The sequence below is a fragment of the Nyctereutes procyonoides genome, unplaced genomic scaffold, assembly GCF_905146905.1.
Source record: "Nyctereutes procyonoides isolate TBG_1078 unplaced genomic scaffold, NYPRO_anot_genome, whole genome shotgun sequence".
Taxonomy (NCBI): Eukaryota; Metazoa; Chordata; class Mammalia; order Carnivora; family Canidae; genus Nyctereutes; species Nyctereutes procyonoides.
In genome coordinates, this window is record NW_026575024.1 from 4,416,263 (window position 1) to 4,486,199 (window position 69,937).

The window sequence follows — 69,937 nt, forward strand, 5'->3', positions numbered from 1 at the left end:
GCCCCCCACGGTGCCTCCCCTCGGCTCACAGAGCCCGCTGCCCACCTACCACCTTGTGACTGCTATTATTGTCACTTAGCGTGTCGGGCCACGGTTTTCCCAGACAGGGCCGGGGCCTCGGAGCTGCTCCTTGCCTTTTCCGGGCCCAGCCAGCACCGCGCGCGGCAGGCAGCTAATAAATATTTGTGTGGGATCGAGCCCACAAAGTCACCTTGATTGCCAGAGCTGGGGAAGGGACTTGGGAGTCTGGGGGCCCCTGAGCAAGGGGGAGGCGGTCAGTGGGCCAGGGCACAGCTGGGTATCCGCGTCCCGCAGCCGTGGTCTCCACCTCCCTCCCAGCGGAGGCGGTGCCCGATCCCCCACACCTTCCTCTCCGTCCAGGCAGCCCACCGGGATGGAACAGCGCAGGGCCCTGCTTGCTCTCTCGCCCCAACAGGGGGAAGCCGGCTCCCAGGTGCCCTGGGGCCTGCCTCACATGCCACAGGCACCCAGGAGGGGAGTCTCCGGAATCCGTGTCCTTCAGCACTGAGGCTGCGCCAGGGGGCCTCGACACGCCTGACTCCATACAACACCGGCCCCCTGATGAGCTCAGGGGGGAGCACACCACAGGGGTGCAGGAGAGCCCCCCCCAGACAGCCCCGGGGGCCTCCAGGGGGAGTCTGCTCCATGAAACCTCAAAAACCACCACAGCCTGGGCCAGGCAGCCACTGATGGAGACCCCGGCCCGCTCCGGCCCCCTCCCAGGCCCCAGCACTCCCAGGAGCAACAGTGAGGTCACGCAGCCACATCTCAATGCTGGAGGCTGGTTTTCAAGAAGGTGTGAGTATCTGGAGCCTCAGAGCCATGGACAGGCCTCAGGGTGAGAGACAGAGGAGGTGGAGGCAGAGGTGTGATGTGATACAGCTGTGTTTACTTCAACCTCCAGGGAATCCTAAGGGCCCAGAGACTCCCCTTGTGCTGTAAGATTGTGTCCCTGAAACAAGTCACCTCCAGCCTTCCAGGGGGGTGGGCTGCCTGGAGGCAGTGGCAGCCCTGGCTGGAGCACGGGCCTGGGCTCTCTAGAATGTGGGTGCCATGGGCGGGGTCTGGGGCCGAAGACAAAGCCATGGGCACCCACTGTGTGTACTGAGCAGGGGCAGGAGGCCCAAAGGGCCACCCATGCCTCCAGGAGCCTCCGCAGGAGGGAGCAGAGTCTGTAGAGGCTCACGGAGAGGCTGGAAGATCACTGGAACAGCAGCAAGCCATAGTGCTCCCCACCCAGCAAGCCGAAGTGCTCCCCACCCATCCCAGGCCCAGGCCATCCTCCAGACCCTAAGCTCTCTTCTACGACAGAAGGAGCTGTTTCTACCACTGTGACAACTACAAATAAAAACAAACCAAAGCCTATCTTAAGATATAATCTTCCAATTGCTTAAAATTAATCAGTGCAAAGTGAGGTAAAGAGCCTTGTGTCACAGGGGGCCGGGGAGTGCCGGCCTCACACGAGCCTGCGCCTCTTGGAGTCCCTCTCCACGTCCCCCTCCTGGGCATCCACTTCGCAGCCGAGTGGGGACACCAGGTTCAGCAGAGGGTCCTCAGAGGCCCGGCCGAAGAGCGCCAGCAGGAGGGCGACACCGAAGCCCGTGGCGCGCTCACCCTGGGGATGAAGGACAGGCTGGAGACCCTCTGGCAGGCTGCGCCCGGCCTCGTCGGCGAGCCCAGCTCTGCGGGAAGGGGCTCCCGGTCCAGGGTGAGGGCACACACCCCCCACTTACCCTATGGCCTCCCTCCTGCTCTCCTGTCACTCCCAGGACCCAGTGGGGGACAGGGTGGTGGGATGGCTCCGGGCATGCTGGCCCCAAACCCCAGGTCTTCTTGGGTGGGACAGGGTGAGCTGAGGGCCCTGGGCCTCCAGCCGAGGACAGGCTGGCTAGAGAGGGGCCGCCACAGCAGCCACTCTGTTTCCAGGGACGAGGAGACCAAAGGCTGGGGTGCAGCTGGCCGGAGGTCAGGCCACAGGCAGTGCGACCCCAACACAGAACCTTCTGAGAGCCCAGCCTGGAGCCAGAAAGGGGTTCTGAATGCATGTGGGAGTGGGAGCAGCCAGGGCAGCGTGTGGGGTGTGCAGGGGCGTCCCGGCAGGTGGGGGAGGAGGGCACGGGGGAGGGGCCTGGACTCACAGCGTGCACTGGAGCGGCGATGTCCAGGTGGACCCAGACCCCAGGCCAGTCAAAGCCAATGTGTGAGGCGATGAAGAGCCCAGCACAGGAGCTAGGGCTGTTGTCCCGGTCCTGGGGGGACAGAGAACACATCGTGACCTTTCCGTCCCGGGCAGTCGGGACATGGGGCGGGGGGCGCTCTGCCAAAGTGCATCCGGGGCTGCCTCCACTTGGACCCACATGGATGCCCCTGTGCCCTCTCGGCCACCGCCCTCAGCCACGGCCTCCCCCTGGTGGCTGCAAGAAGGGTCCTGGGGGTGGGGGCCCGCTGCCAGGACACTGCAGAGAGGGACCCCAAGGACCTCGCACACGGGTTGAGGGGTCTGCCTTCACCTGGGGGCCACTGGAGCCAGCAGGGCAGCCGACCCAGAGAGGGGGCACCCCTGGCCCCAGTCACCCTGGACGCGCTGGCAGGGAGACCAGCGAGAGACCCGTCCCCACTCCAGGGGCTTCCACCCTGAGCATGGATCTGGGGTGCCCCGCTGTGTCTGGGGTCTCCTGGGCTCCCCCAGGCCGGGGCTCGGCGGGCGCCCTGCGAACCTACCGCCACCGAGTTCTTCATGTCGGCCACGGCCGAGGTGAACTCGCTGAAGTGAAGCTCGGGGCAGTAGACCAAGGGATGCACCAGGTCCCCGCACCTCCGCCCGGCCTTCACGCAGGCCGCCTCCCACTCGGCGCTGTTGGTGAGCACGGCGGCGTGGTACTTGCCGGTGGCGATGCCCTGGCGGAGGGGGGGGTGTGCAGGCAGGAGGCGGGTGAGAAGCAGAGCAAGCAACCAGAGCGTGAGCGGCCCCCTGGGGACGGCGCCCCTCGGCTGCCCAGTGCTGGGACCCAGCCCCCCAGCTCTGCCCCCCAGCGCGCCGGGCACCAGGGACCCGGGGCACCCCTGCCTCCTCGGCCTCATCGGCCAGGCCGCCTGGGTTAGGACAGCTGCAGCTCCGCCCCTGGGGTCCCTGGGGTCCCAGTGGCCCACCTGAGCCCCGGTCAGTGTGGCCATGTCCAGGATGATGTCGGCGCCCAGGTCCTTGCAGGCGTAGGACACACCGTCCGCCAGCACCAGCCTGCCCTCCGCGTCGGTGTTGTTGATTTCCACGGTCCTGCGCGCAGCAGAGACCCCGGCTCAGGGACCCTGCTGCCTGGGGCACTGCGGGGGAGGCTCCTGGGAACCGGGGAGCCTCCACTCACCCCTCCCCCACTGTTCTCCCCCAGGAGCCAGGGAAAGCCACCCAGCCCCCGGCGCCTCAGTTTCTTCGTCTGCAGGATGGGAGAGCACGGCTGTGCGGGTGGCATAGACGGCGCTGGGCCAGCCCTTGCCCACAAGGCCAGACACTGAGTAAATGCAAAAGGAGAGGAGAGGCACGTCTCGGGGTCACCCTGGGGACCAGCAACCCTGGATGGGGAGGTGAGTGGACTCTCCTACTGTGAGCCCACGTCACCTGCTCCTGGGCTGCACCCGCGCCCTTCTAGGGGTGTCCTTCGGCAGCCAAGGAGCAGTCCCAGGGCTGACTCACGGGGAAGGGCAGGGAGGGCCCCCAGGAGGGCCTCGGAGAGGGCAGGGCTTCAGACCCACCAAGACCTTAAGGTTGGGAGGGGCTCATCCCACCACGGCAGGGTGGATCCTACGCCAGGCACTGGGAGGGAGCCCCCCACCTCTTCCTGAGAAGCGGCCACTGCCCCTCCCCCCGGGAGCAGGCGGCCTGCTGCCCGGGCGGGGACAGGGCATCCTCCCCACGGGATGTCCCCAGGCTGGAGTGAGCAGGGTGAAACCAGCCCCCCGGCTGGGCAGCCCTGACAGGGAGAGGGCCCCCCTGCGAGCTGTGGCAGGGCCGGTGGCGAGGGGAGCAGCCTTACTTCCCCGAGTACAGCAGGTGGATGTCGTCAGGCCTCGTAGCGTTGGGACCCACAGAGTTCTCCGCCAAGCAGAACACGGCGTGGAGGTTGTCTTTGAAACCCTGGAGGGAACAGGGGCAGAGGGAACAGAGGCTGGCCGCGCATGGGGGAGGGAGGACGGGCCCGAGTTCTCCACGCCCCTGGGCAGACGGAGGCCCGGGGGGCAGAGAGCAGACTCCCCATGGTGGGGGGCCATGCCTCCTCCAGCAGAGCCCCCGCAATGCAGCAATGAGCCAGGGGTGGGGCTGGGCTCCCCACTGCAATCCTGGCTCTACCACCCGGCCGGGCGTGAGCCGGGCTGGAAGCCCAGCCCCTGCGGCCCGTCCACAAAGCGTGGTCAGCGGTCAGTGTCCCCGCGGCACAAACCCCCGAGCTGCACACGGCCGCACCAAAGCAAGCTACACTCAAGCAGAGGCGTGGGGGCTGGGGACAGCTTGCCTCACAGAAATTTAGGCACGAGGTTAGGGGTCTGATGCCAAATACGACGTTTGTACGCTGAGAAGTGTGCAGGAGGCAGGCTGAGGCAGGTTCTGCCGTCCAGGGGTCCTGAGCCCACCCCAGGGGGTCCCACGTGCCATCTCTGCTGGTTCTCTGCTCCCAGACACCAGCACTTAACCGGGACGCGTCTCCTCTGGGCACCAGGCACGCCAGGCCCCCTCTTGCCCCTCCAGCCTTACAGACAGCTCTGCCAGACACGGCGGCATTCCCTGCCGCAGGTACCCCTAACGCCACAGGTGCAGTCCTTCGCCTGCTCCCAGGCACTGCCCCACTCGGGTTCTAGCACGGTGCTCGCTCTCACCCGAGGCAGTAGTCACAGTGCTGCCTGCCCCGCAGCGACCTGCTGCTTCCATCCCTCCTCTGCAGCGGGCAAGGGTAGGGGGCTCTCGAGAAACAGCGCTCCCTCCCCTACTTATTCATTCGATGCTTGGTTCTTACTTAGGGATGTACAGGTTCTTAGTTTAAGTTATAAGCCATCGCCACCATTATTTACTTTGTGGCTCACATCAAGGCCTACAGAATTTGGAGTTAAGAGTGGAGCCTCTAGGCCGTGGCCTTTGGGGGGTAGGGGACCCTCAGCACCCCGCTGCAGCACCCTTGGAGTCCTGAGACCATTCGAGGCCACCAGCTGATGAAGCCGTGCTAACTGCCAAGTGGCTCCCTATGAACAGGGAGTCCGAGCCCTGAGCATTCTACGTGCTGGGGCACTTCCCAGACAGCCCGTCCAGATGCCAGGACAGACCTGGCCACTCAAGAAGAGGTGCTACTTTCAGGAGAGGTGACACCCCCAGGAGAGGTGACACTCAGGTAGTGCAGCCCTGGTGACAGGCAGGCAGCTCTGGGAGCCCTGGGTGCCCAATGTGACAGTGCAGAGGTGGGGGAGAAGCACGGAGCCAGGGGTCGTAGGAGCACCTGGGCAGGGACCTGGGGGAGGAGGGTGGACAGCTCACACCAGGGAGCCCCCCTCCGTGAGGACTGCAGAGGGCGGGGCTGCACTCACCTGCTTGATGGCAGCTCTGAAGGCCCCCAGGACGGCCGCGGCACCCCCGCAGTCCCTCTTCATCCCAGGCATGGTGGTCTGGAAGGGGCACAAAGAGCGTGAGTGGATGTTGACCTGCGGGGCCCGCTGCCAGGTGCCCACAGCACACACAGAACCCAAGAAACTCCCACTGGTCAAGTGGCTGTTGCAATGGGACAGAATGGCCAAAGGCGATGGGCTCTTTTTGCTGGAGCAGAGCTTTGGGGGTTACCTGATGAACCAGAGGTGGGAGGGGATGGGGACCCGGGGCACTGTGGCCTGGCTCCTACGACACTGCCACCCTGGCCCGTCTCTGGGGCTGCCAAGTACCCCTGGGGTCTGTCTGCATCGGCCCTCTCTGCCCCTGTGCCCGGCCTCCCTCCCTGACGCCACCACCGAGGCGGCCGTTCTGTAGGACTCCACCCTGCCCTGGCCACCAGCCGCCCGGGGAGTGGGCCCGCAACCTGCCGCCACCTGGCCTCAGCGACCCCTTCGGCCTCAGCTCTCTCTGCTCCTGACGTCACTGCCTCAGACAACCCGCCGGGGTTCACGTGAATCCTTCCCCAATGTCGCTGTCGCATCCCCATCCCACCCCACCGCCCGCCCTGTCGCTGTCTAATGAGGGCCCTGAGTGGCGCAGGCTCCCTCCCGCCGCAGCGGGAACTGTGATTTTCTACAAACCGGTTGAGAGTGGTTACACATTTTTACATTTTATAGGTTCCCAGCTCTAATTGACAAGTTCATACTTTAAATTAACAACAGGTCATCGGATGCAGGATTTGGGTTTGAAATGTACGGAGTGATTTTTTTTGAACCCTTATCGGATTACACGAGCCTCAAGTTTTAATGGAAAGTATTTTTAGACATAAACCGAGCTGCTTTTACAATTAAGTCGAGTGAAAATGACCCAGCTAGCACTATTGAAAATAAGCTGCCTCTTTGACCTAATCGGCGAGAAAGCACAGAATTGTTTAAATGGAAAAACGGGGCCTCAGATCTGGAATCAAACCACTCGCAAAACGGCCCCTACAGAGTAGCTCGAGGCGGCCACTGAAATTGTGTCCGCCTGTCACCCGGCGGCCTCCCAACCAGACAGAACAAACGCCAAACTGCAAATGTAACTCAATTGACTGTGTGAGCTTTGCAGACCGCCCCCCGCCACCCCCCCCCCCCCAGGTTGCTCCTGTGTTTATGAAAGACACGATTTCCGGAGTCACTCGAAGATGTCACCTCCCGTTTCAGGGGGTTGACACCCGCCCGACGCAGCAGAGCAATGGTGGGGACGGTCCCTGGCCTCGCCTCTGCTCTCGAGGGAAATAAAGCACCGCCGGCCCCACTGGAGTCTCCTGGCTGAAGCAGGAGAATCACCAACCGTTCGAAAGCTCAAGCGCCGGACGAAGGTGTTTTCAATATTGTGTGTGACGGAGGGGAAGGTTCGCACACAGCGTCCCCTGCTGTCCCCGGGCACTGGCCGGTGCGTAGAGCGGAAGCCTCGGACTCCACAGCACCGTCATTACTTCAAACAACAACTGCCACGCGATGGGTTATTGGGACTCGGGTATCTAGCTGATGTTTCCTCAAAGAAGAGCAAAGTGAACCTCTCCCTTCAGGAGAACCGCTGGCTGTAACTGGTGCCAGTGGTAACATTTGAGCTTTCAAGCAAACAAACAAAAAAATCGCAATCTTGAAAAACTTGTATCTGCGTCCGTGACAGCTTCTTAATAGCAATTTTTAAAATGAGGTGGATGGTGGTACCAAGCGTGACTTCCAAGAATTATCCCACGTTGGGCCAAAATGCAGAGGTTCCACAGAACTCCGGGAACCACGTCTTCTGAAGGACCCGTGCGTATTACGAAATCATGTATTCAAAGCTCAACATAGACCCTCGACGCTAGGGTAACCGTACAGATTCACTGTTGGTTTCTGGCCCACACGCCACTCGCCTTTCAGAGCTACGCACTTGTCGAGTTTTGGTGTAATAGCAAAGAAGAATGTCCTTCGTGATCTGTAAAGGGCACGAAAATATTTCTCCCTTTTCCAACTACAAAGTGAGTGAGGCCAGATTTTCTTTTATTTCGACTAAGACAACATATCACAACAGACTAAACTCAGAGGCAGATACACGATCACAGCTCTCTCCTATTAAGGCGGATGTGCGAGAGAGATTGGCAAAATGTAAAACAATGCCACTCTTCTCAAGAACTTCTTTTTGTTTTGGAAAATCTAGTTAATTTTCATGAAATTGTCTTACTGACATTAAAGTGCAATGGCTTTATACGGCTGTTTTGCAATAAATTACTACATATCTTTCCCAGTCTTAATTTCTAATATGGTACATATCAATAGACATCATTCTTATGAAAAAAAAATCTCCTTGGGATCAATGCTTTCTTAAGAGAGGAAGGGGTCCTGAGATTAACACATGTGAGACCTGCATTCACATTGACTCTGGTTTGGCTTTGACATCTTTGGACATGGAGCGGCGGCTCGTCCTCCACAGCTGGATCGGGTGCCCTCCCCCCCACAGCAAAATGAGTAACTCCCAGGAGCCCCCGCTTCTCACACTGGCCCTCCAACAAGCCAGCAGCCCAAACAAGCATCGGATCCTAGGAGGAAGGAGCTTACAATTCTACCCACCAGCACTCAGGTGCCTCCAGGGCAAGAGAGAGAGGGGTGGCCTCGTGGATGAGAGAGGGCTGCCAGGACCAGGTGCAGCTAGAGGGGGCGCACTGTCTGTGGAGGGTCTGAGAACTAAATACAAATACATTTTGTAAAAAAAAAAAAAAAAATCAACTAAAAGTCAGTCGGCCGCTGTCATTGGTGGCAAAATGGTTCTCTTGAAAAATCTGCTGGAGTGAGTTCTAATCAGGTAGGAGGTTCAAACTTGGCTGTTCTAATTACATATCCTTCACCAGGTACCCAGCTGGCCCTGCAGGCACAGGCTCCTCCTGGCAGGGAATGGAATCGGAGCCACGTCCACGGTGCCTGCGATGCCACACTTCTGCCTCTAGCAGTGGACTCCCAGCAAACGCACGGGTGCGGGGAGGCCGGGACTCTCAGCTTCCCCCCGTCTACGGGAGCTACTGGACTCGGGTTTAACACATGGGTACTCCACAGACCTGTGAAGGCCGCTGGACTCAGGCTCAAAGAGCTGAAGACACGGAGGGGATCAGGATCTCTGGCGTTTCTCGGGAAATGCCAGCCTCTGCCAACTGATCCAGATGGGAAAGCCTTCTCCTGGGTGTCTGTGTCCTGACTGCTTCAGGCAATAGAAACTCTGCAAAATTAAAACTGATCGGGTTGTGGGACCAACCACGAGTGCAGACGGACGGACACATCTGGTACCTCTGTCCACGTAGTGAATGTCAAGATGCGGAAAAGATCAGTTTTGATAAAGTCAGTGACAAATCTGCAGAAGCGACAGGGCTGAAAACAGAAACTTGGAACGCTAACATCCGTTTTACCACAATGGACCAGTAGGGAGGCATAAGTTCTTTCCATCCCCAACATCACAGTAACATTATTTAAAAGTGTCCAAAAAAAAAGTGTCCACCCGGTGCTGTTTTATGTGCACTGTAATACTTATATATTCATTTACTTATTTTATTTATTTATTTATTTATTTTTAACTTTTATTTATTTATGATAGTCATACAGAGAGAGAGAGAGAGAGAGGCAGAGACACAGGCAGAAGGAGAAGCAGGCTCCATGCACCAGGAGCCTGATGTGGGATTCGATCCCGGGTCTCCAGGATCGTGCCCTGGGCCAAAGGCAGGTGCCAAACCGCGGCGCCACCCAGGGATCCCCTACTTATTTATTTTAAAGATTTTGCTTTTAAGTCATCTTTCCACCCAACATGAGGCTCAAACTCACGGCCCCAAGATCAAGTCACACACTCCACTGACCGAGCCAGTCAGGAGTCCTTGTGATAGTTATTTTAATTTTTTATTGGCATGATAATATGTATGGAATTCAACAAGGGTGAATTCACTATTGGTGTTTGCTTCTTTACACCTTTATTATCGGATCATTTCCTGATTAGTCCTGAAAAGACTAATTGCTTACGGGGGGGGAGGGACGTTAAACAAAAGAACATCCACTCTAGGCACCAAACACACTCGGCTAATGGTGCAAATGGTCGCACACAATCTCTCCCTCAAATAGCGACTGACACTGCGGTTCAGGTCAGAAAGTGCTAGAACCGCAGCGAGCCAGACCGTGCGGGCTGCGTCCGTGGGGCGGCGCCTCTCAGCTCCCACGGGCTGCCGCCAGATACCCTGAGTTTCCAGAAGGTCAGACAGCCAGTCTTCTGTGAGCATTGTTCCTGTTTTTAAAATATTGGTAAGTAATTCAGATTATAGACCAGCCCTGGGGCCAACAGGACACATCTGTGAGCACGCGGGCTGCCAGCCCTCGATGTGAGCTTGGCTTGTCCTCTCTCTTCTAGAGCTTTCTCTCTGGGAAGGCTGCCCCTCTTCTCCCAGGTCTCCAGGGACATGGATTTCACACGTCTGCTCCTCCTCGGGCCTTCCGGGTCCTGGCACCACAGAGCCCAGGCCGGGCCCGGTGCCCGGCAGTTGCTCAACCCGAGTGTGTGACATGAGCAGATGAAGACGTGTCCCTCCTCCCCTTCCTGGTGCCACCTTGGCTCCCGACGCACAGCAGGCCCGAATGTGCCGGGCATGGAGGCGGGCAGGTGCAGCCGCAGCCAGGGTCCGTGGGGGCCCAGCCTCCCGACACGACTGGACCTAGAGGCTCCATAGGAGAGACCCCTGTGGCCGCGCCTCCTGGGAACACGGGCGGGCGGCTTGCGTGTGGGCCCACGGCCCTCGGCCTTCACGGGGCAGCCTGCTCGCCAGGCTGGCTCGTGCACACCGCGCCAAGCTTTCTGTCCTTGCAAACCCCAACGGTTGTGGGGACAGTGGGCACCACCCGCAGCCTTCTCTTCAGACAGGACCACCGATTCCCTAAACCTTGCCTCGGTAGGCTTGTTTTCCAGTCTTTTAATCCTGACTGTGGCTTTTCTCTGGATCCTGTCCAAACTCTTTGTTCCCAGACCCCTGCGTGGAGTGTGGACACAAAACTGTCTCCCCGTGGGAAGCGGGATCAGCCCTGCTGACTCTCCTGAACCTGACTGCCCGGAGGCACGCCCCAATGCCAAGGTCCCAGAAAATTTGCTCGCTGTCTTCCTCTGGCGCCTCTGAGAGTAACAAGGCCACCCTGAGCCCTCCCTGCCCCTGGACCTGCCCAAGCACTGGGCCCCCAGCACCTCACCTTCCCTTTGATGCTGAGACCCCCGGTGTCATAGACGATCCCTTTGCCCACCCATGCAATGGTCTGGGTGGCTCCTTCTGGGGTGTGGCTGAGGACGGCCAGGGCGGGGGGGTGGAGGGCAGCTTTGCCAACACCATAGATGCCTACAGAAAGCACAGGGGGAGGGTCAGTTGGACTCAGGATGAACTGAGCGGAGAACCCCCAGCAGCCCCCCGGAACCAACAGCTCTCCCCCTACCCCCAAAATATCCACTGGTGTGTGAATATTTCTCCTGGAGAGTGTGCAGCCCAAGCCCGAGCTCCCTGCTCCCTCTCCTGCCCCCTGGCCAGCGTGGGATCGGGGAATGCAAATCAGTTCCAATGCTCTGGGACTGCGAACGAATTCTATGCGAAGTATCGTTAAGCAAGAAAACCCGCTGAGAAAAACAAAACAAAACAAAACTGTATCATTCCCAGAAAGAAATGAACAGGATTGCAGAATGAAATGATTTTTGGATAATGCTTCAAGGCCACTCCAGCCCACGCTCGTTTTCCCCTCCCGGAGCCCTCCATGCACTCAGAGCCGCACCCCCCTTTCCGAGCCCGCTCCCCCACTGCCTTGCCCCACTGCCTTGTTGGGTTCATGGGCCCCATCTTCTCAAGAAAGCCTCTTGTGGGCAGAGACCATGCCTCAAGGTCCCCCAGTAACCGAAATGAAGAATCACGAAAATCAGGATGAGAACCGATAACGGCCGCCCGACAGACTCCCGTACATCCTGCAAGACCCGCTGCCAACGCCATGTCCTCTGTGAAGATTTCCCTGACGCGAGTAGCCTGTCCCTCCACGTGTTCCTTACATGATCCTTGGCACAGGTCCTCTAGGAGAGTCCCCACCGATCCCCGCCTCTGCGTCTTCTGGAACACGTGGATCCCTTCTCCCCAAGTGTGGATGGAACCTTAGGTCTCACTTCCCGACATGTTAGAAGTGCTGAGCTCCTACTTCCAAGATTAGTTTGCAAACAAAGACCTTGCCTCCCTCTTGCTTGCTCACTCTTCCTCTCTTCCTCACCCAGAAACCTTGCTTCGAGCGAAGTGGCGGCTACCTGTGAGCTGCTCACGGAGAGGCCCACATGACAAGGAACGGCCAGCATGGCCCCAAGGCCTGGTGACAACACTGTGAGTGAGACTGGCTGGGACCGTATCACCAGCCCCAGTCGAGCCTTCACATGACAGCTGACCTGATCAACACATCGTTCTCCACCTGGGAGAGAACCCAGGCCCAGGACCCAGCCTGGCCATGCCCGATACCCCTCACACGGGACTGTGTGTTGCCTTCAGTCACTTCCTTCTGGAGTAAGTTCCTCTGGCGCCTCTGAGAGTAACGAGGCCACCCTGAGCCCTCCCCGCCCCTGGACCTGCCCAAGCACTGGGCCCCCAGCACCCATGGGCAGCCATGGATAAGGAATACGGTGACCACCCCAGCAGGACTGAAAGTGCCTTATCCTACTTGTCACCATACCTCCAGTGCCTGGGGGGGGCAGGGAGGATGGGCCTGGTCAACAGGAAAGGCCCTCTGAGGAGGTGGCTTCGACCCGAGACATACAGGATGAGATGGCCCCGCTGTGAAAGTATCTCAGGAAGTGACTCCAGGGAAAGGGAACTGTAATGATGAGGCCCTGATGTGAACGTGGGCTTGTGTAATCAAGGAGCAGAAAGGTCCCGCTGAGTTGGCCCAGCGAGCCAGGACAACAGCCCTTGCGGACAGGGAGTGGGCCGGAGAAGGACTTGGACACGGCAGCTTCCAGAATCTGAATCAGTGCCTCCTTTCTCCCCTAGAGATGGTCTGCTTCCCAAGGTCTGGCCTTGGGGTTGGACACAGGCTGGCTCCTTTCAAGGGAAGCCTGAGGCAACACAGCATGTGACCCACTGCCACCCTGCCACCCCCAGCACCCAGGACCAGCCCCAGGCCACGGCCCACAAGGCCTAGCCCGACCCACCTCCAAATCCTCTGGTTTTCAGCTCCTCGTCCCGGATGATAGTTGGGGTGATCCCCAGATCTTTTCCAACTTTCTTAATCTCCTGGACACATTCATGGAAAAAACAACACAAAAGACACGTGAAGATGGCTTAAATCAAGGCAAGGCTGAGGCTCTGGGCCAGGGATGAGCCGACGCCTGTGTGGCGGAGAGGAGTGGGCTCAGAAGCCAGGGCCTCATGTCTCTCAGCTTTGAGCACGATGAAATCCAGGACAGAAGGTTCACCCTCCAAACTACAATTTCCTGCAGATCATGGCTGCAGGCCTGCAGAGAGGCCTTGGGGAGGAGGCTCTGTCCCCCCTCCACCCTCAGCAGAGGCCGGGGGGCCCCTCGCAGCTGAGTGGACAGCAGGACCCTGCCCGCAGCAGCCCCGGGTGTCCCCGGTGCCCTCTGACTTCCAGGGGCTCTCCCACCGCCTCTCCCACCCTGGTCCCACCCTATGAGTCCCTGGGGCAACGAACCTCGAGGAAGGTGTCTGTGTTCATCTCATTGCAAGGAGTGTCCACGATCCGGGCAGCCAGCCGCACGCCTTCCGTGGCGTTTGTTAAGCACTGGGGGGGAAGAAACCAGAGGCATCACTGGGGACCTAGGACCAAGGAGGAAGAGCTGTCCCTCCCTGTCCATTCCCCCGGGGACCAAAGGCATCGGCAGCACATGCCACTGTGGGGAGGTTTCGGGGCTGCTGATGGGTTATTGAGGGGCAGGTCAGGGGGAAACCAGAGCCACGGTGCCTGTGACCCACCCCGCCATCTACGGAGAGTTCAACACAGCTCCGCACCTCGCCTCCAGGTTACACAAAGATCCTTCGGCCTGGCATCCCCGCCTGCTGTAAGTGGGGCCCCCCTTCCTTTCCAGGGCTCTCCTGCTGCTCACTCTGCTCATCCTGGTGGCAGGTGGTCCTCATACCTGGCCCTGAATGCATGCTGTGCGCTTCCACCTCGGGCTTCCCTTTCTCCCCTAGATGCCACGAACTCTCTCAGGGGAGGTGCTGTCCTTTGCTATGGGCTGAATGCCTGCACCGCCCCCCAACTCATATGTCGGAGCCCTAAACCCCGATGTGATGGAGGGTGGGGCCCATGGTGGGATTAGCATCCTCATAGGAAGAGGGGGGGCACAGCCGGAAGGCCACCCTGCAAACCAGGAAGGGATCCTCATCAGAGCCCACCCTGATCCCAGACGTCCAGCCTCCAGAACTGTGCAAAATAAAAGTTTGTCGGTGAAGCCACCCCATCTGCAGTGTTTTGCTGTGGCCGCCCCAGCTGACCCATGTGCCCTCCCTTCGCCTCTTGTCAAGATCCTAGCCACCCTTGGTGGCTCTTAAAGGCCATGCCTTCTGGAAGCTTCCTCCCAAAGGAGTAAACGTTCTCTTCGTCCTGTGCCCCTGGACCCGCTGGTCCCCCTTGTGGCCCTCTGGCCAGGGGGTAGCATTTTTCTCCTGTGGGAGTGTCACAGACTCTCTGCCCTTGTGCAGCTCGCACGCTGGCCCAGAGCCTGGAAGGGGACAGGGACCCGACCCTGTCCTGCACCCAGCCCTGGAGACGGACATATGTGCTCCAGCATGGGGGCCACACAGGACACCCCCCGCGGCTGTCCTCCCCGGCCCCCCGCCCCCACTTTCTGCAAAGAACCTCCGTCCTGCTTCTGCTTCGGCAAAAGCCGCTCCTGGAGGTTCTTGGCCCTCTCGCTCGTCTCCGCCCAGCTGCTGCCCACGGCGCCCCGTCCGCACCCCGATGCCTGCCCCCACCCCCAGCTTCGGACACGGGGCGCGCCGGCCGCCTCTCCCAGCGCAGGGAAGACGCAGCATCCAGAGGGCAGAGCCACGCAGGTGAGCGGAGGCGCCGACGGCGTGGGCATCGTCGCCTTCCCGGCACCCGGCGCCCTGTCCTCTGCGGCAGCCCGGCCACCTCCCAGGCCCGGCAGGATTGCTCCGAGAGCTTCTGCCCTCCCGAGGTAATTAAACCCCAAAGCCTCAAAGGCAGAGACACAGGACTTGACAGCTCGGATATGAGATGTGACCGTGTGGTCTCCGCCGCCTGCCAGCGGGCTCTCCTCTGGGAGGCCGAGGGTCTCTGTCTGTGGGCGTCGCAGAGACCGTGGCTCATCTGTGACGCAGCCCGTGGCTGTCTGGAAGTGCGTCAGTGCCCTAAGGCTCGTCTCTAAGGAGGCCCTCCGTGGGCTCAGAGCTCCCGAGGCAGCGCGGCCGGGCCAGAGCGTGGCCGGCACCTGCGGGGGAGGCTGGGGGCGGCCAGGGAGGCTCCCGGGGACCCTCTGCCACCGCGCAGCCTCAGGGCCTTGGGGAAGAGCTTGTGCCTCATCATATCCCAGGGTCGATCACTCATTCATTCATTCATTCATTCATTCCGTTCACGTTTTTATGAGCACCTACTGCATGCCAGGCTGCACACGAGACTCGGAGAATTCAAAGATGTCTAAGGTTCTCCAGTCCAGCTGAGAATCACAACACATCAGTCCATCAAACACTCCAGAGCAGGAGGGTATGAGAGACCATAGGGACCCGGGGGGAGGAGGCCCCCAGAATATGGAAAAGGCTACACAGGGTGGCCCATGTTCCGAGACAGACAGGAGAGCAGGCTGGCAGGTGGTGGGCGCCGTTAAGACCTGGCTCGGCCTCTGGCTGGCATGGGCCCGCTCAGTCACCAACACCTCTGTCTGCTGAGCCCTACGATGGGAGGAACAGCAGGTCCCATCTCCGAGGACCAAGCGACCGCCCGCGTGTACGCCAGCGAAGAGCGGCGGTGGGAGGGGAAGTGGAGGGAGGGCACCTGGAGGCAGTGAGACCAGCGGGGCCTGTGGGGGGTGCGGGTGGGGGCTCTCCCAGGCCGTGGCGGCACCCAAGCAGAATGCACTGGCTGTGGGGGACAAGGAGATCCACCGACCCACCGGCCCTCGTCACACGGTGGGCCAACGCTGGGGCCACACACTGGGTCCTTGTCCCCGGAAGCTCCTGTCCCAGTGCAGGCCACAGAAGCTAAGCAAAGATGTGTCACATCAGGTGGGATGGCACCCAGTGGGTAGAGGGCCCAACCCCGAGGGAAGCCGTGTCAGCCCATGGCCAGCTCCCCCTGGAAGGACAGAAGCCGGATGGAGGCCAGGCAGGCCTGGAGCAGGAGGGGCTTGGAGAGGGAAGCTAAGGAGGATGGAGCCTGGAGAGGCCCCGGGCCCCGGGGTCTGCAGGGTCATGGCCCAGAACTCAAAAGGAATTCCCTGCAGCTAGAGGGCAGGGGTGGTCGTCGGCGCCCGTAGTTGGGATGGAGCCCCAAGGCCCTCCAAGAACCCAGAGAAGAGGAAGTGAGCCGGGAATGCCAGACTGCTCGGGAAAGGCGGCAGGCTGGAGGGGGCATGGGAAGGAGGCACGACTCCCAGGGGGCGTGCGGGGGGCAGGCCCTGCAAGGAGGGATGACAAATGTTCACGTCCAGCAGACAGGGCCCTTAAAACAATGTCAGGAAGTGGGGTGGAAACTCGATTTTGGTGGGCTAAGGGGGGAAAGGGGAGGTAAGACAGGCAAAGCAATTAGACCATGTTTTTTCAGAGTTTGGAGATCAGTGGAAGAAAAGAAAAGGAGCTGTTGCAAGAAGGTAGACACGGAAGCGTGTCCTCTCCTGCTAGAGCAAAGAATCCAGGCGGAGGAGGCGGCGGGTGAGGGGTGCCGCGGGACAGCAGCGCGGGGTGGGGTGGGAAGGGCAGCCGGTCGGGCCGGGAGGGTGGGGCCCCGGCCGCGGGGTCTGGGAGAGTCGCCACCAGGAAGGCACCCGATGTTGGGCCCACACCGGGACTTCTAACCCGGAATCCCTCCCCGCCCTGCTGGCCTCAAAAGGAAGATCCAGTGAAGTAACACATGTCAAAGTGCGCCGCAGAGGGAACCGTGGTCCCCGCGCCGGCAGGATGCTCCGATAAGCAGCAGCGTGCTTGGCGCGGGGCAGGTGCTCGGGAGCTCCTTGGTCTAAGGCCCTGCGGTCCTGCCCAGGGCCCGGCCCGGGTCTGGAAAGGCCTCCGGGGCCTCCTCGGGGATGCCACAGCACCGCCAGCCCGTCCTCCCTGGGAGGGCACAGCCCGGGCTCCCCGGCTCCCCTTCCAGCCGCCCCAGCTGGCGCGGGGACGCGGCGTGAGCTTGCAGACACCCACTTGCAGAGTGGACACCTCCACCGGCCCGTTGTCTTGTCCCACCAGGAAAAACTCTACCGTCACCGTCTTCTTCTCCGAGCGGCGCGAAGCCCCGGAGCGGTGGGTGAAGAGCGGGAAGGCCCGGGCCAGGGCGCAGGCGGAGGCGAAGGCGTCCGAGCGCTCACACACCATCTGCGGCACAGAGAGGCGGCCGTGACCGGGGGAGTGGGGAGGCCTGGGGAGCCTGGGAGCCCCCCCCCCGCTGCCGCCCTGCGAAGTGGCCTCAGTGGGGACAGTCCGGGCGGGGCAGGGGCAGCAGAGCCGCTGCGCGGGGCCTTCCCGGGGCCGCCGTCTCCCCGCGGGAGAAGGCAAACGTGGGCCCGGGCCGTGGACTGCCCCCAAGACGGGAAGTACCACGTGGAGGGGCGTGGGCGCGGGAAGTCCGGGTCTGGGTCTCAGGTCTGCCGCCAAAGCTGATCTGGGGTAAATGGCCTGGTGTCTCTGACCTCAGCGTCCCCGTCTGTAAGCAGGGGTGCCGCGTCCTGGGTTGGGGCCGCACGGCCTCCCCGGAGGGCCCGAGAGCCCGGGTGCCCGGCCCCGCGGGGGGCTGAGCTCCGGAGCGGCGGGCTGGGGGGCTCCCCAGCGGCGGCAGGGCGGCCCCGGGCACTCACCAGAATGCACCGATGGGTCCCGGGGGGCAGGCAGGTCCGCACGAGCCGGGTGACGAAGTGGGCAGCCGAGGGGCTGTTGTGCCGGCTGACCCTGGAGGGCAGGGCGGCCACGGTGGCGTAGTTCAGGTAGAGGGGACAGCTGTCCGTGGGGTTGGGGTTGAGCGTGCTTAGGGCGGCCTGCCAGAGCTGCAGGGGGCAGACAAGACACGGGCCCTTCACCGGGCGCATGCGGGGCGCCGGGCCCTGCACGAGGCCGCTCACTGGGCACCTCCCCGCCCGCGTGGGCCGAGGCCCTGGGCATGGGGCGGCCGGGCGGCGGCCTCAAACGCTGCTGCGGTCCCGGCCCGCCGGCCGGCCAGGGGCCAGGTGCCCCGGGGCGGCTTCCGGAGCTCGGCGGCTCCCCGCGGGGCGGCGGGGCCCTCGAGGGCAGGGGGCGGGGGCCTGGGCGCCGCGCGGCCCGCTCACCTCCTCGGTGACCCGGGGCTGCAGCTTCCCGCGGACGTGGCTCCAGGGCACGCGGTGCAGGTGATGCAACTGCCCGAGCAGCAGCAGCGGGCGGCTCTGCGGGTCGGCGTCCCCCGCGCTCGCCTGGAACTGCAGCCCCACGTTCGCCATCTTCGCCGGCCCGCGCCCCCCCCCGCCCGCCCGCCGCCCGCCGCCGCCGCCCCGCTCCGCTCGGGCTCCGCTCCGGCCCGGCCCCGGCGCCGCCCCGGCCCTGCCCGGCCGCCCCGGCCCCGCCTCCCCCGCCGCTCCGGGCCGCTCGCGAGACGTGCAGGGCCCGCCGGGCGCGAGGGGCGCGAGGGGCGCGAGGGGGCGCGAGGGGGCGCGAGGGGGCGCCGGGCCGGCGGGGCGGAGCGGCCGCCCCGACCCCCGGCGCCACCGGACCCGGAGCGCCGGGCGGCCCCGACCGCGGCCCGACCGCGGCCCGGCCCCGCCCGCCACGGCAGGCCCCAGGCGCGCAGGCCCGGCCAGGCCCCGGCTGGCTGCAGGCCCCGGCTGGCTGCAGGCCCCGGCAGGCCGCAGGCCCCGCAGATCCCGGCTGGGTCCCGCCGGCCCCGGGAGCAAACAGAGCTCTCCAGGCCGCCTTTCCGGGAAGCGGCCCGGTGGCCCTGACCTCCGGCAGGTCGTCAGCAGACCCAGGCCCAACCCGAAGTCCGCCCCGGCAGCTCCCGCCGGGCACCCTGCAGGCCCAGCTTCGCCCGGTGGACCTGGGTGGCCCCCTGCGCTGGCAGGGCCGGGCCTTACCACACCGGCACCGCCTCCCGGGTTTGGATCGGCTCCGTGATGCCTTGGACCCGTGCCAGCCCCTGCCTTAGGCCCCTGGGCCTGGCTGGCCCGGCGGTGCGGGCAGGTCCCCTCTCCTCATTTAATGGGCTCCTTGACATTGATCGGCCCCCCACTATTTTGCAGGCACCGTCCTGGACGTGAGTCGGGGGTCAGGAGGTGGGTTTCCACCCAGGTTACTGCTTCTGGGACGGCCGACGAGAAGCTCGGGCATCGGCCCGGCTGGTGGAGGGCCCTGCTCCCGCCCACCCCTCCGCCAAGCTGCCCCCTGGAGCACCCCCCCCCCCCGCCCTGCCTGGGGAGGGAGGAGGAGACAAGAGCCAGAGGAGGGGGCAGCACTGGAGCCACTCTCACCGAGGGAAGGCTCGTCAAGGAGGGTACCCGGAGGGAGGGTGTCGGGGGCGTGTGGTGGGTGGCAGTGGGGCCCTGGGTAAGGGGCGAGGGGGCACCTGCTGGGCGGCGGGTGTGCCGCTGGTGAGGGTCCCGGCTCCCGCTGTAACTCAGATGCATGGTTCAGGGAGTGACGGCCTAGCTGAGGAAGCTCCACCGGGACTGGTTTAAAAATAAAGATCCTGCCCACATCCTGACTGCTCAAGGGCCTGCTGGTACCCCTCTCCGTTATCTCCACGTGCCACTCTTCTCCTTTTGAGTTTCTTTTTCATTATCAACCTTAAAAAAAAAATAGCAAAGCCAACTCCCGAGCATGGCCTCCAAGGCTTTCGGCCCCTACTTCCTGGCACGTCTCCCCCACTCCCTGACTCGCAACCCACCCTTGAGCCACAGAGTCATCTGCCCCGGCAGCTGCCCTGTGTGTCCCCCTCGGTTCTGAGCCAGGGTCCCTGGTGCCCGGTAGATGGTGGAAAACATCCCCGGAGACCGGAGAGCCTCCGCATTCTGAAGGCAGGGCTCGTGTCTCCTTTCTTCTCCAGGGCCTAGCACAGGGCAGGTGCCAAAAACGCAGTTGTTGAATGAGTGAAAGGAATTCCTTCGAAACCCACTGCTTTTCCAACAGGAAAGTCGACGCTAATTGGATCTTATTTTCCTCAAAAGATTTTTACAGCAGCTGAATGTTTTCACACATTTGTAAAGGGTATGAAGAGCATGCACGAAGATCTATCACTCTTTCTTCTGTTTGCAAATACGCTGCAGACAGGCACAGAGCACTGCGGCGGAGGGGCCAGGCCGCGGGGGATCTTCTCGGAGGGTGAGCTCAGCCCCGATGGGTAAACCAGAACCCCCCTCAGACAAACGGGGCGGGGGAAGGCATATGGGGAAGGGGGAAAAGCCTGGAAAGACAGCGGAGACCCACAGTGCCCACGCGGCTCTGAATCCCGTGGGTAGGAATGCGGGGTTAAGCCTAATTTTGGATGCAATACACTGAATGTTTCAAACAGAAAATGGAGTTGCTTTTACTTGCTTTATGAATTTCTGAATGCAAAACAGATTTATTTTTGTTTTGATAGCTCTGGATACCCTGTGCATGGCTTCGGGACACCGGCCCCGCGGTTCTCTTCCCAGAGAACAGAGAAGGAGTGGGCTGTGGTTGCAAACCGGGGATTCACTCCACAGACTCGTGCACGCTAGGGAAGGATCCAAGACGTGTCTTGGCAAGCCAGGTCTGGCAGTGTGGCGTACAGGGAGTTGGAGGGGGAGAGAAACTGTTGGTGGAGAGATCATTCTGGAGATTTTCCTTTTATAATTCTTCCATATGTAAGAATAACCCCAGCGACCCCACGGAAGGATGAACGAGATGACTCAGTTCAACCAGCATTTCTCGAACACTTACGATACACAAAGCAAAGGAAAATGTGAGATGCTTGTTAGAAGCAGATAATCCTGATTTTGGGTCTAAGCACCACCCTCCCTCCCCACCCCCCTGCCGGGTTGAAGAAATCCAAACTAAACAGAAAGCTAGGGAATTATTTCACTTCAAATGCCTGCCAATTTCCTCAAGATGTAGCTTGTGACAGATACAAATATATTCCAGGAAAGCACTTTCCCCTTTGCACTGCAGACTTTCCAGACTTCAACATAAATAAGACAGGCAGCACTTTGTTTAGATAAATTTTTATGAAGGTATTAATCCGCGGCTTGGTATATATTTCACTGTCAATGAAAAATCCACCTCCATTTAATTTTCTTTAAAAAGTGAAAATTCAAAACAACTCACCAGATCTTTAACGCAACCCAAGAAGTAACTCATGTTTTTGATGAGGTGCGACTCGTTCCGAATTCAACCGGGCGTTGAGACTTAGCAGTTGAGGAAACAAGGCTTCAACTGCACGGAATCAGAATGAAGTCCCCAGGACTTATCAGGAAGCTTTTGGTACAGTTCACGTTCTAGAACACATTTCTGAGATCCTATCATGTAAGATGGCCCTGGGTGTACGAAGTGCGCGTTTATGTATTAATTTCGCGCCGGGAGAAAAATCTCCTCTAATGCCTGCTCGGGCTGATTGCCTCGAGATTCTCAGATTCCATTATTCTGATGTGAGAGACACTCATCCCCTTGGAGCACTTGCTGCTGCCTTCTGGTATTTTCACTCATTCCTTTATTCAATATATTTTTGTTGAATATCAGTTCCCAAGGGCTCTAGGCCAGGTCAGGCTGTGGGGATCCACTGGTGCGTGCACAGCCAGGGGAGCAAGTATAGCAGTAAAACCCAGCAGTCCAGTCCCGGGGAGAAGAGTGAGCTTGGATGAGCGATCCAAGGACGAGTCCAGGTGTCCCAGGCAGTCCGATCCCCAACAAGGGAGTTGTCCACGCAAGGGCTCACAATACTAAAGGGCCTGGTCCCCTTGGACCCATCACAAGCTCGTGTGCGCACACGTAAAGTGCTCATGAGAAGTGCGCTGAGCCACGGAGTTTGAATTTGACCTCGTGGGTGACAAAGCCAGGGGAAGTGCCTCCGTCAAGACTAACATGGACTCGGCAGCCCCGGTGGCTCAGCGGTGTAGCGCTGCCTTCAGCCCAGGGCGTGATCCTGGGGTCCTGGGATCGAGTCCCGCATCGGGCTCCCTGCAGGGAGTCCTCTTCTCCCTCTGCCTGTGTCTCTGCCTCTCTCTCTCTCTGTCTGTCTCTCATGAATAAATAAATAAATTCTTTAAAAAAAAAAAAAAAGACTAACATGGACCCCAGGTAAGGTTCATTCCTGGTGGATGGCGAGCCGCTGCTGCACATGCCAGAGGGACCAGAGGCAGGCTCAGCTCCATGACCTCCCTCCTTGGAGCAGCTGGCCTAGGGTTGAGGATGGAACACCTGCACGACTTCCTTCTGGGATGTGGCCTGGGGTGTGGACGTCTGCGCCTTCCCTCACCACCACGCTGCACGTCAGCGAGTGCCTGCCTTGCCTGCCTCAGTTACACTCTGTAAATTGTCAGGTGTGCCACCCAGAAGATTCGTGCTAAACGTTCCCTGAAGGGTTGAAAAGGAACCTAACTGCCGTGAAAATCACATTTCTCTAGAAACTTTTTTCAGCAATGCATTAACTTATGGAAGCGTTGAGGGCGCCTGGGTGGCTCAATGGGTCAAGCGTCTGCCTTTGGCTCAGGTCGTGATCCTGGAGTTCCGGGATGGAATCCCAGATCGGGCTCCCCGCTCAGTGGGGAGTCTGCTTCTTCTTCTAGCCCTCACCCCACTCATGCACACTCTCTCTAATAAATTAAATCTTTTTTAAAAAAGTATGGAAATGTTGAAAAATCACCACAATGAATACTTGTATACCCTTTACCTAGATCAGATGTGTGTGTGTGTGTGTGTGTGTGTGTGTGTACATGTATTATTTTCTGCACTATTTAAAGTTAGTTACCTACACTTAAGCTTAAATACCTCAGTGTGAGACTCTCTTTTAGGAACAAAGACACTAGCCCACATAATCACAATATCCTGATCAGACCCATGGAGAATTAGCATCGAAACAATGCTATTATAGAATACACAGTCCACAGTGAAATTTGTTTAATTGTCCCCAAAACGTCCTTCACTGCCTTTTCAAAATCCAGAACCTAAATCAGGACCAGGCGTTCCGCCTGGTTGTCAATTCTCTCGGTCTCCCTGAATCCAGAACAATCCCTGCCTTTGTCCTTCCTGACATTGACATGTGGTGGAGAAGGTCCCACAGTCTGGATTTGCTGGATCATTTCCTTATGATTCAGTTCGGGTGCAACACCTCGTGGCTGCCCCTGGACCTCGTCGGGAGCCTCACGACCCACGTCTCCCGTCACCCGCCAAGGTGGGCTGTTGGCTCACGGGGGCCGGCCAGATCCCTGCCCGTAAAGGCCCGTTTCCCTCTGCGTTATTCAGAGCATTCAGCTCGGCGTCCTCTTCAAAATGCAAGGAGACTCTGAGGCCGTGCAGAGTGTCGTCTCGTGACCTCTCCCCCAGAAGCTTCCATCTGATCTCTGCCTGTTGATCTCTGCCTGAATCAAGGTCTGGTTGCAACAGGGGGATTTTCTAGCTGGATCCTCCCTTCCGTGCTCCCCACCTGGAAGTCTCGAGTGGAGACCTCCCTCCTTCCCCTCATCCCCAGGCCCAGCTCCCATCATCTGGGGGCCAGTGCAAAAAAAGAAATCGCAGGGCCTCTTTTTCAAGAGAGAAACTTCAAGATGGTGGCAACGGGGGATTAACCCGAAACCGGGCCTGTGTCACGGGGCGGTGGCTGCGGGCTCCGGGGCCGGCCTTGCCCAGGTTCTGTCCCTATGTCTGGATCTTTCACGGTCACTGGCCCATCAGGCCAGCCAGGGCCCCATCAGGCGGGCACTCGCGTCTTTTTTCACTTGTTCCTATCAGTCTCCGAGGACTCCTGTCCTCCTTGGAACAGGAAGATGATCCCAGGCTCACACTGCTCCTTCCTCGCCCCAAATCGAGTCGGCTGGGCCTCCCTGGAGCCCTGTCTCCTGGCGATCGCGGGGGATGGCGGTTTGGATTTCCATCTGGAAATCCAGTTGGGTGTGTGGAGCGTGCTCACTGCTCCTTTGCTTGGCTTCTGATCCTTTTAGGGGAATCTGATTCCTCGGATTTGAAGCCCGGGTTGGTTACAGGCTCTTCCTCCTGTGCCCTCCCCCGCCTCAGTGCTTCCCTCCCCCCAGTGAGAACCGGAGCTCCCAGCACCGTCCACGGACACTCGGGTGGTCTTTCCCACGGCACTCCCCACAACAAACCCACTACCTTGAGGTCGGGGGTGTTCTGGGACTGATCCCACTGGCATAGTCAACATTTACTCGGCTCTTGTGTGGTCTGTCCGTCTGACAGCTATCTAGATTCCTAGGTTTCTGTCTGTACTGAACCGGAGGGTTTGATGTTTTCTTTCTTCTTTCTTTCTTTCTTTCTTTCTTTCTTTCTTTCTTTCTTTCTTCTTTCTTTCTTTCTTTCTTTCTTTCTTTTTTTTTACATTTTCTTTTCTGAATTTGTACGTTTATGTAGCTCAAAAGTGGAAACTGCAGGAAGGGAAAGCTCACAGAAGTCCCCCATCCCTTGCACTCCTTTCCCACTCATCCCCCTAGAGGTAACCATTTTTATCAGGTTTTGGTTTATCTTTCCTGGTTCTTTTTGGAAAGAAAAAAAAACCCGCTTATGCGCATTCACGGATCTATACAAAAGACAGCACGTTGCATGTAATCTTTTGCACTTTGCTTGAAAATCACATTCTGTGATTTCATCTAAAGCGCTTTTTACCTTCTGATATCAGCGCGATGAGAGAATGGTGTTAATAAAAATGTACTGGAGGAACCACTTATTAACAACAAAAAGCGTTCCTTCCCACATCAGTTTTTAGGACTTTACGATAAAATGAGGGGCTGAGCTAGTTGCTCTGGGCAGTCCCCCGCTGTTCCCTCGGTCTAAATTATCCTCCCAGGAAGGCCACCGTGTCGGACAGTAATAACCCTCCTGTCTCGGGGACCAAATTCTTATTTACTTCTGAACAGCAGCAAAATTATTTTTGTAGCTGCAGAAGTTTTCAAGGGCATGTGGGAGACCTGGGGCCTTGGGATGGGGGGGCGGGTGCAGGCAGGGAGAGAGGTCATTAACCCACCAAAGGTGGCTCTGCGTTCCTTGAGGCGACTCAGCATATGGAAATGCAGGTGTGTGGAAAGGCAGCAGGAGGGGGGCAAATGTTTATTTTGATCGAGAGAAGTCTTTTCTTTAGGAAAACCTTCACCTACAGGATCCTTTTAAGCTGTCTGTTTCTCTAGTGCGTCAAAAAAGAAGAGTCAATCTTCAAAAAACCCGAAGCACATTTTTTTTTTTCCTCCAGAAACACCCTCGTGGAAAGCAACCCGTCTGTCTGCATCACGTCAGTGCGGATCTTTTACACAGCAAAAACAAACAAACAAACAAAAAAACAGTCACAAATCTGTTGCCGAGGCTCGGGGCAGCTGAGCAGCATGAGCAAAGGGTGGGGGGCAGAAAAGCTAAGCAGGAATTGTTAGTTTTTCTTAAGGGCCCCAAGAAGGAAATTCAACATATACATATAATATATGTATACATATTTATCTATGTATCTATTTATATTTTTTTTCCTCACTAATTCTAGAAGGTTCCATCTCTCAGGCTGGTTCATAGTTATGGATGGAAAGCACTGGATTGGAGCAACCGTACCTATGCTACAATGCAGGTTAAAATGCTAGATTGGAAATAAGATCTCTTATCCCTGGCTCAGTGATTTACAAAACTGGACTGAACTTATAACCCAAACAGAATAAAAAGCATTCCAACCGGGTTCCTGGTTCTCCTGACATCTTCCTAAATCCAAATACTTAAACGTCACCTATGAGAACCCCAAAAAGACATTTTGAAGTCCTTTTCGGAACACGTGGGGAACACGCGGCCAATACACAGTGTAAAGGACGATTTTTAAAACATGATTTCTTTGCCACCTTATAAACTCACGTGAAACCGAGTGCTTCCACGTGTACCACCCCCCAAGGGTATACACACACGAATAACTCTCTTTTTCCTCTTTAGGTGAGGTTACGTGCCTAGCGGGGACCAGGGCTTCCCAGGGTGGGCTCTGGGAACCGGAGGGGAGGAAGCGCCGGGGCTGGGGGCGGCCTGGGGGCTGCCCGGGCCCGGGGTCACGGTCGGCTGGCGTGCGGGCACCGCGGCTGGGGACTTCAGAGGGGCATTTTTGTGCAACACGCACGACGTCTGCCTCCGCGAGGCACGATGGAAGTGCTCGAGTTCTGTGTAAATTTAATTATTAGCATGAACTGAAGGTACTGTCATTGTTTAACTCAGCCGACCTTTTAAATGGATAACCAACCTTGAGGCTTAATTGGATTTAAAAAAAAATCAATTTCTAGCCATTGCATAGTGTGGAAATGAAGTGCTACATGCTCAGGCAATTGTACAATCAGTTTGCGCTCCAGCCTATTTTTTATTATTTACAACTTTAAAATGACATCCTCTGTCTTGGGAAGCGTTCCGTGTACACATATGCCTTCCGCAAGGGCTCACCCAGATCCATGCACACGCGCCGCGTCATGTCACCCAAGAGTCACAAGAGTTCAGTGGCGGGATTAGTCAGCAGCAATCTCTTCACACCAATTACACGAAAAACTGAACTAAGGATAATGACAACCACTGTTTGCAAATCTCTCCCAGCCTCAGTCTGGTCTCGTCTTTGTAATAAGGAAAAAGATCCTTGAGGAGCCTTTACCACATCCCATCTTGACCACTAAATCTTTCTGGAAGAAGGTCATTTAATTTTATGGAAAGAAATGAACAATTAAAATGGCATAAGCAGCAATAGTGCTGGTCTGGAAATTAGAAAGTTGAAGATTCTGGTTCCTACCCTGAGTTATACGGGTCGTGTGACCTCGGTGGGCCCACGGGAGGGTCTCAGTTTCCCAGCTTGGGGAAGCGGGGGTTGGGGTGGGGGTGGGGGAGCGGGGTTAGATGGTCCCGCTGCCCAAGCAGCAAGGGGAAGGGAGATCGGTCATGGGGTCCTGAGTTGGAACACCAAGTTAAAAAAAACAAACGTGATTCCCTCAGCACTTCCTCCGAGACACCAAATGATGCAAACCAGAGCCCCTTTTGCCTCCATTACATCTATAAAATGAGAGAAATAGTGATTACTAATGGCAGAATTGGGATGATTAACTAAAAGCAATTTCAGAATAAGAGTTGACAAACAGAAAACACTAAACCCAGTGGTCTACTTTCACGAAGTCTAATTTAAATGTACATTGTATTGAATGGAGTCTCATTTAAATGGTCCATTTTAGCCAGATTACGGAGCTGAAGTGGAGGCCCACACAATTATCCTAAGCATTCAGGACAGTCCAGAGAGCTAATTTGGACAATTGGACAAATGATTATTTTCTTTTGCCTCAATTGACCAGATAATTGTGCACAAGTCTCTGCCATTTGACTCCATGGAATGTCCCTTTGTTGGTAAGAAGGCCTGGCCGGAGACCGGTAGAAGGAGGTCGAGGGTGGTGTGCAGCTGGGGACAAGGCTGACGCCCACGGTCTAACTCCGAGTCCCAAGTCTGGAACGCCTTCAGACGAGCTGGAAGTCTCTCGGCACGCCCACCCAGTGTGCACATGGGCTCACCCGAATACCCATTTCCCTCAATTTCAAAACAAAACTAAATGGAAACATCAGGCAACAGGGTCAGAGGTGGCATCTGGATGGTCAAGGGAATCTGGAGAGAGAAAATCAGGGGAAGTTCTGAGAGCTCACACACACCGAGATATTCAGTTCCAAGCCCACGTTTATACGGACACACGCCGCTCCGTTTCAACGGCAGCCAAGAGTTTGCCTACCTGGTGCTGTGCTGTCCTGCCTGCACCTGCCTATCAAACACCTGTCTGTGAAGCCGCTCCCCAGGCCTCTCCACCGGGCCCCCACGGGTTTTCACGGGGATGAGGGAGCCCGAAGAGCAAACTTAAGCAGCGTGTTAGGATAACGCTCTCTGGGATCCCTGGGTGGCGCAGTGGTTTGGCGCCTGCCTTTGGCCCAGGGCGCGATCCTGGAGACCCAGGATCGAATCCCACGTCGGGCTCCCGGTGCATGGAGCCTGCTTCTCCCTCTGCCTGTGTCTCTGCCTCTCTCTCTCTCTCTGTATGACTATCATAAATAAATAATAAAAAAAAATTTTTTTAAAAAAAAAGGATAACGCTCTCTCCTACTAAGCTGACCGATACATTACGCCAGGCTGGCAAGTCATTTTGCCATGGCGACGAGAGACCAGCGAGAATGCTAGGTCGCTCAAATTTGGGGCGACGATCAGAGCTCTTGGAGGAGGGGTGCTAGACTTAGCGGGCAAATCTACACCCAGCCGTCCTCCTACATCGGCGTGGGCCTTCAAAAGGAGCGAGGTGGCCCACGCTCCTGTGCCTCTGGGCAGGTCGCACCCGAGGGCCAGGACCGAGCCTCCGTAGCGCTCCGCTCCCCGGCCAACGTGGCTGGCGGCACCTGCACACGCCTGCGGTGCCACCCAAAATTCAGCTGGAAACACGACCCATGAGCTGACCACACAGGAGGCACACACACCCCCTGCAGAGCCCACAGGCCATTCACACACGTTGCCACTTACACGACCGTCCCATCATCCCATCAGGGGTGGGGGCTTTCTTCAATGCTATTGCTGGGCAGAATGTTCTTGAAGCCTCCGGTGAACGTCTATCCTTTGAGAGGTGGGTTTGATGCTTGGACAGAGCCAGCGGCTTTTGAACAAGTTGAGGAGATAGAATTTCTGGCCAAAAACCAAGGTGAGAGCACAACCAGAGAAGGTTGCTCCCTTTATGTGGTTCATCAACAGGCACTGGAGGACTGGAGGTAATTAATTGCTCTAAGCAACAGGAGCATCTCAGGACGAAATGCCTGGCTTGCCAAGGTGACTCCTGGGAAAAGCCCGCTCCCATGTAGTAGACTCTGGTGTTTAACTACACAAAGACAGACCTCATCACGCCTGGATGATGTGAAAGGTAACGCTTGGGTGACAAAGACGCACCCCGGCCTTTGAGGAGGAGCCGAGACACAGGGACAGTCAAGGGGAAACACAGTCCTGGCTCTGACTTCAGCTGGCCAATACCATCCCCGAGGTTTTCAGTGTAATAGAACAGGGAACATGCAAAGTCACTTAGATATTCAAGTCTCCCGGAGCCTGGCTATGACTTCTCAGCAAGGCACACAGACTAAATTTTATTGGAAGATCTCCAAATGTTTCTTGGTATGTATATGAAGCATACATTTTCATAAGAAAAATAACTGTCTGCCTTTTAGGCAGTTTCCCTTTTGTATACTGGATAGCAGACAGATTGGTCCCTCTGCGAGCATCCATTATGCAGATGGATGGACTTTCAGACACTGAGGCAAGGCCTCAGACACAAAACAAATAGTCATGGGCCCAAACGATCATAGAATGGACCAGGCCCTCCCGTAACACAGATGCATTTGAAGAAAACACGAGCCCCATCGTTAAAATTAATACTAGGATTGCAGGATGTTCTTTAATCCGCATGATTGCTTTATTGTACAAAAAGTTTCCAGTAACAGTAAATTAGTTTTAAAAAAGGACAAAAAAAAAGTCATTTTGGATAGAAGCGCTTCACTAATTGCTTTATTTAAGCACACAAGAAAAAAAGTCTTATCTGACCAATTAGGTTGGAAGGGTTTTATTACCTTTAAGAAGCCATTAGCTAGGATAAAACACTGAAAGCACTTGTGTCAAAACAAATAAATAATGCTCTCTCAATTAGCAGAGAAAGCGGTAAATCCGTTAAATTAGAGACATACACTGCTTCACGCCCATGGCAAAGCCAGCACCCCCACCCCCAAATTAATACAAGAGACAGTAGATTTCAGTTACGACCTAGGGAAAGATCAGGAGCTTTGGAGACCTGACAGTAAACATTTACTTCTCTCGTCCCCAGTCCCATCCGAGGAGCCACCCCAGGACACCAAAGGGAGCAGGTGCTCGGTGGCTGAGCCCAGAGCTGCCCAGAAGGAGCTCTCCCTGCTGGCCCTCTTCTCTGGTTGCATCCCAGGAGAGGGGAGGGACCCCCCCCCCACCCCCACCCCGGAGCCCAACAGAGAGGGATGGCTTGGCCTTCCCACAGACAATGGCTGTCGGCAGGAAAAGGAGCCCCCATCGCCTTCAGCCGGGAAGAATGACCCCAAGGGTACTAGGACTCCATTACCAATTTTCTCTTACTTCCTCCAAGGCTGTTGATCTTTCCCTAAGTAAAGGCTCAAAAGAAAAATACAGTGTTTCGCACAGGCTCTGGGGCTGCTTCCCGCCTTGGGACAAGGGAATGGCAGCAGACAGCTGGGGCTTTCACTGGCACTGCACTGGCTTCACACCATTCGAGATTCTTAAAACCACTCCTATTTAGATCTATTATTTTACCCAGATGGGTTGGGGGGTGCAGAAACCAACCCCTATCACCCCCTATCAACTGAAAATAAATATAAATAAACGGTGAATTTTTTTTTTTTTTTTGGTGATCCTTTCTTAAAAGGTCACCTTCCTTCAAGGGAAGACTGAGCATCTTAAAAGCTTTACCAATAATCCAGCACCACCACTGCAGACTGTCAGGGAGGGAAGACCCCTGATCCTCAGGCCCCGTTCCTCGGAGCGCTGGTCTCGGGGGTCGCCTCGACTCTGCCACTGGATTAGAATCTGCTGTGAGCAGACAATCCCTAGAGCTATTCTCAAGATCTGTAGAAGCCCCACATTTCAGGGGTGATCAGGGAGGTGGTGGATTTGTTTTCCTGACCTTTCTTTCTCCCTAATAAATAATTGTTTGTCAGGGAATACCATGCGATTTCCCGAAATGCCAGGGACACCCTTAGATCATTCCACAGCCACATCAGTAATGAGAAATCAGTGGGGGCCTGAAGTCGCAAACAACTTGGAAAGGGAAGGCTGGAGCGTGGGTTTGGGTATTGAGACCATGATCTGTTTGGATGACTTGAACCTCTGGACTTGAGTTTAAGTTTCTGGAAACAACTTCAAAGTCAATTCTAAAGAGACATTTTATGTGATTGATCCAAATAAAACATAGCACATTTAATGAGGTCATGCTCTTCTTAAACGTTTTTAGGAGAGGCAAACAACAATGGAAAAGCCATCAAAAATTATACAAAGACCATTAAAAAGATACCGTTATCTCAAGACCAAATAGAACATGAACAACTTCAGCTTTCAGAGTTACCATCACCTTACACATCATTCTACAATTCCAGGAATACATTTGAGCACCATATTGATAATAGGTAAGTAAACGGCAAAGGACTACTTTGGCGATCTGATTCATGCTCACGCAAATGAGGGATTTCCTAATCAAGATTTTCAGAATCTGCAGGAACATGCCTACTTTCGGGGCATGTTAAGTAGCAGTGGAAGAGCCGATAAATCATACCACTGGTGGAATATTTTACTTTGAAATGGAGTGATGTTTGGTTAATAATTTGAGATCCACTAATCCTAAATGGGGTGACCCATTTAGAATGGCCTCTGTGTAAATTCACAGTTCATTAAATGGTGTCTGGTTTGAACAGGCCATTATGTGGTTAGTATATAAGTAATGGATTGAGCAAGGACGGCTGGGGACGAGTACAGGGACACACTGGCTGATTCTGGTGACTTTCATGACACTGCCAATCTTCCATTTTCATGTGAGGTTGGTTCAAATCACCAACTTTTAAATTTAGGTGGTTTTGTGAGTAACCCCTTTTGGTTTACAGTAGAAAACGCAGGGCACAAATTCTAGATGAGGAATAGTCCATTTACAATTAATTTAAACTTATGAAGCTGTTTTAACTGGCCCATCTAAATGTGTTAATTAACATCAATGATGGTTTCTTATTTTTCACACTTTGTTACTCTGATCATTAACAGTGATGGAAAAGCTAAATTAAGTTAATGGGGAACGGATTATAAATTCTTAAAGGACTTCTCAGTTTGTTTTCAACTGGAAAATATACAGAGAAAGATGAAGAGGCATTTTTGCCTCCACTCATAAATTTTTGGTACCAAATTTTTTAAAAACCACATGGTTTTTAAAAAAATGTTTCCAAAAATTATTTTAACATGCTGCTCAGACATGACGGCTAAAAAAATAGCATATGCACATACAGTATCGACCAGCTTGTGGCGTGCCTGTAAACATTCAACTCATTTTCTCTTTCTAAAAAAAATATATATTATAACAGATGACAGAGCTCAATCTCTATTCTGCAGCAGTAGCAAAGGTCCTTAAATTCTTGACCATGAAGGAAAACCAGAAGCCTGTTCCCTCTGCTTGAGCACGACTGCGAGGAGTCCAGGCCAGTGCTCGCTGCCCCTGCGCGGTCCACGGCCCGCGCCTCTGCTGTGTCCGCAGGGCGGCCGAGCCCCTCGTGCTGGGAGTCCAAGCAGGCGGCACACGCAGCCCCACGGACGCCTAGTGAGACTTCACGCCGATGAGGACAACAATGAGGACAACGATGAGGACAAATAATATTAAAATCACAAGCATCTTCCGATTCTTCTTTTGATACTGCTCTGCCTACAGAGAGAGGGGGGGGAAAGGCCGTCATTTTCCCAAAAATCCAAAATCAAGCCTCGCTTGTTTCCAGTTCTGGGCTTGCAGTCTGTCTGTGTCACTGGCATCTCTACTATGGGCTACGTCACATCATTATAATCCCTTCTACCAATTCAAGCAAATTTAATCAACACAGCGGACAACTTCCATGACCCTGGAGCCACCTATTTACCCCAGATGCACTAATGCAAGGGGGGGAGGGTGCTGGAATCCACTCTTAAGACAAAGGCTGGCAGGAGGAGTCCAAGGATTGGCCACGTGGCCCCGCTTCTCCTACTTCCACTGACTGGGAGGAAGCCTTCTTTCAACGAAAGCCTCCCGTCTCTGGACACAGTTCTTTGGATGAACGTACACCTCCTTCATGGTGACGTCAAAATACTGGCTAAGGTTACCCCAGCCAGCGCGTGTAGAACTGGTGGGTCCGCAGGGGGCCGTGTTCTGCCTCCCGATTTTGGAAATAAGAACACACTCCTCCCTTTGAAATAGCAATGGGAAGAGTGTGCCCCATGGCTCTCAAGTGCAGAAAGAACCGCCCTGAGATAACCTCTTGCTGTGTTTCTGCTTCCAGCGCTCAGCATCCTCGAAGTCCTCCCCTGCAAACTTCAGCCTGGATGCCCCGGGCTGGGGTAAACCCTTAGTTACACCATGCCTCTTGTGCACAAATGCAAAAATGCCCTACCTGGGTTCCTGGGAACTGACCAGAGAAAGGAGCGTGGACAAGGAGGAGGTTCTGCGGGTGTCGCTAACCATACCTAGGGACAGCATGCCCTGTCCTTCCCCAGGCGGGGCCCTTTCCCAGGGAAGGACATGAAGGAGACAGCTGGATGGAAACATCTGCTAAGAAAATCCAATCTCTTCTGCTTTACTTCCATGTTTCCCCACCAACCTCCTGACTGGTAGTTCTGTTACCTAAGAACTACACCCACTGGGAGCCACTCATCAGCCAGGAGGAAACATCAGGATGGACAGGTTAACCTGTCTGGAGAATCTGGCCTGCGTGAAGCCACTCCCAAGGCTCAATCTTCCTTCGATGAGGTGACTGCCAAGGAAACGGCCAGCCATGCCACTGACAGCAATGTGACTTGAGAGATAAGACGGAGCATGCTTACGTTTCTAATAAGGAACCCAGAACACCAGGGAAACCAATACTAAATGATATACTTTAGAGCCTCTCAAAATGATTTATAAAGTAGAACCTAAAACAAAATTTTTAGTTCCCACTAGATTTGTACACTCCTGCGGAGAAAGCTTTGCCCTTTATCTGTGCTTTATTACAAAACATGTTTCACTAGTTTTTATTTAAGAAACTTCAAAACCAATGCATAATTCAACAGCATATCAGAAACTGGATATTATAGAGTGGAAAACTCAAGTTAGTTATAACTGTTTTCATACACAAGGCTCGGCAGCAAAATGAATCTAAATGCTTAAAAAGCCCTCTGCCTACCAGAGGCAGGCCTTTTCTTTCCATCGTGCGTTAGAGTCTTATTCCCACCCTGCTGCGGCAGTGAGCACACGGAAGAGAAAGCGAAGGGTTTCTGGTCTGACCTCGGTAGGACTCACTTTCTGTAAACCTGACACCATTCTCAGACGGGGCCGCCGCTGCCTCAGAGGGCAACCAGCTTCAGAAAAGCGACAGAGCAGTACATTAGTGGACTGAAAAAATGTTCATTATATGGCTACAAATATCACAGGGTCTCAAAGATACAAGAAAATGGACAGAATTTATTTTACTTGTGATGTATTAGCATTCCTTTTAAAGAAAACATGCACCCAATTATATACGAGATCCACTTGGCAGCATATGTATGTTTCTCATCACTGATGACAAGATTCTAAGACGCTTCCCGTTTATTTTTAACAAATATCATGAAAGATATTCCGGAAATAGCTACCTTATTAGCAAAGAGTAAGAGAGCTACTCTCACTTCAACAAACTATTCTTTTCTCAAGGTAGCACACAGATATACTGCAGTAATTAAAAGGGAAAATGAGATTTTTATCTGCTCCAGAATGATCCTCCACCAGCAATTCATCAGAAAGGTGTCACAGCAAGAGACCTGAGTCAGCAGCAACAAGCACACAGAACGTTCAACACACACCTAGCAGGTGCCCATTCCCTTGATTCCCTAAAGCAAGATGATTCAAAGAATCAAAGACTTGCCAAAAGAAAGAAATGCCCAAATCTTTTATAATCTATCGTCACAGAAAGGAGTTCTCGACAACTTCAAGTCGAAGTGCGAGGTGTACCTCGAACCACTCCCCACAGTACAATGGCCAACAACCCACGTGATCAGCTCTGACTAAAATGACCCTGGACACCTGGACACGTACATTACCTTGTGAAGCTGTTTCAAGCCATCTTCAGTTTTGATACAGGACTGCTCAACATTATAGTCAATTCTATCAAGGACTGTACCCTGGGTGATAAATGACAGTTACAGACGATCAACAACCGCAACTGGAAACGTGGAATTTCAAAACTGAGATATGCAAATTGCAGACATCATTATCCACAGGATTATCTGTTTTACTTAACTGCTGCTGTAAAGGTACACACGGAAAGCTCTGGAATCCATCATCAAGCAATATTAGGCACTCAATGGCAGAGCGCTGTGTTAGTCACAATAAAGTATAACTCATGAGAAAGAAATACTGACAAATTGAGGTTTCTTTTTTGGATTTAGCCACTCTAAGATATGCCACATTCAGACTTACTGGGGCTTTAAAAAAATATACGGTTCAGTGGAAATAGGCTCTGAGAGGCGAAAGGCTGGCTTCTGTGCCCATTTGCCGCTTAAATACTTGGATTCAAGTAAGCAGAGAGAGCTGGTTAAGCTAGACCCGGTTATGATTAGGCCTGGAAATAGACTATCCTGTCTATAAACGTCAACACAGGTTTCCATGGGTCAGAGCAAAGACAGTGAGCTCCAATCCACCATGTAAAATTACACGTTTGCCTCAAGGAGAATTTTGTTTTTAATTGTTTAATCTGTCGGTTCAAACAGAGAGAAGGGAACACCAGGCTATGTGGAAGAACAGGGCTCTTAATGGAACACACTGTATCACAAGAGATAGCAAGAGCAGTTCCTTGGGAACCGTGGGAGTAATTACTGTAACTAGATCTTCCATGGCCTCAACACTCCATTGTGCAGCTGGTTGCAGGGGGATCAGGACCCAAATCCCTGCTGGCAAGATAATAAAATACCCTAATCAGATTGTAACAGTGAACAAACAATTTAATTCTACTTGAAAGCTAGTGGTTCCAGTTGCCCTTACACAATAACCTGCCAAAATTAGCAGGGAAACCTTATCTATTGCCAGAATCATTGCTGAGTGGGGGCAGAACCCACCAGACCTCCGAAGTAGGGCGGTCCCATGAGCATCCTTGGTGTATGGGCAAAGAATCTGAGATCTTCTACTGATACCTATTTTTTACTTAAAAAATAAAAGGTTATCAATAGTTTTATAGGGAATGACATTGGTATATGCGTATAATTTGCATATACAGATCTCTGTGCGGAGAAAATATACACATATTTGTGAGTGCATGTACACACAAAAGTGTGAGCATGTACAACATACATACATACATATGTGGAAGGGCAGGAGGGTCAGATTTTGTTTCCTGACAGGAATACGGAATCAAAAGTCTCAAGAAGGACCAGATGTCATGGCAGGAATACTCAACGATGAGGAAGGTAAACCACGTACCTGCTCCACAATCATTGCTCCTAAGTCTCTAAATATTTCATTCAGGTCAGAAATGGACTGCACGATCTGGCGAATTTCCCGCTCCCTCTCCTCCACCATCAGAGTGTTCTGCTCCACCAGCACTAACTGGTCATCTGTAAAACCCTAGCAAAACAAAAAGTACAGGATTTGTGTGTCAGATTCTCTTCTCCCACCTCCAGAAAGGTATGGTGTACCGCTGTAGGTATCATTTAAAGAATGAATTCTGAAAATACTTCTATAAAGCACATAAACACAACACATAAGCACTTATTTTTCCCTAACGGGAAAGATCCAAATTCCTAAAACAAGCAGGACCTAAAGTACTAGTGGCCAAAGCAGGGGACACGAAGAGAACCCATGTCTGCAGCTACACAAGGGCTGAGTAGCAAAACCACCAGGGATAGCCTTGCGCTTCTCTGGGTTCTTCCCAATGAGGGGTGTGCAGACTGCTTTCCCGAAGGTTCTGAAAGGCAGATTACAAGGCCTCCTTGTAGCCTATAGAAAGGAAGAAACAGTATGGCCCCCATGACTGTTCTTCCACCTGCTGCAAAAACTACTTGATGGATGTACAAGTCAAGCAGTGCTGACCCATTTGCATTGCACAGAAGTTACAGGTCTATGAAGAGAAGGAACAGAACGGAGCGCAAATGTACAGCAGTCAACCTTGCAGCCCCTTCACGTACCCGATCATAAAGAGTATTATCGTCTCCATCATCCATTAGTGGTACTGATGTATCAAAAAAATGCTGGGATCTTTCCTCTCGATTCTTCATGCCTATCATAGATAGGAATTCACTTTACTTGAATATGTAAACCATCCTGGTTACTTTTCCACCATTAAAAAGGGGAAATCTAGAGTAAAACTCAACAGTCAAAATGGAGATATTCTTAGCTTTACAGGAAGCCTATCTCCAACAGAGGTGGGGGGAAGAGTAAAGGATTATAAACATATAACAATATGCAAGCATTGGGGGTTATTCCAGACAAAATCACACTATAAATGTGTACTATTCACTCGATGCCAAGTGAGTGACAAAATGACACTTAAAACAATCTGAGAATCTCTAAGAGAGGCAGAAATATTTAATCTAACTGCTGCTACAAAACATTTTTTAAATCAATATTTCTTTCTAGAAGCATCTTTAGTAACAATTCCAAATGACCCTAATCGAATTTTAGAAGTAATAAAATTAAAATACAAATATGCCAGTTGTCAGAGGGAGGGGCAATTATTATTAAATTTTTTTGGAGTGTGTGGGGATATTATTGATTACAATGGCAATAAAGGAAAACCCAATTTATGAGGTAATTCGAATACAGATGTGGCCAGAACGGCCTCTGAAGAAAAGGTACCCTGAAATCACTTGTGCCAAAGCAGCAAGTGGCTCTACTCCCAAAAAGGTTTTCAGGCATTCAAATACTTCAGTTGTTATGCAAATATAAAGCTTTCATGTGATTACAACTTATTTTACTTATTTGTTAGCAGCTTCCCCCAACCCAACATCTGGAAAGCTCCAGGTTTTATAAATGTGCTAGAATGATTTTCAAATTCTTGAAGCTCGACACAGAGTACGTTGTGCTTTGTTGTGTGTGAACTATTGCAACCCCAGTCCTCAGCCTCCGTCCATGGGGGCGGGGGGCGGGGCCAGCTGCCAGTTGCCATGGAAGGTGTGAATGTGCTCAAGGGGTTAAGGACGAGGGAACAGGAAGAAACGGAGAACTAGCAGCAAAAAGGAAGGATGAAAACAGAAAGTGGCCCATGATCCTAGTGCTGAAACTTTCATGACTCAAAATCCCTGAAATCAGCCTGGTGACACTCACGTTTGAGGTAGCCCGACTGTGCGCGCCGGAAGCTGGTGGACAGCTCCTGCAGAGCTTGCGCCAGGGAGGCCACCACGTTGCGAAGGAGCCGCTCCTCCTGCTCGGAGCAGGCCCTGCGGGCCCGGCTGGGCAGAGCCTGCACCGCACGCTGGCACCTGTGAAAGAGCTGGGAGAGGAAGCACACGGCTCCCAGCGAGCCGTGAAGGGAGACCCTGAGTGCTAGTGTGTCTGCACTCACGAGTCTGAGAGACATCAAATGCTCTGTTCACACGGATGAGCCTCGAGAAAGGTGACCAGATCAAAGTGATCTGAGGCCTCACTTATATGCACAGAAAGACTGATCGGGATGTGAACAAACGCTGTGTGCTTGTGCACTGTGTGCTGGGGCACTGTGCACACATTCTCAGGCTCCATCACCATGTGTTGCTCTATTATTGCAACCTTCTCATTTAATCCCTATCACTACCCTGGGGCAGGTATTAATATTATTGTTCCCATTTTATAGACAAGAACACCAGAGTCAGAGGGCTTAAATGAGAACCACGGTGTTGTTACCCTGCTAAGAGCTGGAATTCAAACATTGCAACACCCAGGGCTTTCCTACAGCACATCACCCCTTCAGCGATGACCAGCATCAGGAGACGAAGACAAATAAAAAATGTACACACTAAAGTTTACACGCTAGTCATATAATTTAAAATTACTCAAATTTAACACTTTACAAGGAATTTTTCTAAGGTACTGAGTTTCTCGAGGATACTAATATACTCAAGCCTAGGGCAACAGCTCCCAATCTTTTCCAATTATGAGGACCATTTTTTAAGATGAATAATTTTTAAGCACTAGTGTACAATAGAAGTTAGTCCATTCACGGTGGTAACTATCAACAGCTGAGAAAACAGTCTCCATTCCTCTAAGACCATGCTGATACCTGGGGGAGCTCAGGTCCTCCTGTCCCTTTGTGAACCTCAGGTTGGGAAGTGCAGCTCTGGGAAATGGGCGTGTGATCTGTTTTACAGTCTATACCTCGTGATGCCTTTTGAGGGGGTCATAAGAAGGTTGGGAAATGCCCCTTCCAACCTGGGGACCCATTTTCATCCTCACCTGAGTAATCTCTTGGGTGGTTATTTCAATGGCATGCTCCTGCTCACTGCTGTCATCCAGGGTGGGTCTGTTTAAATGCTGGTCATGAAGGCTGGCTAATTCCTTCATCTTCAGTTTAATTCGGCCAACATCGTACTGTATCTAAACAAATGAAATCACCAGGACTCCTCTGACGCCTGCCAGGCATCTGTCTACCTCCTAGACAATTAAGCTACACTCAAGTACAGAGTTCAGGCTTCAGTCAACTTGTAGGGTAGCTGATGTGTGAGCAACTTTCAAGTCCAGTACCATGCCTCATTATACAGTTCCAGTTTCTCTCTATAATCCAGGTAGTTACTACTAATGCCAAGGTCACTAACAAAACATCCCCCTTTCTTTCTTGTGGTGGGTGAACTAAATAAACCTAAAGGAAAATATTTCTAGGGACATGCATTCAAGTGTAGCCAAATCAGTTTTTATGGCAGATATCTTAACAAATGTTGGCGTCATAATTACTTAAAGAAATAAAGTACGAGGGGATCCCTGGGTGGCGCAGCGGTTTGGCGCCTGCCTTTGGCCCAGGGCGCGATCCTGGAGACCCGGGATCGAGTCCCACGTCGGGCTCCCGGTGCATGGAGCCTGCTTCTCCCTCTGCCTGTGTCTCTGCCTCTCTCTCTCTCTCTCTCTGTGTGTGTGACTATCATGAATAAATAAAAATTAAAAAAAAAAAGAAAAGAAATAAATATGAAACTAATTCAACTTACTTCATCCACTCCATCCACCCATTTAGGAGGTGACCGTTTTGTCACACCAATTGCTGCTTCTGGATCTAAGCTAATGCCTGATACCAGAGCCATACGGTCATCAGCAAGCTACAGAGAAATAAAGGGACATTAAAAAAAATTATTCATATTCCATTTTCATATGCATACTCTTATACCCTCTTAAATCTCGCTCCCTAAGAAGACAAAGAAATGGAGGAGTAAGTGCACTTGCCTGATCATAAGCTTGCTCTGATACTGCTAGGATTTGGGACTGTTTTCCTATCTTTTCATGCACCAGTTCTTAATTTTCTTGGACATACTTGTGAACATGAATTTGACTTGATCTGGCTATAGAAATGTAATAAAAAGAATCAACAAAAGATCCTTAACAGAAAGACCTCTTAGTACTAGTACTACATTTGACAGGATGGCATGAACCTCAACAATTAATGAGATCAGATACAAGTTAAAAAAAAAAATACTGGGCTACAAATGGAACTCACACAAAATGTTCAATAGGAGCAAGGTTCACTTACACACATTTAGCTTATTTTGGAAATGGGGCTGATCCAGTTATCTTGGTCACAAGATCATTAACCATGTGTTAAAATGTGTGAAAGAACTGCCTAAAACGATTAGCAAATTACCCACCATTTGGCAAAAGCAATCCTGAAAAACCTCAATGCAATCCTGACTGTCGCTTCCTTTCTTCGGCTCAATGTCCACCGGCAACGTTCTCACTTACTTTGCAATGATACCGAGAGCTCTCGTTGATTTTCCCTGTATAAGACACTGCCTTAGAAAGTCCTGAAGATGGGGAGGGAGATCGTGGGTCTGGCTTGGTTAAGCTGTTCTCTTGCCTGGAGGCAGTGAACAGGTTGAAAGAATCTTGAGGTGCCCTCCGGAGCTCAGAATTTATAATTGCCAGTTTCCAAAGATCCAAATCATGATAAAAAAAAATAATGGAAAACAGTATATAAAAGTCTTGTACAGGTAATACTTTGTAAATTTTCTAAATCATAGTGTAAAAATGGATAAAGAATTTATATTGCTTTTCTCCCCCCCCTTGCATTTATCTAAATTTATTTTTTCATTCATTCAGCAAATACACGTTTGCTTTTCTAATTAAGGAACAAGACAAAATTTAAAAATCCACAGATAAAGGGAAAAAAATAGAACATAAGGAAAAATCTACATTAAAAGAATTCTTCAAGTAATAAGCCCTAAATCCTCAACAGTTTATAGCAAGATTCCTACAAGCAAACTACAAGCAAATCTTGCATCTGCGCCCCCCCCAAGGCCCCCACCCCCTCGCCCAGTTCTGCCCCCATGGGCTTAGGGCATTCTGTGTGTTCATGGATCACCCCGCGTGCAATGACCACACTGAAGGGACCAGAATCCTCAATAACTACTCCCAGAGCGTCTGTGAGTCGTGATTAAGTCACAAGCATTCCGCCGCCGCGTGGACCCTGCAGGACCACAGTGTCATTTCAGGTCGTAAACAAATGGTGTGTCATCCAACCTGCACGATCTGGGGCTCTGAGTCCATGAAGCGGTAATTCTCAACCACGGCCACCCTGTTTGTTTTCAAGAGTTCACTAATAGGGATCTTTGATTCTTTTTATTGTTTTAATCCTCATAGAAACTAAGTGAGCTAGGAACTATTATTTCAATCTATAAATGAGGAAACTGAAACTCAGAAAAGTTAAGTAGCTTGCCCAAGGTCACAAAGCTATTATGTGACAGATTAAAACCGGGTCGGCTGACTCCAGAAGCCCCATCTACTCCACAAGCTGCCCATCACTTTGTCAGGCCTGTGAAATATAACTGCAATTTGCTAAGAAAACAAATCAGGACAAGTCTTCAGAACGAAACACCACCAGGAAACACAGTCCTCAGACCCTCTCCGCACCAGCAGTTCCAAGGACTACAGGTCAGGCTCCCAGTAAGCGCATGTGCATCAACAAAAAGCACCTTCCCTCGCTGACCATCCACGGGTGTGGCGGTGAGGTTCAGACCTCATCCTACACAGAGCAGGGACAGACAGTGAGAAGCAGGGCCACTTATTCCTCCAAAGTCACCAAAAGATATGCAACTCTGTGCAAGGCACAGTGACCAAAACAGGAGAGACAAACCAAAAAAGCCAATCCCAGCATCTGCCAGCTGCACAGCAGGTGCTGGACACAGAGCTGTGGGCCTACTGGAGCAGAACTTAAACCTCAACCTCCAGCTGTTTATACCAAGCAAAACCCAAAATTGCTAAGGTACCTCTTCATGGGTCACGGTACTTCCAACGACGCCAGCTTATTATTGAATCTGCTACATTGTATTATTCTATCATTTTCAATAGAGTAATAATTTGTTTTGTTTACGGCTTTTAAATTCACAATCTCGTTTTGTACCGTTTTTACTGTTTATACAAATACATTAAACTAAAAATGATATAGAGGTGATATTTAAACAAATTTATCTAGATAGTAATTAGTATCAATTTATCTGAAACAAATGAGAAATGTCAATCACACATGAAAAGTCACTTGAAGCAGATTCACCTTTTTAAGTAGTACTGAATTTTACGTAAGAGTTGTGCTGCCCCCAAAAATGCATGTAAATTAAAACTGGGGCAAACACTCTCTTTAAATGTTCTAAGGAAGCCTGTTGATGAACAGACCCCTACCCGAAGGGGACAGATGGCAGCACACGAAGCTGGCCCTAGCAACCCCGTACACTGTATCAGGGTTTTGCCAATAAGATAAGATTTTTTGGGACTGCCAACTTGAAATATAGGAAAAGTTGTCCCCTTTTTAATACAGTGTATAGCCACAGCTCATCAGGAAAAAGAAATTCAGCAGTACTCAAATGAAACGTGTCATTTATTTTACCAGTATGAATTTAAAATTAAAAAAAAAAAACACCGTTTTGAGAAGGTAAACATAATTGAAGATAAATGTCAATTATTTGAAATAGGAATATGAACAGTAAAAATACGTATTTTAAGTGCAAAATAATCACTCTTTCAGTTTCTAAAACCTCACTTCACATTTAAAAACATGTTTTCCTATTTTTTAAAGACCCAGGACACATCATTTTTCAAACTACCATTCTAGTCAATACAGGCTTTAAAAAAGAAAAAGCCAAATTTTTAACTCTCTTTACTTCTCCTTGCTGAATTTCGGCTTATCCCCTCTCTGAATATAGGATACTGGTGTCTTTAAAGCTTTTCTCAAATGAACTTCTGCTTCTGCAGTAAAAAAATCTTTCCATATTTTTAAAATTAAACAGAAATTGTACGTATGAAAAGTAAGAATTTCAGAATTCTTGTCTCTGATTTGTGGCTGTGTCCTCCTAGAGCTACAAGGGTGTGCGACCCTAACCTTGATTCACTAGCGCAGGGAAATTGCAACCGAAGACCAACACAGCACACCCAAAGGCTTCTTGCTAGTCTCACTGAAGTTATCTTTTGCCCTTGGTCCACTTTAGATGTTGACATTTGTCCCTTTAAAGAGCACCAGACAGTATGGACAAGTTGTTGATCTATGGAAGGAACGTGCACACTTACATACCCTTATAAATCTGGCTGCTCCAAATATAGAGCCCTTCTACTCTTAGAAAACCCTGCCTTTACGAGAAGGCTGATTTAGTGTCCTGTAAGATTAAGGACATGGCAAAGCCTCTGTTGAGATTAGCATAGTCAGACACACTCCCTGCCACCCCAACCCCACATCTAAAAAAAAATAATCTAAGTTCAACCATAATGCATTGGTAACAAGAAACAATACTAACAATTCTGGACTGTTTGTGGCAATAACATTTAAGAAGTCCAGAAAGGATGCTGAAAATCATAGCCTGGCCACTCACGCTTCCACGTGAGACTCTAGGAGCGCGTATGATGAAGTCAGGTCACGGGCATAACTCATGGGGCTTGGACGGCTCGAGGACTCTGCTAATAGACAATTAGGCTTACAAAATCTCAGTTTTTTGAAGGAGTAAATAAGCACATGGATAAAAGAGAATCAAGAGATGTCAGCACTACATTGTGCTTTTAAAAATCTGTGATAGTTTTTAAAATAGTGATTACTTTTTCTGGTTATGAAACAATAAATGTTCAAAATAGATACTTTTTTAAATGTACAAAAAATAGAGAAATAAAAAAATCAGAGAATCATATCATCCAGACAGATATAAATGTTGCTATTGCACTGATTTTCCTTTTTTCTCAGTTATTACACACACCCTTAAAAAAAAATCCGTAGGGGCAATGATGGGCTGTGCTGTCGGTACTGCCCTTCCCTTCAACCAGTCTTCAGAGGGGATTGTCCTCTGAACATATTGTGCAAATATGGACACTGAGCACCCCCCCCCTTGCCGCCCACAGCTCCCCAGCAATAGACTTTCTGAGCAAGAAACCAGCGGGCCCAGCCTATGTCCTGTTTCCCCACTGTATCACTTCGCCCTGCCCAGGCTATTTGGTTTGAGAGCTTGACATTTACTTCTTGTAATTTTTTATTATGTCCTATTATGAACTTAAAAAACCCAACAGCTTGGGAGATGACTTTGTTATAGGAAGGGAAGCAGATCAGAGCAGGAGCAAAGGCGAGGGGCAGATTCTTCTCTGGATAAGAGAGTAAATGGTGAGTGAGCTTCCTCCTTAGGGACACCTCACTTGGTACTTCTGGAAAACAAAGAGTAGTATCCCCAGGGTGCAGATTTTCAAGTTGATTTGAGTAGAATGATGATCTAACGTGGACACACTGCAGGATGCTACCAGATGGCTTTACTCTGGGAGACCCAAGGGATGCAGTCAGGAAAGTCTGCTCAGGTCTCAACTACAAAGAGGTGGGCTTCCATCTAACTCATGCCCAGCGCTGGAGGGTCATTCTCAGTGTCCCCAGAGGGCACTGATTTGAAGCCCCACTGCAGCTCTGGTGAAGCAAGGCTCTGGATACCATTCCCAAACATTCCCAGCTCCTAACTCAGCACCTGGGAACTTAATAATTATAAATATACAATTATTAGCTGAGTCAACAAACAATAAACAAGTGGAATGAAGTAAATAAGATACATTATCATGTACAGTTCTAGAAGCTATACTTCAAGATATAATGGCTCTGGATAAAGGACATGAAGGGCCAAGCGAAGTGCTCAAGAGGATGAGGTGGCCATGGGTACCCAAAACAGTGACTGGACTTTGAATCCAGAGAATTCCAACAGCATGTGAGTTGTGTGTGGGAAACTGGCTTTCCATGTAGGGTCTCTAGTGACAGAATGTAGGGACCCCCCTTAAACACTCAGAAGCTAAGAAGAAGAAAAGCAGAAGGGCCTGCTGATTCCTACAGTGGGTGCTCAATTTGTGAAGAAGTAGGAAAGACTGGAAATGGGCTCCAAGGACAGAGCCCTAAGTAACATAGCTAGATGTGCTCCTCATCACACACTTCTTTTTTGGGGGCCACAAGCCCTGCATCTCCCAACTGTTCAGGAAGAGATAATACCTATTCTATAAGACCCACATGCATCCTATGTGCTGTGCTCCAGAGATGCTTCACTTCACTATGTGCTGCAGTGGTTTCTTCTCCCTCCAGGGCCCAAGGGCCCAGGCTCAGGCTGGGTGCTGGCAGGGAGCCCATGGTACCTGGCTCAATGAGCTACCCATTTAAGAGTAGCTGTTTTTAAATCCTACTTGTTTTTTTAATAACAAAAGTAATACACACACATAGATAAAAAAAATAGATATCTAACCTAAGAAAAGGGCAAGTAATAGACAGGAAGTTTCCCCTCCATCCCACACCATTCCTGGAAGATGTCCACTGTTAATTGTTTATTGTATCTCTTCAGAAATCTTCTAAGTACATACAAGCATCAGTGTGAGTTCTTCTCAAAATCAAAAACAGAAAGAGTGGGAATCACACGTGCACACTATCTGGCACCAGGCTCCTTGGCACTTAGTGATGGGTCTGGGAGCTGAGTCTGCTGAAGCCCACAGGGACAGGCCATGTTCTGTAAGAAGGACGGACAATCAAGACGCTACCTCATTTATTTAACTAGTTCCCGATGAAGGATATTCAAGTTGGTCCCTGTCTATTGCTATTATCAAGTAGTTAAAAAAGATTTTAGAGCTTACAGGTAGATCTTAATCTAGTTAGGAGCCTCACTGGTTTTGAAGACAGTCACCCTAATCCCACACCTCACTGGTTACACTTCTAAATTAAAACATAGCCAAAAATCATCCCCCACCATCACTCTTATTAAAAAGCCTATCCTCTGGAAAAATATTTTTACCCCTTCACGGCTGAAATAGGTAATGGAGACACGAAACGGACAGCCACAGTTCAGTCTCCTTTTTCCTCAACCCTTTCATTAGTGCTCCTAGCGTAAAGTGCTAGGAGTATGCACCCTCTCCATCTTCTCGGTGAACTCTTAATAAGTCAGGAAAAGGCCAAAAGTGTTCTGCGGGAAGGGCGCAGAAAGTGGACCCCGCAATGCCAAGTTCCGTCAGCATGCACAGTGGGTCACTGGCTGCACCCCAAACCCAGGGGCCGTGAAGCCTCCTTAGCAGGTCCAGGGGTTCTGAGCCCTCCTTCCTTTAGGCTCTCCCTAGACATCGTGTCCTTTTGCACTCCACATGAGTTGCACACATAATCCAAAAAACAATCTGGCTTTTTGGAAGTTCAAGAAAAGGCTCAACCATTACTGTTGCCAAGGTTGAGACCCTTTCCTAAGAGCAGTAAATAATAATAGTTCCTTAAACCCTCCTCTAAACCACCAATTTACCTGGTGTGAAAGCATATTAAATAAATCCTGAGGATTAAACTGTTAAGCACAACAATTATAAGTAATCAAAATAAATGCTAAAATACATTTAAGCTCTGTTAGCATTCTGTATATGACCAAAGACTTCAGAAAAAACAGACATAATTTTATTAACATACAAAAATATTCAAAACACAATACCTCATCCAGCTCCTGAAGAGAGATGTTGTTCCCATCAGTCCCATCCAGTTAGGGATAGCAAAGAGAAGAGAAGGATGGGACAGACAGATAAGGTATGGTCAGTTGAGAAAATATTTTGATCTTAAACAACTCTGAAGTTGACTAAAAATAAAGATCTACTAACCAAAGCATTTAAAAAATCTCCCCCTTTTGATTGTTCCTTTAAAAAAAAAAAAAGCTACATCAATATACATTTACTTTTTTTATTTACTGTGATTGTTATTTCGGTGAATGAGATAGGAAACAAACAATAAACAATTGTAAAAATACAGCAAAGCAAATAAAATACACTAGCTTTAGTTTCACTAAAATATAATGCTAATCTGTTTCATAAATATAAAATATCACACACAGTATTCTAAATTTCCCTTAGGAAGATAAAAATAAGGGAGCAAAGCTAAAATGCTGTTTTACTATGTCAGATAAGTGTATATTTTAGCATGCAAATCAACCCTGCAAATGCAGCAAAATTAGAAAATGAACAACCCACAAGAATCGTCTATGGCTGTATTCAGATAATATTTGAGTGACCACACATGTAAGGTCTCCACAAATTCAATCCCGCAGACACGGCTTTATCCGTGGTAATAAGCAAGCCGAGAAACCATTCTTCCCCGGAGAGAGACACAGGTGGTAAAAGAAAAGAAAAACTCTTCCCATTTGCTTGCCATGTATTATTATTAGTCTAGAAAGCACATAGTTATTTATAAAGCTATTAGAAAAGCCAGTAAACAAAACAAACAAAACAAAAAGATTAGGAGATTTTTTTTTTAAGGGGGGTAGGAAGGAAGAAGCACCGGCAGCCAGAGGATTAAGTTTCAATTTAAAACTAAAGGTTCTTTTTCAAATCAACATGGAACTCTATCCTCTGAACAGATATTTACTAATGATAGATAATCTAAACAACTAGGTCTTTTTTTCTCTTCTACAGTATTGATCAGTGAAATAATTAGTGGTAAATTTCAATAATAAACTGTGTGGGTTTTTTTATGCTTAGCAGTACATTTAGAAAATTAAAAAACGTAACTTCCTTAATTTAAAAATTAATAGTGCAAATGAAACTGGTCTATCAGGGCCAAAATACTATTAAACAATGACAGTAATAAAAAGTGTCATTGAGCAATATTCCTCCATGTAAAAATTCAATTAGCTGATACTATAGAAAGCTGAAAGTCCTCTTCATTCCTTCCACAATTTGCTGAGAGCAAAGAGAATTATATTTATATACACACCCTGCCCTAATAGTAGTACTAGAAGATTTTAATAGAGTAGATAGTGTCAAATGGAAATCTGATTTAATTACCTTTTACTTTAAAAAGAAAAAAAGAAAATGTTTTTATTTTTTAAAAGCTTAACATTTTTCATCAAGAAAGCACTAAAATATTTTTGTTAATAAAACAAGGCACAGGACAAAACCCCTAACTCCGGTATCTGCCTATCCATCTGCCTGTTGTGCAGGAGCTCCTGGGCATCTAATCTTTGAACAAAGTATTACTGCAAACCACGGTGGAGATCTCTGCTACACAGGAGCCTGTCCTCCTAGATTATTAACCAAGCACACACCCTGATCTTTTGGTTTCTACAATTATTAGTTGATAAGAGGTGGAATCAGAATCACGGGCTAGATAAAGCTCCTTCTGTTGCAAATAAGAAAACTAAGCTTCAGAATGTATAAATCCATGTCCCTAAAGTCCCAGGGCTTAATGGCTGAGATGAGGACAGACCCAGGTGTTCAGGCCTCCTTCCACCCCACCTTCCAGCATCTCTAATGTATTAACAATTCTGGGAACTACTAGCCATAGGCACCTACTACCATACCACATTGGGAATTAAATTCAGAAGGTCATCTTTTCAAAGAGCTCCCCCCACCCCATTTTGCTACTTAAAAATAGAAGGGCTTTAAAACTCCCCCAGCCACCAAATTACCAGAAAATTCTGTCAAGACCTAAATTAAAACATTTAGAATTACCATCAGGAAAAACCAAAATACAGCCAAGTGAAAACACCTTACTATACATCATCACCTTCTAAATCTTTATAATGTCTAAATCTAGGTTTCTGACCTGCCCATGGCATATAATCAAGCAAATATTGAAAACTCCAAGCAGCATGTGGAATTTATAGTCTCAAGAACTTTCTACATAAAACTGAAAAGTAAGTGGAAACCCATCTGTGTTTACTCAGGAAGTCTGGGAAAGTTAAGCAAACGGAGTTGGAAGCACAGGTCTATGCTATAGTGCTATTTACTTTATTTCCGTGACTGCCCAAATCAAAGTTTGCTTCACTTTTATCCAACAAAGTACCCTTATTCTCAAGTAAGCCTCACTGCTCAAAGGGAATCTTTAGAGGCAGGAAAGCAAATGGATCTAAAGAGAAATATACAATGATTTCATACTTGGATTCTAAAGACAGAGAATGAATTTTCCAGCAGACTCAGTATGGACTAGAACCTTCAATATGCTGGTAAAAACAGACTCTGTATGGTTGCAAACTGACATATAGAAGATGCTAACCTCATGTAAGAAGGAAAAAAACACACACACACACACACACACCCAAGATTTAAACAATGGGTCCTTCCATTTTGCAGGACCTGTACCACCAGTTCTGGAAAGGAAGTCAACACTACTGTGGCCCAGTGGGTTAGCACAGGGCTCTGGGGCCAGGGCCACCAGGCAGGTGACACTGGGTAAGCTCCCTGACTCCTGCAAACCTTAGTTCCCTCATCTGCATCACGAGGAAAACAACAGCACCTATGTGAGGATGAAATGAGGCTGCACGTGGAAAGGGCCCCTGCACCCACGGCTCAGTGCCAGGCACATGGTGAGCACTCAGTAAAACTTGGCTAATACTACATTCCTGACTGAAGAAGGACTTCGGGGTTCTTACCACCTTAGTTAATCCTTAGTATCTTTTTTCCCCCTAAAACACACCATGTTTTATTAAAAATAATGTGCTAGTTTCAAACTAATCTAAGACCAATTAACTCTAGCTTCCATTTATAGATTATGCATTATTTTAAAGCAGAGGATAGATCAAGCGGTAAACACTAAACAAGTCGCCCCAATCCCTCTATTAGATCCATTCCAGATCAAAGGCAATCACACGTCCGACAGCACCTCATCAGATCCGAACAGCAACTCAACTACTTTTTATTCATGTCAGACTCTACACATTTTTTGGGATGATTATTTTACTTTGTAAATTCATTTCGGTTTCTTAAAGCCAAGCTGCCTATAACTGCTTGAATGAGGTGGTGTCTTAAAACCTGCACTTGGCTGAAACAATGTCAAAGTTATTTCTGCAAAGTACTGAAGCTGCTTCCCAGGATTTCTGCGTGACACTGGGCTAACGGGGCACAGCGATGTTGTTGACCAGTTCTCCTTTTGAAATTAAAGCTGGGGCTGTGTGCCTGGGTCAGGAGAAATAGTGCATTGGAAGAGAAATCACCTAACTCAAACTCCTCAACTTAAAAATAAGGCAAAAGATGTCAGGATTAAAAACCATGCCTACAGACACGTTATGGGTCAGCCGCAGAGCAGGACGTACCCCTAAATTCCCAGACTTTGAGTCCAGTGCTCTTTATTTCACACCTGCCCTGAGGTACAACGGTGATGGAGGAATCCAACACTGAGGCCCAAACACAATGAGAAATGCCAACCACTGCATATTGTTCCACATCTTAAAAAAAAAAAAAAAAAAAAAAATCAAACCCCAGTCTAACAATTAGTTTTACTAGTATCAATACAAGCAAAAGCACAATTAAGTAGAATTTTGCTCAGCTCCGGGTGCTCAACTTGAAAAAGCAGACAGAAACACTAGATTTCATTCACAGGCTGTTTCACAAGAAACTTAACCAGGCTGTCTGAGCCGGGGACTGCTGAGCCAGAGAAAGCTGTCGGCAACGCGAAGGCTGCAGGGTTATCATGCAGAAGAGGGAAGAGGCTTCCCGTGTCAGAGACCCTGAGGGCCTGAACGAGAGGTAGGACCACAGGATACAAGGTACAGGGTTGGGGATTCATACCGGCGAATCCTTTTTTTGGTAGCACAAGAGGTGGGGTGAATGGCTGCTGGAATTTCCTATAGGCATCACAGAACGTGGTCAAGGATGGGAGGCAGAGGGGTTATCACAGAGGGGATGTTGGGTCAAGGACCTTTAGGTCTCTGCTGGCCCTCCGGACTTAGCTTGTTTTGTCACTGTACATCCTCCTTCAATTCCTGCTTAGCTGTGACATATTTGCCTGAATGCTGCCCAAATCTGTTTTAGTATGCATATATATAGGTACACACAAATAAGCCCACTATCACCACCACCTAATTTGTTTTTTTCCTTCAAACTAGGATGCAAAAAAAAAAAAAGAAAAAAAGAAAAGAAAAGAAAAAGAAAAAGAAAAAAGAAAAAAGAAAAAAAGAAAGGCATGTTTAAGTTTCTTGAATGACAGGGCTTTAGGTGTACTTTGTTTTGAGGGGTGTGAGGTACATACATGTATCAACTTTACAGTCAATTTCCAAAGCCTTTTCCTTAAATAAGTTTGTGAAAATTCAGATTTAAAACTTGAAAACAAAACAAAACAAAACCTCCACAGCCTCCCCCCCAAAACTATCATATCAGTTCAATGTGATTTAATTTGGGTTGTGTGTGAAGTAACAAGCACACTGAAATGAACTTCTGCAGCTTTTTTTTTTTTTCTAATGAGGAATTAGAAATTTCAGGTTATGATTTTTTAAATCAAGTTAAACTCTAGAATTTGGTTGCTTCCTTTCTAATTACCTAAGTTTTAGATATTTACAAATTGTTTCCCCTTGTTTTATTCATGCCTTTAATGACCTGTATCTTTTTAAAGTTTTTACTTAAAAATTTTCAAACATACAGAAAAGTATGTAAAATGGTATAATGTCTCTCCACATGTTTCTCAGCAGACTTAACAATCAGTAAGACTTTGCCTTACTGGTTTCATTTATGGAGGGTTGAGTATATACAAAAGTGGCATTTTAACATTTGACTACTAAACATTTCAGTAGGTATCTCTAATAAAATCAACAAATTTAATTATCATTAGTCTAATTAATAATTTCTTAGTACCACGTAAAACCTAGTTCATGTTCAAATTTAATAGCTAGGATATTGTTTGATTTGCTAGATGGTTTTGAAAATTGCAATTCAGAAATGAAGTATTAACACTGCTATGAGCTAGACATGCAATGAGAAACACTGCATAAGTTATTTGATAAAGTTTTTAAAAACTGTGTTAGATGTGGCTTTCCCCCAAAAATGTTTATAGCACTTTCCCAACTTCCAGAAAAGTCCAAAGAATTATACCCTCCACTTAGTTAACGTCTTGCCATGTTTGCTTTTGTGTGTGTGTTGTGTGTGCAGAATAGTTTCTGTTGAATCAACTGTAAGCAAACTGAAGATTGCCAGTTTGAATACTTTGCCCCTAAATGCTTCAGAAAAATCTGACATGCCATGTGTTTTTTTTTAATGCAAACAATTAAAAATATGAATGTGTGCTTTCTTTTTAAATTCTAACTCAAGCAAACCATTTTTGTTTAATTGCAAATTCTATTTTTTTGGATTCTCTGAACTGACTACAAGGATGTTTTCCATGATCTGATTGCTTACAATCTGAGAAAGATTTCAAATAGACTAATCTAAGCATGTAACATTTTAAATGGTAAAGCATATAAAAAATATTTTTTTAATGTTCTTAGATATGTATATTTAGTCTGATTCAGAAATCTGTTTTCAAGAAATTGTCTGAGTTTGCTATACATGTCTGTACCTTTTGTTAACATTATCTATTTTTTTCCAAATTATATTCTCCAGCTATCCATATTTAATTACCTGCTTTAGCTTAACACATGTATTTTTTTAATTGCCTAACTTAGAAAACCATTTAAAAAATTGGTTTGACTTAGAAATGGACTTCTAAAAAGCTGCCCGGCTTAGACACCAGGTTTCTAAACTGTCTGACTTAATGATTAATAATAATAATAATAAAAGTCTCATGTTACCCAACGGTTCAGGGTGTTTTGAACCTTATATGATTAAAAATTTAAAAGCAAACAACGTTTTTCAATAAAGTAAAACCGGCACCTTAGAAACATCAACGCGAGTTTTAGTCCTGTGGGGCTCTCCCCCCCCCCCACATCAGGTAGCATAAAATCAAGTCATGTAAGGAATATGCAATTTTGACATCTTATTTGATAAAACTAAAGTTCCATCGAGGAGTTTTATTCATTCCGTTTCTACTCTCTAATTCTAGGCTTATTTCAGAACATTCTTCCCAAAATCAGCATTGAAATTAGCCCGTGTCCACTTACACTTAGTATAGTACCATTTCTTTCAGTTAAATGCAGAAAAAAACCTTCAAATTCTCAAGTAAATAAAAATCTAAACACACTCCGTCCATGTTTTCTATGCTTTTTGGACCTGACTTTACACGATTTTATTCCTGAAACTGTTCACACGGCTTAAATTAGCTTTTCTACAGGAGCAATACGGCCAAAGACATTTTCCACTTGTGATTTACAAAAAGGGAAAACTGTCTTTGCGGACGCTCTGTCAATAATCAAGACCCATGACATGATCTTTCTGAAGCATTTAGCAAAGTCCTAAAGGAAAAAAATTAAAAGGCAATATGGTTCCTAAGAGGTGAAATAAGTGTGAGATCCCCACAGCTGCATATTTCAAGTATAATCCCTGAGAATCTGGTTTGGGGTGACTTTATTTCCCTCATCCTCCAAGCCTGTCTGTCTCTGTTCAAACCTAGCCATTCTACAGCAAGGAGCTCCCACCCACCCCCTACTACAAACTAGTTTCATAACTTCACTTTTCAATTTAAGGTATTCCCAAGCTCATCATCGTCTTGCATAAACCATGCCTACCCGTCCCCTCATCTATCAGAGCAAGAAACTGAAGCTCAGTAAAGGAAAGGAGACCTCATCAAAAAACAAACAAAACCACCTCAGTCATCTTCCCAGGCCTTCCCTAGAACAGATTCTACCGCTAAAGAAAGGTTCAGGTTAATTAAATTAAAAAAAAAAAAAAAAAAAAAAACATGTGCTATTTTGAAGGTTAATTTCCACATACACACCACGTTTTTTTTCTTTTCTTTTCTTTTTTTTTAAAGTTCGAATGGAGGGAGGGACAAGCTTAATTTCCTGTGTGGGAAATGGAAAACGAAGAACCTAGCACCTTACAGGTCTCACAAACACGAGCCCCCAGGAAAACAAAACAAAACAAAACAAAACAAAAAAAAAAAACACAGAGAGGCAATTATTCAGAGGGAACGCGGCCACACCGAGGAGGGCGGCGAGGCCATTAAAAGAAAACGGGTGGGAAAGGCTAAAAAAAAAAAAAAAGGCAAACAACAACACCAACCAAAAAAAAAAAAAAAAAGCAAAAAACCACCACACACAACACACACACACACACACACACACACACACACACACACACACACAAAGCCTCCTCCTTTTGGGGGTGGAGCGGGGGGGGGGGGGTTGGGAGGGTGTCTTTCATTTGCAAGGATCCGGGCTCTGTGATCCTGCAACCCCCAGCTCTCAGGACCAAAGTGAGGCCCAGCGTGGGGGTGGGGGAGGGGGGCTGCAACGGAAAGAAACAAAAAGGCTCCAGAAGGGCCCCCATTTCCCCCACCCCACCCCCACCCCCAATCTTCGTGTTAAAACATATGTGAATGGGAGGCGGCCGGCCAGTCGCGCGGCGACGGGCTCGGCTCGGGCTCGGCCGGGCCCGGGCGCGGTGGGGGTGGGGGTGGGGGTGGGGGTGGGGGTGGGGAGGCGGGGGAGGGGTGCGGAAGTGCGGCGCGCGGGCCTCCCGCTGGCGGCTCCCCGTCCAGGGTTATGGGCGCCCCCGGACCCTGCGCTTCCGGTGCCTCTGAGGCTGCTCACTCTTCTTTCCTTCCACAGAGAGGGAGAGAGAGAGACAGACAGACAGACAGACAGGCAGCCCGCAGGGCACACGGGCGTGCGTCGGGGGGGCCGCCGGGAGACTCACCGCAGCAAGGCTACGTGAATGCAGAGGGCTGGAGGTGGTGTGACTACTCACTTGCTCGGCTAACAGCTGCCGGGTTTGGATGGAATTATTCCGCAACAACAAGAAAGCGTCGGTTAAACGCCTGGTGGCCATGCCTCATCCTTTGTGACCCCCCGCTCAGGGGCCCCCCGCCCACTTAGCGTCCTGGTTTGTTCACTTTCTTTCCGGCGGCGCGGCGCGGCCCGGCCCGGCCCGGCCGGGGCGGCCCGGCCCACCCTGCACAGAGGCCGCGCGGGACGAGGCCTCGGGGCCCCGCGGCGCCGCCTTGCGCCTCGCCGAGGCGCGGAGACCCCTCCCCAAATAGCCTCCTAGGCTTGCCAGTTGTCTGCCTCCCCCTCCTCAAGGCCGGCCTTCGATCTCCAAGCGCCGGGATCCCCCCAATCCGGGCCTCGCGGGCCCGCGCCCCGGAGACCCCACCCCAATCCCGCCTCGGATCTACAAGCGTCTGGCTCGCCAATCCCGCCGTGCACGGGGAGGCCCTGAAGCCCCCTACCCCGCGGGCTCGCGGACCCCCGGGGGCCCGCGGCCCCTGCCCCCGCCGCCTGCCTCGGACTCAGTTTCCCCGCCAGAGGCCCGGCCTGCGCCTCCGGGTCCTGGGGACGAGCCGGGGCGGGCCTGGGCCCTGGACTCCAGGGCGCCCGCCCCCCCCTCCCCCGCCCCTCGCCTGGACCTCGCGCGGGCCTGCTCGGGCCCGGGCCCGGCCGCCTGGCCCCTTCCCCTCCGGGGCGGCCTGGTCCTCCACTGCCACCGCGGCCTGCGGCTCCGGGAGGGCAGCGGGGCCTGCTCCCCGCACTCCTCACTCCCGTCCGGCTCCCTCCATCCCCGGATCTGACTGCGGCTCGGCCCCGGGCCGTTTCCGCGCTGTGGTCCCGGGTTCTGGCGTCCCCCCTGGCCCTCTTCCTGTCCGTCCCTCGCGAGTGCCCCCCTGCGACGTTCGCGAGGCTTGCTCGCAACGTTCCGGGCGCGGGAGCTCCCTGCCCCGCTGCCCCAGGGCGCCGGAGCGCTCCGCCCTCGGCTCCCGGGGCGCTCCCTGCCGGGGCGCTCCCGCCCGGGGCACCGGCCTGCGCCGGCCCGGAGTGGGCCCGGGCCCCGGGAGCGCGCGCGCGCGCGGGCGGGCTCGGGCCTCGGGGGCGCGACCCCCGGCCGCGCGGCGCTGCGGGGGGCCTGGGCGCGCACGTTAGAGCGGAGCCGGGCGGCAGGCAGATGCGGGCCCGCACGGAGCCCACGTCGGAGGCGCGCGCGGACTTGGGGCGGGAGAGCAAAAGGTGGAGACGACTGCCTCTGGAGGCCGAGCACGCTCCACTGCAGGCGCGGCTCGCGCTCGCTGCTTTTTTTTTTCCTTTTTTTTTTTTTCAATTCTGAAAAAAGATGTATCCGAAAAACAACCAGGAGAGAGAGAGAGGGAGAGAGGGGGAAAAACACAAAAAAACGAGCGCCAGAGCTCGGAGGCCGCCCGCCCGTCGGGGGGCGCGGGGGGCGCAGGCCCTCCCCCGCCGCCCGCCTTCTGCAGGGGGCACTGCAGGGTCGCGGAAGCTCGAGCGGAAAAGTTCCCCGAAGCTCGGCCGCACCCCCGCCCTGCGCGCTCAGCTCCGTCCTGCCGGGGGGGGGGGGGGGGGGGGCGCGGGCGCCGCGGACCTACAGTGTGGGCCCCGCCCCCGCCCGGCCCCGCGCCCCCCGTGCCCCTCACCCCGACCCGGCCGACGAGCCCGCCCGCACCCGCCTTCCCCGCGACCCCGACGCGCCGTCCGGACCGGGGCTGGGGCTGCGGGCGGGGGCTCCGCGGGGGGCTCCAGGCGCCCGAGCCCCCCCGAGCATCCGACTCGGGGCCGCCCCACGCGCGCCCCGAAGTCGAGGCCCGAGCGGGCGCCGTCTGGGCCCAGCGGCCGGGGGGGGCTCGGAACCGGGCCGAGAGCGCCTCCCCGGGACTCGGCGGTGGGGTCTCCGGGACGGGAGGTCACCCCCAGCGTGCGCCGTCGGGGCCCAGCAGCCTTAGGGTCTCGGAACCGGGCCGGGAGCGCTTCCCCGGGCCTGGGGATTTCCCAGAACCGGGCCAGGAGCGCGTCCCCAGGACTGGAGGGTCCCGGAACCGGGCCGGGAGCGCCTCCCCGGGCCTGGGGGGTCTCGGAACCGGGCCGGGAGCGCTTCCCCGGGCCTGGGGGGTCTCGGAACCAGGCCGGGAGCGCTTCCCCGGGCCTGGGGATTTCCCAGAACCGGGCCAGGAGCGCGTCCCCAGGACTGGAGGGTCTTGGAACCGGGCCGGGAGCGCCTCCCCGGGCCTTGGGGGGTCTCGGAACCGGGCCGGGAGCGCCTCCCCGGGCCTGGGGGGTCTCGGAACCGGGCCGGGAGCGCCTCCCGGGCCTGGGGGTCCCGGAACCGGGCCGGGAGCGCGTCCCCGGGGCTCCGCAGTGAGGTCTCCGCGGCGGGACGTCAAGCCGAGCGGGAGCCGTCTGGGCCCACGGGATCCCGGAACCCAGCCGGGGGCGCCTCCCCGGGCCTCGGGGCCTCGGGGTCTCGGAGTCCGGCCGGGAAGCCTCCCCGGGGCTCGGCGGTGGGGTCTCTGCGGCGGGAGGTCGCCCCGAGACGCGGGCGTTGACCCGACTTTGCCCCCGCGTGCTGCGCGCCTGCCGCGCTCGCCGGAGACCCCGAGGCCGGGCGGGCTCAGCGGGCAGCACGGGGGAGCCGGGCGGGGCGACCCGCTCGTTTCCATCCCTGCCCAGGGGAGGACGTGCCCCTGCGGCGCTGGTGCAGCCAACAATGCCCGTGAAGAGCCCCGGGGAAGATGAAAAGGCGGAGCAGCGAGGGAAGGGAGCGGCCCGGAGCCGGGCGCCGGGAGCCGGGCGCGCGCGGCGAGGCAGGGGCTTCGGCTCGGAGCCGGGGGGCGGCGGGGGGCGCGGACCCGGGGCGCCCCCTCCCCGCCCGAGCCCGGGGCCTCCCCGGTGTGTGGGGGAGGTGCAGGCCGCAGTTGCCCGGGCGCCCACCGCGGGGACTTCGGGGAGCCGGGCAGTGCGCACCTCCCGGGGCGAGGCGGGCGCCCCTTTGCGGATGGCGGGACCCCCCGGGCTGCGAGCCCGGGCGCGGGGCGCAGGGCCCGGTCCCCGCTCGGAGAGCACGTGTTGCGAATAACAACCGAGCCGGTGTTTGGGTTAGGGACGTCAGGTCAGAAATGTGGTCGGCACCCTGCGCCTCGCTCTTGAGCGCTCATCACCTTGCAAAGCAGAGGCTTGTTTACTGGCACTGGCTCTCCTCCCGGCGGGAACGCGGTCTTCCTCTAGCAGGGACCGTGTTTTATTCATCTTTGTACTCACTGCCATCTCACCTGGCTCGGGAGAGGTCCCGGATAAAGGTGTTTTCAATACGCCTATGAATGAAGGAGAGACCCACGGCTTAGTCCCCAAACTCTCTGACCTCCCTCGAGTGACTTTAAGCCTTTAGAGACCTCATCTGTTAAGAATGGGGGGGGGGAATGTGGGGTTTTAATAATCCTTGTGATCCGTGCCCTGTCTGCCTCTCTGGGGCTACCGTGAAGATCAAGTGGGATACGGGTGAAAACCTTTGTAAACCATCAGATGCTGAGCAAATAGTATATAGGATGGTTATTCATTCGTTCCCTTGGCAGGGAAAGCTTTTAACAAAGTAATTCCCGGGCTTGTTTTTCAGCAGACGGTGGTCGCCCGTCCCGGTCAGTCTTAAATATTTATTGCAGGACAATCTCGTTCTTACATTTAGGAAATCAATCAGGCTTCCATTTCTTAGAGAGAAACGAACAGTGCTCGCGCACATAAATAATGGAAGAAAAATCCTCGTATTCCCAAAACAGCTACCCCAAGCAACCCAAGGGCCCGAGAGCAGGGAAATCATGAAGAATCCATGAGATTGGCATAGCAACTCAAAGGCGGTGCCGTCCAGCTATAAGCCAGCCGCATCCAGGCGTGGGGTTGTGTGCGTGAAATAGTGTTAAGTGAAAAGAAGAGAGCCCTGGATTGGACAGGCCCACTAGCAGAGGTGGTGTCCATGTACGCCCTGACCCATATTGGAAGCGGGGGGAGGGGGGAGAGGGATGTAAATCATTATATTTGAATGTTCCTTGGCTGTTTTATTTTCCTGTCGAGTGGCTTAAGCCTGATTTTTTTTTTTTTTAAGCATTCCCTCATGGCCAAGTATGTGTTTCCTTGGAATTGAAATCTAGGTTGATGGTTTTATATTTTAAAAGCTTTCATTGTGACTCATTCTTGGCCTAGGATAGGATTCTGTAATACTCCCCAAGCTCAAAGAGCCTGGGTGTCCTGTTTCTTGGGCTCTGTTAGTACCCACTTTCTAACATTTTGCCAATGGATCTAAGAAGTCACTCTTGGAGACAAGTGTTTCATTGTCCTCCTGTCATCTTAATCAGTGCAGAAGGGAACCATAAACATGGAATTTCCCGGCTGAAGCCAGACGACGGCAGGGGCAGGAGAAGGTTTTCAAGTGCTGACAAGTTAGTGGTTAGACAATATGGGTCAGCAATGCTAGACTCACACCCTTCGGTGAAGAAGTGGAGATGGGACAGGGCTGGCGAGGCCCTTATTCGGGGCCGGTGCATAGTAAGTGCTCCGTAAATGGGCAACGTGGTTTATTACAGCAGCTGTCTTGCTGACACACAAAAGCTCTGCTCTCCCTGGAAGGGACCAGCTCCAAAGAGTAGGGCAGCGTGGTGGGCACTGGGTGCTCTCCAAGCACGTTTTCGGGATTTCTGCTCTGTTTGGGTTTCCAGATGTGTCTACAATGGTACCCTCACGTGGACGTGGTACTCTCAAATGGACACCTTTTAACTTTGACCTTTTTAGTGCCTATTGAAAGACAGATGGTCATTCTTTTATCAAGATGAGCGGCAAAAGCCTGATAAATATCTCATTTGCACAGATCTGACACAACAGGCAGATTCTGGCCAGATTTGGGAAACAGGAGCTTTATGTTCTGTCTCTCCAAATAGCTCCTCGAAACCTTTGAATGTCTCCAATCTCAGAGAACTCCTTAGCTCTGTCTTCAGCCGCGACACCCCCCGCAAGCAGAATGACTCCAAACGGAGGCAACGGTTTTTGTTTCGTCCAGACTCTATTATACCAGGTCGTAATACCAGACAATTCAGTTCAATGGGCGTTTCTACGAACCTAGCAGTGGCTGTATCTAGCTCTTGCCGGGTGCTGCTAAAAGGGATGACACAGAGAGCAAAACCCTTGCCTTCAAGGAATTTGCAGTCTCTACTGACTGCGCCCGCACGCCGGTTCTCACTCTCTCTCCCACGCCAGCCTCCCTTCCCCTCCATCCACTCTGCACGCTGCGGCCGGTGACCTTTCCAAAGCGCAAACCTCATCATGTCACTGCCTGATTGAAGCCCTGAAACAGCTTCCCTCCGGCCCACACCCGCGACACTCAGCAGAAAACAGGTGCTCTCTAAGCCAGGCCCTCACTAATAGTAACTAATGATGGTCTTTTCATGGTTGGCAGAAAAAAAATTAACTTAATTGATGGAATAGTCTCCATTTTAAGTGTTTCTCTCCTCGCTTTTCTTAAGCCTTTGGTCCCTGCTACCACTTGGCTGTATTCGATTATACTATAAGACTATATCTGGGGGGCACCTGGGTGGTTCAGTCGGTTAAGCGTCTGCCTTTGGCTCAGGTCATGATCCCAGGGTCTTGGGATTGAGCCCCACATTGGGCTCCCTGCTCAGCGAGGAGTCTGCTTCTCCCTCTCCACCTGCCTCTCCCCACAGCTCATGTTCTCTCTTTCTCTCTCTCTGTCTCTCAAATAAATAAAATCTTAAAAAAAAAAACAAGACTATATCTGATTTGTCCCAGAATCATGAATTTCATGAATTTTTTTTTTCACGTATCAACATTTCCCGTGTTCTGCATGGAGCTGTTCTGCTTTCTCAACACAGTGGAGTGTCCACTGGGATGGAGGCCTGACATTCAAGGCCATTCCCAACTGGCCCACCTAAGTGGTGAGCTTTTAAGTGCCTGGATTTCAAGTCTTGCCCATCAGCTTGTTTAACTCTTCCTTTAAGACTTAGTGCCACCTGTCCTCTGGTGTAATAAATATTTGTGGAATAGATGAACACATGGATTTATAGAAAGATGAGATTAAACATATGAACTACCCGAGAATACCAGATGGTCAGTACCCTAAGAGGGTGGCATGGACAGAGTACAGTGGCCCTGTCTTCCCCATTACTTGCTGCGCTTTAGCCCCACTAACCTTCTTACTATTCCTCAAACCTTAGCACTTGCTGTCCCCTGCTCACCTAGGCTCTTCATGTGACTGGCTCCCTCTCATGATTCAGGTCTCAGACCACCCCATAAAAAGTAGCACCCCAACCTTGCCCATGCCATTGGGAAACAGCTGTCCTCTCCCAGAGCTCTAGGCCCTTCATACCATGGGCCCATGCTCAGTCAACCTCAAGATTCAATCAACATCTAACCTCATGGGTTTGGGTCTTTGAGGCCGAGAAAGAGATCTGTTTGGTAATAGCTCATGCCAGCAAAGCCTATCTTCCATACTCTTTTTTTTTCTCTCTCTCTTCCTCTCCAAGATGATGTTGACACATGTGTACTCAAATAAACCAACCTTCCCATCTTAACCATCTCCCTTGGCAGGAACAATAAGTTGATGTGCCAAGTCAGGGCTGACCTGTATGACTCAACCCTTGAAAGATATAAAGGAAATCATTGTGTTTTCACCGTAAAAGGTAGTGAGGCACTGAACTCATCCATCTCGTTTCTTCCCATGACTGTAGCCACTGACCTGTTTGTGGTTCTCTGTGTGATGTGTGAATGCAGAGCTGGACTCTAGTCCTCGCCCGATGCCACCGTTGTAAGCAGCATTCTCTCATTAGCCGTGTGGCCTTGTGTGGATCAGGAGTCCTTTGGATGCAAGTAGCAGAATCCTAATCACATTGGCTTAAGCTTAAAAACAAATGCGTTGGCCCAAATAGCATTAAAAAAAAAAAGAAAAGAAAAAAAAAAAACCCAAACCCCAAAAACAACAAGGCAGCAAAGCTAGATCTGGAGGGTACACCGGTATCAACAACAGTCTCCCCGTCTGTCAGCCTTTCCTTCCTCTGCGCTGGATCATGCTCAGGCTAGTTCTCCCCAGGAGGTAGCAAATTGCTATCTGGAAGCTCTGCCCTGGCATCTCACAGCAGAGCAACCCCATAGGACAGACACTTCTCATCCCTAATGAGTCCAACAGAAGTTCTAGAATTAACTCTCATTGAGCTGTCTTGAGTCACATCCTCATCTCTAGTCCTGAAACCCTAAACTGAGGCTGGGAAGTAGGGATCACCTAATTGGCCAGGCCTGGGTCGTGTGACCGCTTCTGGACTCTGGAAGGTGAGGGAGGCCAGGTCAGAGCCACCCAAACAAAATGCTCTACAAGTTTTCCTTTCTTGAAATCTGTGTTGGATCCAAGAAAAGGGACGCTAAGTTGCTCAGATGGCGACAGATTTCTGCCTTGGGCAAGTTTTCAATCCTTCCTCCGGGCCCTTCCCACATTGCCATCTGCCCTTCCTGAAACTCACTCCTCTGGCTCCTGGAACTTTGGTGGAGACGGGTCATCCTTCACAAGCTCTCCATCACCCCGCCCCCAAATGTTGGTTTGCCTCTAGTCTTTCGTATTGGCTTTTCTTGTCCTACCCTTCACCTGCCTGTGGTTTCAGGTGCTACCTACCTGCAAGCTATCTCTGCAAATGCCACCCTCTGCTCTCACCTCTCATTCTGAGCACTCCATTCCAGCTGCATGAAGCTGCCTGGATGTCCTACACATCCCACAGCGAACCTCAGCTTCCCATCCAGGTATGTTCCTCCTCTTCCTCTATTACAGAGCTTCATCAATGGCACTACCAGTCATTCAGTCCCCAGAAACAGAGCCCCACCATTCCAACTCCTCTCTGCCCGAACCAATATATCATTCCTGACCAGAGTAGGGGAAATGTCCACAGCCCTTCCTCCTGTCCATCCCCAGGGCTGCTCCACTGGTCTTGTCTCTTTTGCCTGGAAAATCACAACAATAGCCAGGCTACCTGGTCTCCATGCTTCCAAAGCTGGTCCCTGCTGTAGGAGAAATGATCACCTTTCTGAAAAGATCAATTGTTCACGTTCCTCTCCTGATCAGACTCTTGCTTTGTTATCCCACCACCTACAAGGAAAAAATTAACTCCTTAACTTTGGCTCTAAAAGCTTAAAGTGCCCGTGGTCTCTCAAATCACACCTGCTGCAAATCCTTTGCCTTGTGGAACATTCCCCACCCACTTCATGCTTGTGCTTTTTGTCACTTCTGACATGTACTGTCCTCTGCCTTGAAGAGGTTCCTCTATTCCCACCCTCTTCTCCTGGAACGTTCTCACTCACCTTTCAAGATCATGATGATGATGTCATTGATGAGGCCTTCCCCTCCCCCGAGGGAACATCAGTCATTTTTGCTTCTCACAGCACAAAGCACCATGTTCATTAGTGGCTTGCAGGGTATACCACCTTGTCTTGGGTTTTCCCATGTGTCGCCTCCACTAACTGGGGAATTCGAAAAGGGCAGGCGCCGGCCTATCCACCACTGAGTCTCCAGCGCCTGCCCATGGAAGCTCTCACTCATCCTGCACCACCTAATGAATGACATGTGAGCCTCCCTCACGGGGGATGCAGAGTGAGGTGGGCCCACCAGGATCAGAGAGGGCCGGGAGGCATCACAGGTATCCTGGTAGGGAGAAGGATCCTGCTTTACAACCACAGCCCCAGGGTCAGGATGTGAGGTTTCTGAGGCTGGGCCAAGCAGAGTCCAGGTAAATGTCTTTAGGGCCTGCTACCTGTAATTGGGAGCCATCCATAAGCCTCAAGGCCTCAAGGGGTATCTGGGCTAATGAGAAGGTTGTGATGAAGAAGACAGGGAAAGAATCTAGCTAAATTTTGTGTCTCCAATTGTCACATCTCCTCCTCCTTTTGAAAGGCCAGTTCATCCTCAGCTGGCAGTCTAAATCAATTTGAGTCTCAAGGTTGGATTGTCGGTGATAAACACATGTCCCTGGTACTCTCTTTTTCTTTTTTTCCTTCCAAAGTTCAGTAGCAAACCTAGTTAAATGTTTTCTTTGGCTCTATTAGATGTGACTTCACTATTCTCCCCTGATGGGATCCACAGCCTGTTTCATGTCTTTTTGATGGAAATAAAGACTGATTGAGTCGGACTCATGTCAAATTATCTCTGGAAATATGACTGGACGTGGGGTCTGGGTGAAGCTCATTCGATTCTCTCTGGGTGCTCCATTTCTCATGAGGAGCCAGGAAAGCAGGATGCATGTTATGTGCACCTTCTGAGGGAGAGAGGTTTTCGGGCCCATGGGGACTGTAGAGTTGACATAACTGGGAGTCACTTGTGTGGAAGGCCCAATGCAAGTAGGGTGGGGAAGGGTAGGATGGGTCTAGAGAGAAGCCAAGCACCCATGGTCTCCTCTGCATGGGTGGTATCTCCTACTACAAAGGCTATCGTGATCATGATGTTTAGCGCCTCCTCGTTGCCCCAGGACCATTTCCAGCAATCAGTATTAAGATCTGAGCCAATCAATGAAGGGACCAATTGCTTTACCAATACGGAATAATTGAACAGCCACAATGAGCCCAGCATTGCGGGAGATGCTAGAGCTGTGTAAGACACTCTGCTCTCAAAGAACTCACAGCCTAGCTGGGGACACAAAGCCAACAGACGGGAAACAATTAGTGAGCAATGGAGCTTGAAAAAATATGCCAAAGTGACTATAAAGGCAGCAGCGGTTCAGAAAAGGGAGAGATTGATCATCTCAGCGGAAGCCTCCTTCATGAAGGAGGTAAGAGGAAGACCTACGCCTCGAAGGCCCGGAAAAAGCTTCAGAAACCCAAGGGCATGGCAGAGATGGGGGTGGGCATGGGCCAAGCTGCAGAAGCAGTGCTCAGGGGAAGGCAGGTGAGGGACGAGGGGTGAGTGTGACGGAGCTGGGACTGGGTTGGGGGGAACAGGTGGTGAGAGAGGAGGATGCCCCCAAATTACAGGATCTGGAGGGCCCTGAAAGTCAAGGCTTTCACTCTGATGTTTATTCAGTTCACAAACATTTATCACGTGCCGACTGTGCCCGCCACTGTGAACGGTGCTGGAGATTCAGGGATGGACAAGGCACCAGGACAGTCAGACACGGGGACCCCTCATAGTCAGTGCTACCATGGAGGAAAGCATGAGGGGTCTGGGAGCTGAAAAGGAGCAGCCAGCCTGACTCAGCAAAGATTTAAGCGGGCCTGGTGGAGGGAATGTCAGAGAGTGCAAGGGATCAGCAGGACATCAGAGGGGCAGAAGCAGGACCTGGGCAGGAACAAAGATGTTCCCTGCAATGTTGTTTATCAGAGCAAAAGAGTGAAAGCAATCTGCATTTCCAACAAAATGTGACCGGTTAAATCAATTATGGTCCCCCCATAGGAATCCCATGGAGCAGTTCAAAGAATAAAGCGGTTCAGCATACATTGACTTGGAAAGGTCTCCAAGACAGAGTGTTAAGGAAAAAAACCCTGCAAGATCCAGAAAAAAAAAAAATACTGTTTGCCATCTTTCGTGTGAGAAACATACATATAGATTTCGTTGGCAAATGACTAGATTTCTCTGGAAGGAGACACAAGAAACATGGAATGATAATTGTTCCCAGGGAGGGGAAGGGGGAAGAGGACAGGGAGGAAGGCTTATGTCACTCAGGCTCCACATGAAATGATTCCATAAGGAGATGGTGCTTGAAATCTGAATCTTAAGAGGTGCTGAAGCCCACCCAGGTGGAAGGGCGAGGAGCAGCATTCTGGCATGGGGGACAGGCCAGATGTGACCCCTGGGGAGGGTTGGGAAGAAGGTTCTCTTGCGACAGGCGGCTGGCAGGTCAACAAAGGCTGGACCACAAAGAGAATGAGGTGCTGGGCTGAGTTCACACTTGGGTCTGAAACCACGCACTCACCCTGTTAGCATTAGGTGGACCTCGTAGGATGGCTTCCCCTTGTGTGATCTCCCGGTCTCCCTCTGGCTGGGCTGCTATAACAGAGTACACAGACCAGGGGGTTTATAAACGGCAGAAATCTACTTCTTGCAGTTCTGGAGGCTGGAAGCCAAGACCAAGGTGGCAGCACAGCCACGTTCTGGTGGATGGAGCCGAGGAGCTCGGTGGGGTCTCTTTCATAAGAAAGGGCACTGATGGCATTTGTGAGGACTCCACCCTCATGACATAGTATCCTCCCAAAGGCTCTGCCTCCTAACACCATCACATTGGGGGTCCGGATCTCAACAAATAAATTTCGGGGGGGGGGGCACGCAGATGTTCAGACCACAGCACGTGGCCATGCTGAATTGCACTTCCTAGAATTTCCTTCCTCCTGTGTTGACAGCGAGTACGGGCTACCAGGAGATGCCTGCAAGATCTGGAAGGCACTGTCCTGTCCCCAGCTTGGGGTACAACGAGAACAAACCAATGTGATGCTTGCCTTCCCACGGTTCACTTTCTAGCAGGGGGAAGCAGAAAATAAGCCAAAAATAAATAATGTGAGCTCAGAGATCGAGAAGTGCCAGGAGAAAACCAAAAGGGAGCTGGGGGCTGCTCTAGACAGGGAATATTTCAGGGGGGGCTCTCAGAACAAGCAACGGAGCCAAGGAGGGAGATCAAGCCGGGTGAGACCAGAGCCAAAGGTTTTGTTGGCCTTGGAAGCCAGAGTCAGGAGTTTGGATTTTATTCTAAAAGCATCCTGGAATCAAGGCATCTCTCAAAGTTGGCTGCGTGAAAGTTCCCACGTAGCTTTTCCTTTGAAAAGTGGGGATGAAACAGGGTTTTGGGGTGTGTGTGTGTGCGTGTGTCAGGGCAGGGGGTGGTGGGAAGATTTCATGTCTCTGCCTTTGCCTGGGGTTGACCTGCAGCCCTTTCCATCCTGTATCTGTGTGAGGAGGACCCGACTCCCTGCTGGTCTCACCAGAATTCTGTCTTTCCAAGAAAATCAGACTTCCTCCCGCTAAGGAGTTTTTTTCCAGGGCCCCTGATAAAAGCATCATGTGGAAGCTGAATTACTCGTGTGGTTTTACGCTTCATTTCCCTAGGATGTCATTAGCAACATCAGGCACTTCTGTCTTCATTCGATAGAATTTCCTACCCTGTTCTGCCTGGAACAGAGGGAAAACAAAAGGAAGACGTGGTGTCGGGAAGTTGGCTTGGGAGCAGTGGAGTGGCCCTTTCGGGGCTTTGGGGAGTCCAGCAGAGGGAGAGCCCTCACAGCATGACAGACGGCAGCCATCGTCCCAAGGGGTCACTGGTCAGCCCCACGTACCCTGGCTCCTGTTCCAAACCTCTTGGCCGTAGCAATTCTAATTGATTTAGAAATAACGAATGTACTGGCTAGACGCCCAGAGACCACGCAGGCCAGAGAAGCGAGGCCATTTGTCCAAGGCCACACAGCTCCCAGTGCCAGCGTTGGCCTTAAACCCAGTGCAAGTCCCAGAGCAGCCCTTTAGTGCACTGCCATGTCCCTCAGAGAAGAATTAGCGCCTTCCCAAAGTCCACTATGAAGACCAGTATCTCCCATGTGTGATTCTCTGGGACAACGGGCGCCATTTCTCAGTCTGGAGACAAAATCGCTTAGACCACGATCTAGTTCAGAAGCAGGGCCTGGGGTGAGGTATGTACGTCAGAGGGAAGAGCAGCAAGGAGCCATTTATATGCTGGTAAAAGGACTCAGACCCTCTTGCCAAGCCACCCATGTTAGAACACATCCAGCTTTCCTTGGAACCACCCAGTGTGTAGTAGGTCTTCACCTAACGTGGGGTGGATGGGTCAATAGGTGGCTGACCACCCCTTCGTGAAGGTGGAGCTTTAGGTCTTTGAATGACGGGAGACGAGTTGCTGCACTCAACTCGTCTCCCGTCATTCAAAGACCTAAAGCTCCACCTTCACGAAGCCTTCCTGGATTGATGGAAGAATGCATGGATTCTTTGGCCTTGACTAGTGTTTCTGGACTCATTGGTCATCCCAGTAAAGGTCCCAGAGCTGAGTCTCACTGGCCTGACTTAGGTCACCCAACCCAATTGGTTGTTCTCACCCGGGGAGTGAGGCTCCGTCTGGCCCGGCCGGGTTCACCTATTTATCAGAGAGCCAGAGGTGGGCCGGCTCCCCCCGACCGCCCAGACCGAGGCAGGTGAGGGATGCTTTCCCGACGAAAATCACAGATTGCTACCCGAAGAAGGAAGAGCAGGTGCTGGGCAGGCCAGGAGCCGCGAGCCCCAGGAACCGAAGGCAAGCACTTCCTTATCTCCCTCTCCGACCTCAGAGAGCCGTGGGACTATGTATACCCAATTCATTTCTATATTATGCTCAAGCCGAGTGAGGGCTTTGTAAATATTTGCTGAGTGAATGAAAGAATAAATGAATAGCAAATGAATGAATGAACCTCCTGAGAGCAGAGGCGGTCCTTGCGGTGGGAATAAAGCAGGGCCCCAGACCAGAGGCGCAGGGAAGGGCCCAGACCCCCACCGGGCCGCCCGGTGTGCGGAGAGTGTGCGGGGCTGCAGCGGCTGGATCGCTCCCCCCAAAGGCTCTTGGGCCTGAAGTTCACCGGGAGGCCGCGCGAGCTGGCAAGCGGGGGGCAGGTCTGCGGGCTTAGGGTGCAGTGTGGTGTGAAATGAGGGGCTCTCTCCTCAAATGCATCTGCCTTGGCCAGTGGCCCCGGTCCTGGAGGAACTTTCAAGGCAACAGATGGATCCGGAGTGATAGGAGAGAGCCCCCGGGCGTGATAATTTCCTTTCTCCTTGGAAGCTGAGCCCTTGCCAGCCCAGGATGGAGGATCATCGATAGGTATTTTTCTTGAGTCGGGGGATGGGCTGGTGGAGGCCCACATCGCATCGCATCCCGCAGCCCCGGCCTGGACGAGGCCTCCCTGGGGTGGGCCTGGCCCATGTGGGCTCTCTGGGCCTGAATGAGAGCAGCAGCGCCGGGCAGATGTGACAGTGACGGGACCTGTAAGTCTTCAGTTTCCAGGAAAGGGAGCTGCCGTGGACAATCGTGAACATTTAACATTTGGAAAGGGTGAGGGGCGGGGCCGTGCGTGTCTGAGCCCACCCTGGGATGCTTTCACGCAAACCCCAGGGCTCGGTTTCCCATGTGGAGGGAGAAGCTTGGTCACAGCTCCTTGATCTTTGAAAATGAGAGGCACATGGAGGATGGAACAATCTGGTGGCCCCCCAAGGGCCTACTAGGAAAGGAACATCCCAGCCTCTCGGCTCACGAAGAGAAAGCATGTTGGTTTCTTGAAAACACGCCTGGCGTGTGCCTTCTTGTGTGCATGTGTGTGTGTGCTGTGGGGGGGCTGCTGTGGCTACAGCGAGGCTCGGCTCCCGAAATGCATCACCTCCCACAAGTGAGAAGCCAGGGCTACCACCCCCCCCCCCATTTTACAGACGGAGAAGCAGGTGCATGTGACTGCTCTGAGGTCTCGGAGGGGCAGAGCCGCGCTGGGGCTCCAGTCCCACTGGCTCCAGAGTCCACGCCGAGCCCCTCAGTCATGCTGTTCCTGGCGGGGGCGGGGGCAAGGGAATCTACTCACGGCACCTATGGCGATATCAGTGAGGCCCACCCGGCTGAGGGCACCTTGTAAGAAAGTCCTCCGAGGACTGACCTCACAGAGTCCCCAGCCACAGGAGTGGGACTCAGTCATCAACAGGTATTGACTGAGCAGCGACTACATGCCAGGCACAGAGCTGGGGGAACCCCATGGCCAGCACGACCCAGGGGCCCTGCCTCAGGGCACACAAGGAGGCTCATAGGAAGGGTGATCAGGGAAGGTCTCCCGGAGGAGGTGACATGGGAGCAGAGAGACTGTCATGGCTGAGGCTATCACAAGATAGCAGGAGACAGGGGGGCAATGGGGCAAAAACGTAGCAGGGCCCAGAGGACGCAGAGCCTAAGAGGCTGTGGGAAGGGCC

At 51.8% G+C, this 69,937-nt stretch overlaps 2 protein-coding genes across 11 annotated transcripts; both read right to left on the reverse strand.

Moving 5' to 3' along the window:
- Positions 1-890: 890 nt before the first annotated feature.
- On the reverse strand, positions 891-18,331 carry NPEPL1 (aminopeptidase like 1). Of its 2 annotated transcripts, none has more exons than XM_055307029.1 (12): positions 18,152-18,331; positions 17,687-17,872; positions 17,094-17,207; positions 13,354-13,443; positions 12,854-12,935; positions 10,879-11,021; positions 5,587-5,664; positions 4,050-4,150; positions 3,172-3,295; positions 2,743-2,919; positions 2,160-2,270; positions 891-1,636 (listed from the first exon to the last, which is right to left on the reverse strand). In XM_055307029.1, exons 1-12 carry the CDS (start codon positions 18,299-18,301, stop codon positions 1,478-1,480), a joined length of 1,515 nt encoding a protein of 504 aa, XP_055163004.1. In that variant the 5' UTR covers positions 18,302-18,331; the 3' UTR covers positions 891-1,477. The 2 variants fall into 2 exon arrangements, with proteins under 2 accessions (XP_055163004.1, XP_055162996.1); XM_055307021.1 differs by having other exon boundaries at positions 17,037-17,207.
- Positions 18,332-29,422: 11,091 nt separating this feature from the next.
- STX16 (syntaxin 16) lies at positions 29,423-55,170 on the reverse strand. Of its 9 annotated transcripts, none has more exons than XM_055345786.1 (9): positions 54,917-55,170; positions 46,858-46,869; positions 39,910-40,017; positions 39,167-39,307; positions 38,063-38,228; positions 36,925-37,016; positions 36,221-36,364; positions 34,846-34,926; positions 29,423-32,470 (listed from the first exon to the last, which is right to left on the reverse strand). In XM_055345786.1, exons 1-9 carry the CDS (start codon positions 55,046-55,048, stop codon positions 32,366-32,368), a joined length of 981 nt encoding a protein of 326 aa, XP_055201761.1. In that variant the 5' UTR covers positions 55,049-55,170; the 3' UTR covers positions 29,423-32,365. The 9 variants fall into 9 exon arrangements, with proteins under 9 accessions (XP_055201761.1, XP_055201774.1, XP_055201796.1 ...); XM_055345799.1 differs by having other exon boundaries at positions 54,968-55,163; XM_055345821.1 differs by lacking the exon at positions 46,858-46,869 and adding an exon at positions 40,142-40,257 and having other exon boundaries at positions 54,968-55,096.
- Positions 55,171-69,937: the final 14,767 nt, after the last annotated feature.

Excerpts from the sequence above, each read along its gene's own strand:
- STX16 (XM_055345786.1), bottom strand. The coding sequence starts at position 55,048 with ATGGCCACCAGGCGTTTAACCGACGCTTTCTTGTTGTTGCGGAATAAT. Across the intron at positions 38,229-39,166 it reads CCACCCAAGAGATTACTCAG|CTCTTTCACAGGTGCCAGCG; the intron begins GTGAGGATGAAA and ends TTCCTCTCCCAG. Across the intron at positions 37,017-38,062 it reads ACAGTCGGGCTACCTCAAAC|GCATGAAGAATCGAGAGGAA; the intron begins GTGAGTGTCACC and ends TATCTATGATAG.
- NPEPL1 (XM_055307021.1), bottom strand. The coding sequence starts at position 18,301 with ATGGCGAACGTGGGGCTGCAGTTCCAGGCGAGCGCGGGGGACGCCGAC. Across the intron at positions 3,296-4,049 it reads CACCTGCTGTACTCGGGGAA|GACCGTGGAAATCAACAACA; the intron begins GTAAGGCTGCTC and ends TGCTGCGCGCAG. Across the intron at positions 1,637-2,159 it reads TCGCCGCTCCAGTGCACGCT|GGTGAGCGCGCCACGGGCTT; the intron begins GTGAGTCCAGGC and ends CTTCATCCCCAG.